Source organism: Peromyscus eremicus, chromosome X, assembly GCF_949786415.1.
Source record: "Peromyscus eremicus chromosome X, PerEre_H2_v1, whole genome shotgun sequence".
NCBI classification, from domain to species: Eukaryota; Metazoa; Chordata; class Mammalia; order Rodentia; family Cricetidae; genus Peromyscus; species Peromyscus eremicus.
Window position 1 is genome coordinate 84,994,399 of NC_081439.1, and position 72,089 is coordinate 85,066,487.

Genomic DNA, 72,089 nt, shown 5'->3' on the forward strand with positions numbered 1-72,089 from the left:
AATACCTGGCTACTGTTGGCCACACAAGGACCCTGTCTCAAAAAAGGGGTATGTGTGATTGGCATGATGCATCATTCCACATAATAACTTTCCTCATTTATCATTCACTGCCACTCTAGAATAAAGGGAGAATGCGTGTTGGATTAGTTGGGTGGGTATGCAGAATGAGCTTGAATAAATGGCTTGTATTAGCTACTTGTCTCATCACTGTCACAATACCTGACAAAAATAACTTAATGAGGAAAGATTTATTTCGGCACACAGTTTCAGAGTCCACCATGACAAGGAAGGTATTGGTGGAGTCCATTCTGGCAATAGTGTGCCGTGGTGGCTCTTTATTTCATAGGTATCCAGGAATCATAGCAAGCAAGCTGGCATTAGAAGCCTATCTAAACAGCCCAATTGAACTAATTCTGCTTTCCAGGTCCCACTTTCTCAAAGTCAGCAGGGCATTGAAGATTCAGAACATGAACCTGAAGGAGACATTTCAGATTGGAGCCATAAATGTATTTTTGCCAACCTCCCCCTCGTCTAAGGCTCAGGGACCATCTTGGAAGAGTAAGTGGAAAGATTGGAAGACTCAGAAGTTAGGGAAGACCAAAAAAAAAAAGTTTTCTCAACATGACATGAACTGTGCTCATGATTCATAGTAGCTGTAGTTTCCTGCACAAGATCAAAGAAGTTAATATTCTAGCATGAGAGGAAGGAGTTCATAGGCCCCTGCCCCTAACTGAAGAGATATGGACAGTTGACGGCTTTCTGAGGTGGGTGGGGCTGTTTTCCTTAAGAGTGTGGGTGCTGGTAGGTCAAACATGGATGACCTTTATTCCCAGGAGACTATGCAACACAAATTGGATTCAATAGGTTCTTAATAAAAGAGAAGGCACAGATTTTGGGGGGAGAAGAGGTGGGGCATATTTTGGAGGAGTTAAAGGGATGAATAGGGGTGAATATGATCAAAATGCATTGTATGAAATTCTCAAAGAATTAATAACATATTTTTAGATTTAAAAAAGAACAAAAAAGTCTTTTAAAATTATTTTTTGCATTCCTGGATATTTTCATTAGACAGCTTGCCAAATGTGTCCAAATACCATATGTTGAGACTGAGTATATCTTTTTTAAAATATTGTATATTAATTCTATGAAATAGTGCAGAGTGTTGTTGTTGTTCATTGAGAGAGGATCTGATGTGGCTCTAGCTAGCCTTGAACTTCTGCTCCGCTTGTGTCCACCTCCCAAGTGCTGAGATTATAGGCATGAACCACCACAAATGGCAAAATAGTGGGTTTTATTCCAACAGTTTTAATATATACACATTAAGAACTTTGATCATATTCACTCCATTACTCTTTTGAATGTTTCTTGATAGTATTCTTTTTACTATGAAACATATTCCAACTTATCACCTCATATTTCCAACATTAGCCTATCATGCAAGAAACTGAATAGTAGCTCTCAGATATTTGTTTAATGGAAAGATAAATGAAGTAATTGTATATGAAGGGTAATATTAATTGCCAACTTGGCTAGATTTAAAATCATCTAGGAAATAGAGAAGCATACTTTTTAGTGGATCTGTGAAAATGTTTCAAGGTATGATTAAATGAGGGGAAAGAACATGAATGTGGGTGCACTATCTCATGTGCTGAAAACTGGGACAGAATAAAAGAAAAAAGCAAAGAGTACCAGCAGCTATGCCATACTCTCCTGGCTATGATGGACTGAAACCTCTGAGCCTGTGATCTAAAATAAATCTTCCCTCCTTTAAGTTATTCATGTCCAGGTATTTTACAAGGCTAAATTCAATCATATTTCTACAGTATGACACCAAGGTGTGAATATTTATTTTTCTAATTCCAGGATGTTGGTAAAACTCACTTGCCTTAGCACTTTGGGGCATTACATGAGGTTCCTATATTTCTTTTGCAAAGACACTAGAGATTATGCCTAAGACTCTTAAATAAGATATTTGACACTTCCCAAGGTACAGTGAGAATAACATTATTTTGGTGTGTATGTGTGTGGGGGGGTGATCTTTTGATTAATTTCTAGAATATTTTCTAAGTTTCACTCTTTTCTATTTTAAAGAGTCACCCATGTGCACTGACAAAATAAAGGTATAAAAACACTGATCCCTAATTTTCAAATGATATGAATCTGCATGAGATGACAATTCTACACATTCATTTTCTCCTAACTGCTTCAGGCTATAGGCCTTATTGATGACAGTTTTGTGAATAATATCAATACAGCACTAACATTAAATCTGTTTACTGGCAGGAGGCAAGTCTCCCTTTTGTTAGTAGGGCAAGTGACTATAGCTACGAGAGTAGCCCAACATTGTGTATTCAATTAATCATGGCAAATCTATGCTGGATAAGCCATTGGTTTCCCCATTTCATTACTGCATTAGTATTCACTTAGCAGCTGCCTTTCTTTTCCTTTCTCACCTATTCCACTTGGTTTGACATTTGTTCTACCCAGGGTAGAATTATTCCATGAATTTGTAGCTGGAAGTTTTCCTGTGTCTCGCCTGGCCCGCGGTCAAGACAGTCTCTCTCACCCGCCTGTTCCACAGCCACTCAGATCCAAATAAACACACACAGGCTTATATTATTTTTAAACTAGCCATGGCAGGCTTCTTGCTATCTAGTTCTTATATCTTAAAATAAAAGGCTGGTTATCAAATACAACTAGAAGCTATCATCTAACTCCAGCTTAAATGACAATGTTCATGATTCTTTTGACCTTCCTCAGTGTGAAGTATAGTGATTATCTGAGAGCTACTGTTCAGTTTCTTGCATGATATAGCTGGCTAATGTTGTAAATATGAGGTGATAAGTTGAAATATATTTCACAGTAAAAATACTATTAAGAAATATTCAAAAGGGTAATAGAGTGAATATGAGTCTATCATGGGTGCATAACATGATATAAAATTTTCAAATAACCTATTGAAAGATTTTTAAAAAAGTGTTGTGTGCCTGAATCAGGATCTAGAAATTTAATGAGTAAGCACGTACATATCTGGAATCAAGATGCCTCCCCATCCATGTAACCTGGGTTAAAGGATCTAAGAAGACTTTGAATATGGGGGGCACACTTAGCATCTCACTTCAAATTAGTTATACTATGTGAGTTTCCAGTAAATAGCCCCAGAACTATTGTATAGATGCTATAGTGAGCCAGGTTTGGGTACTGCACAAGCTTGTCACTACAAAGGACCAAGTGACTCTGGAATACTGTTGCAGGCTAGGAGTGTGGGTGGCCAATATGGTTATTTCTAAGGTCCAAATCCTTCCTCCCATTACAGTACACTCTGGCTACTGTGATTGCATTACCACATTTGTACTTGGTCCTAGTTGACCCTCCTAGTTTTTTGCTTGTGGAATTTTATGATAACTCACAAAATCACTTCCACTTCTTGTGACCACAATTGTTATTTAAGGATATAAGCCCCTAGAAAGGATAAAGCAGATTAATGTGTTAGGTTACAAATAGGTAATCTTTGAAAAAGAGGATATGTAAATTAAGATCAGTCTGGATGGTTATCCTGGGTGGTGGACATTTCTACTTGGTGATATTTAGGTGGTTGGTTTTATGAATTTGAAGTGGTAAAGATATTAAAGGTAAGGATTGAGGCATGGTCATTTATGTGTTTTCCTAATTATAGTAGTCAGTTCAAGCTGCTCTAACAAAATAACTGTAGACTGGGTCATCTAGACAACTGAAATGTAAAGGCTCACAGGTCTAGATATTGTAAGTCCAGGCCAAGGTCCAGCAGGATCAGCTGCTGAACATGTTCATTTTCAGTTGTATAGGTACTCAGCATCCTTACAAGATCTGTGTCTGTCTGTCTGTGTCTGTCCTGCCTCCTCTCCCCACTCCCTTTTTAAAAGGCTTCACTCTTAGAACCTTATTTAACTTTAATTACCCTTAAAAGATCCTACCACCAGGTGTAAGCACATTGGGAGCTAAAAAATATTCTTATGAACTGGGAGAATGCATTTAATTCAATAGCACTTACGTTCACTAAGAGGATCAAAATGCAAGTGTTCTGCATTTCATAAGAGAGTTAACTCTATTCAATGCTAGGACCAGAACAGAGAATAAGTAATACAAGTCATTAGCAGGTATTACATATCTTAGTGTACATTGAATAGAAGACCCTGTTGTCTTTCATAAGGTGTGTTTTAGCAAGTGTCTCCTGCCACCTCCCCATCCAACTGTAGGTTTGGTTGTTTCCATTAAGTTGAAAAACACTTTCAAGAAAGCAAGTTATCTTTTTACATCCTACACAGATCATTTTAGGCCCTATGTTTCCATCCCTTCATATCTAAATAAGGGCATTAGTTCTTGTTCCCACCTTACATTTAACATATGTGTAATCTGCTAAAGAGGTTTTCTTCCCATCACTTTTAATTGAAAAAAAAAGTACCCTTGTGTAATTTCATACCTTAGAATACCACGAATGTACCATAGAAGTTTGAGATTCTACTTAATTTAGTGTTACATGAGAAATGAAAATAAACTGGAGGAGCTGCAATAGCATACAACTTCACAAATTGTCTTGTCTTGCAGCAAGTGAAAAACCACATACAACAAGGCGCATGACGGTAGTGAGACTATTGACAATGGAATTTACACACCAGTGGGCAGTTTAAAGACAAATTTAATGGTCATTGGCAAATGGTGACCTTTCAGCCAAGGTGGTAAAGGTGAGAATCCATCAGTAACTGCCTAAAATTTCTACAACTGCTACAAGCCTAAAGCTAAGACTGCCAGACAATGTTGGAAGTCGCTCTGGAAAGGAGGTCTTCATTTTATGATCTTTTAATATACTCTTTCTCCTGCTGGATAGCTAGGGAAAAAAAGAAACATAAAAATATCGTTAGGAGAGACTTTTTCTAATATATTTAGTTTCTTCCTAGAGTTCTTTGCTACCAGACTGTGTGGTGGAGCTCAGTCGTACAGTGCTTGCCTAGCATGAACTAAGACCTGGAGTTTGAAATCCAGCACCATTAAAAAAAGAATCTGTGCTAAATCTTTAAATGGTTATCATACACGCTTTAAAATCAGAATACCAAGGTACAACCCCAAATACTCACAGAGTGATATGAGAGTACACATCAATCATATTAAGATTGAATTATACTAAAATTGTTATCTACTTAAACTATGAGTTTTACATTCCATTTGAGGTAGATTTATGCTGTTGCCATTATTCGAGACTAAAAGGTAAACGAAGTAGTTCCTTCCAGTACATGTACCACAATACAATAAGGAAACTTTAAAACAGTTTTGTCTAGTTTGGGAACTCTCAAATAATGTTGGTGTAACAAAAAGCATAGCACGGCATTCGTGAATTATTTTTTGAGGTCCCCCAGTAAGATGTAACTCTAGCGAGTAACAGTGGTCCCGAGTCTGGGAACAACAAGTGTATTTGAGATCTGAACTTATTCCATTTTATTTATCATTAGGTAGAATAGATCAGAGGGGCAGCATCTGCCGAGTTCATGAGCAAGACACCATCACAGGCTCAAATTTGTAGATGCAGAAAAACACCACATGATTAAAAGTACACATAGGGTTTTTCCTAGTGATAAGTCAAATATTCCAAGATTGATTTTAATGTGACTTTTGTAATTTTCAACAAGAAAGTAGTTTTTCTTTCTTTATACTACTGGTGCCTATTACTATTACTATTACTACTGGTTCCTATTTTGCAGGAACACTTACATATCCCCAGTAACAAAATCAGCTATTGGTTATTTTAAACTGTTAAGTATAATAGGGTACTATTTATTATTTACTTTGTGGAAAGTTTAATAGAACATAGGTTTTTTAACTGACTATGCCAACTTTCACCAATGTTCCTCTGAAGTAGAAACCCCCCCCCCCCCCCGCTACTTACTTTCCTTCGATGGAAGAGTATTTTTTTCTTCAGTATTAGTTTTCTTTAGTTTTGATCTGTCAAATCTTTCCACTTCTGACAAGTCTGGCTTGTCACTCATCTTGACTAAAAGAAAGATCAAGGAAATAATAAGTTACCTACTAGAACTATGATCAGATTAAGAATAACAGTTAAAAAATTTTACTATCAATGAATATTTTGCATGGTGACTTTCAACAAGACAGCAACCAAATCTTAGAAAGTCATATTTTTCTTAGAGTACTCTGATTGCAAAGCATTGGTCCATTTCTGGTGGCATTAAATGACAGCAGATGAAGATGCTCTAGAAAGCAAGATGATTCTAGAAACCCAGGGGGAAATTAAAGCCTGAATTTTAAAATCCAGCAAAGGGTAAAATGGGACTATGAGCATCTTCACCTTCTAGTCAATTCCTTTTAGGGTATTCTGGGAATGCTGGTGAGCATCACACACTAAAAGAGTGGCACACAACGCTGTACAAATTTCCACTGAATGTCCAAAGTCAGTATATTAGAGCACTACAGTAGGAGTGAGGAGGATTTAACCTAGTCACTGCCAATTACAAGTCTCAAAATACCTTCTTATAGCCTTAGGGAATGTGTAAAAGAAAAAAAAAACAGTTATTTCGGATCAAGGACTCCAAAACTTTAGTAGAATGTGGACCGCCCAAAATACAGCTGAATCCCATTTCCAAAGATAAGAAGGCAGAGCTCTTCAGTGAGTGCCTCGACCTATCTTAGCGGAGTAGGACACAATGTAGTGACCCAGGGCAGTCCAGAGAGCTCTCTACCCGCCACCCCAGCCCCAGCTCCGAAGCTTCCACGTGTCTCAAACCACCCCGGTTCAATCAATCATATCTTAAGGTCCTTCCTTACTGGGTGAACAGTGCCAAGGTAAAAGCTGGGGAAACTGGGATTCACACGTTTTTAACTGCAGGGCAGGGCAGGGCAGAAGCATTTGTCTGGATTGTGCCATATACAAATAACTTGCCACTGCCCAGCGCCAGCCTAAGGTGCAGAAGGGCAAGAGCCACCTTAGAAGGCCGTTTCCCAGTCGCCCCAACTCTCCTTCCAGCCTTCACTACCTCCTCCGAGCTACTCTGCATTCCCCAGAAACAAAGCCTCTGTGAACTCAGATGCGCAGACAGAACCCAGTCCACCTGAAAGTACGAAAGTGCTAGCGCACACGCGCCAGCAGTTGCCACCGCACTGGCCCCACGGGGCCACAGGGTCTTACCTGCTGGCTCCAAGGCACGTATCAAGACAACTGTTAACTCTGCAGCTACAGGACCAGGCTGGTGTTCCTGGACTCAGCCACGGGCTTATGAACTCTGCAACAGGTCCCACCTCTGCACCCCGCCCATCCCTTTATGATTGGACAGAAGGTCCTGATGTAAACCGTTCACAGGCCTCTCTGATTGGACGACAAGTCCTGGCTTGCCACGCCCCTTCCCCAGGTCTAGTTTGCTGGGTGGCTGTCTCTGCTCATTTTAGTACCGCAGCACACCTGCCATAGCAAGGCCTGATGATGTCGTGGAAGAAATTTGATGGCTAAGGGGAGAATTGTTGGCCAAGTTCAGTTGCCCTCCTCTTCCACAGCTTTAGCCTGGGGTCCATAATTCCTTCTTTACAAATACATTCATTCCTCTGCCAACTTAGGAGCCTGACATTAAACAGCTACATCTTATCCAGTTAGATTTTAATATCTGAGCTTTCATGGCCAAACTGAAGGAGTTGTACTCTGCATTCTTGGCTTTTTTTTTATTTAAAAAATTTTATTCATTTTACATACCAACCACAGATCTCCCTCTAATCCCTCCTCCCGCTCCTTCTCTGCTCCCACCTCCCTGCCCTACCCCTCTGGCTCACCCCCTATCCCTTCCTCCAAAAGAGTAAGTCCTCCTATGGGGGAACAGCAAAGCCTGGTACATTCAGTTGAGGCAGGACCAAGCCCTGCCCCATTGCATCAAGGGTGAGCAAGGTGTCCAACCATAGGTAATGGGATCCAGAGATCCGGCTCATGCACCAGGGATAGACCCTGATCACATTGCCAGGGGCCCCTCAAACAGATCAAGCTACACAACTGTCTCCCATATGCAGAGGATCTAGTCCGGTTCCACGCAGGTTCCACAGCTGTCAGTCTGAAGTTCATGAGTTCCTGTGAGCTTGGTTCAGTTGTCTCTGTAGATTTACCCATCATGATCTTGATCCCCCTTGCTTATATAATCCTTCTTTCCTTTCTTCAGTTGGACTCCTGGAGCTCAGCCTGGGAGATGCTTGGTTGTGTTCATAGCAGCATTATTCATAATAGCCAGAACCCAGAAACAACCTAGATGCCCCTCAACCAAAGAATGGATAAAGAAAACATGGTACATATGCACAATGGAGTATTACTCAGCTGTAAAAAACAATGGCATCATGAAATTTGCAGACAAATGGATGGAACTAGAAAATGTCATCCTGAGTGAGGTAACTCAGACTCAGAAGGACAAACATTGTATGGACTCACTCATAAGTGGATACTAGATGTAAAGCAAAGGATAATCAGACTACATCCCACAGCTCCAGAGAAGCTAGGAAACAAGGAGGACCCAAAGAGGGATGTAGGGATCACCTTGGGAAGGAGAAACAGAGGCAATCCTGATGAGTAAACTGGGGATGTGGGAGCAATAGAGGGTAGGGGATGGTGGATGTGAACATAAGGGGACAGGATGGTCGAGCTAGAACAGGGACAGAGTGGGAGAGCAATGAAAGAGATACCATGATAGAGGGAGACATCATGGGGAAAGGGAGAAACCGGGTGCTAGGAAAATTCCCAGGAATCAACAAGAATGACCCCAGCTTAGACTACTAGCAAGAGTGGAGAGGGTGCCTGAGCTGGCCTACCTCAGTAATTAGATTGGTGAATACTCTGTCATCATAGAGCCTTCATCCAGTAACTCATGGAAACAGATATATTCTTGGCTTTTTATAGCCTTTGGGAGGGACTATACTGTGATGACCAGTGGTTTTGAACCTATGATCAGTGACCTCTGTCCTAATCCCTGACCTGCTAACCAGTGGTTCAGGGCCCACAAGAAACAGAAAATGAAAACTATGTAGACTGAAGTTACCTCCTCCCAAGGCTCAGGGATTGTCCTAAAAGAGGGGCAGAAAGATTTTAAGATCTAGAGGCAGTGGATTCCTACAATGAAACAGTGTTTTCCAAACACAACAGGGTAATTGCACCATATGAACTGACAGTCGATGGAACTATATGTACAAGAGTTGCATAAGATTAAATCAAACCAAATCCCAGCATGAAGAGGGAAGGAAGTCAAGAATTCCTGCCCCCTGGACTGGCCTCAACTGAATGGACCAGGCCCTGCTGACTCCCCATGGGAAACCTTGCCTTGGAGGAGGTGGGAATGGGGGGGTTGTGGGGAAAGGCTGGGAGGCCAGAGGAGGGAGGAGGGGGGAATCTGTGGTTTGTATGTAAAATGAATAGAAAATCTTTTAATAAAAATAATGGGGTGGCATTCCTCCCATACTGAAAAAAAAATTCCTGCCCCTAGCTGAGAACTACTGACAGTTGATGGTTGTTGGCAAAGGGAGAGCCAGTTTTCTTCAAACACGAGGCTCCTGAGAGGCTACCTGTGTTCCAGCAGATGGTCCTACTTCCATGCATATACTGGCCGCACTAAAAGGAATCCCTGGTGTAACATGAAACTTAGACAGTCTTATTAATAAAAACAAACCTGGAGCCAGGTATTGGGGTGAACGCTGAAAGATCAAAGAAACAGAACAGGCCACAGCTAACCTAACCTTGCTAATTCCTCAGTTGGTCTTGTTTCCTCAGACTGGAAGCCTCTGAGTCCTCATCTGAATCGATCTCAGCTGAAGTGCTGCTAAAAGTCTAAAAGCTTAAAAAGGCTCTAATTCCTTGCTTTCATGCCTTATATAGCTTTCTGCTTCCTGCCATCACTCCCTGGGATTAAAGGCATGAGTCACCATGCCTGCCTGTTTCCAGTGTGGCTTTGAACTCACAGAGATCCAGAGGGATCTCTGCCTCAAGAATGCTAGGATTAAAGGTGTGTGTGCCACCATTGTCTGGCCTCTATGTCTAATCCAGTGGCTGTTCTGTTCTTTGACCCCAGGTAAGTTTATTAGGGTGCACAATATATTGGGGAACACCATATCAAGAAAATACATTAAGGAGGGAATTGTATTTGGGGATAGAAGAGGAATTGCAAGGGAGAGAATGGGATGGTGTCCTTGTTCAAAACATCATACACAGGTATGAATCGACCAACAGAAAAGACAATAGTAATAATTAATAATAATAAGTGGTAAAGCAACGGCTTTTGGACAGTACCCTCCCCCAGTGTCTCCTGGGAGAGAACAGTGAAGATCTGAGTTACTGTTGTGGTGTATCCACCAGAGGAGCCAACTCAGACAAGAGTTTAAGCCTATAGAAAGAAAGCCTTTGTTCACCGGCTAACAACTACACCGGGTGGGTGTTCAGGATCCAGCTCTGAGCCTTTCTCAGGGTGAGCTTTTGTTTTGTTTTATTTTGTTTTGTTTTTTGGTTTTGTTTTTTGTTTTTTGTTTTTAAAGATTTTATTTATTTATCATGTATACAGTGAGTGTTCAGCCTGCAGGCCAGAAGAGGGCACCATATCTCATTGTAGATGGTTGTGAGCCACCATGTGGTTGCTGGGAATTGAACCCAGGACCACTGGAAGAACAGCCAGTGCTCTTAACCTCTGAGCCATCTCTCCAGCCCTGTTTTTTTTTTTTAGACAGGATTTCTCTGTGTAGTTTTGGTGCCTGTCCTGGATCTCACCCTGTAGATGAGGCTGGCCTCAACTCATAGAGATCTGCCTGGCTCTGGCTCCTGAGTGCTGAGATTAAAGGCATGTGTCACCACTGCCCAGCCTCAGAGTAAGCTTTTAAGCACAAAAATCATGTTCTTGGTTGACATACTTCAGTTAACAAGAACAGTCAGCCAAAAGCAGAACTACAGAAGCCAAAAAGCAAGGTTAATACACTTAGAGACTTTCCCAGAACTATGGACTTTAATGGATTAGGTCTTTGTTTTAGTTTTGTCACATGGTGCTGTCTACATGCCTAGTTTCACAGCCTGAATGGTACTTCCACCATGGAGTCAGTTGTGCTGAGGTCTGTGGGCCTACTAAGGTCTGGGGCTCTGTTACTTTCCCCACAGGTCTTAGTGAATGAATCAAATTGTGGACTGATCCTGCTATAAAGAGGGTAGTTAGTCCTAAGGACCATTAATTTTAATAAACTGAAACATAATTGTCCATCTAGTTTAAGATGCAGGGACTACCATTAATCGAATCAGAATGATAATTAAAGGCCCACCCAGTGCTGATAGCAGAGTAGTTAGCCAGGGGGGCTAAGAAGACAGACACTGGTATGAATTATCTGATTTATGTCTTTGTCTCTTTTTCTTTTTTAGTTTTTTTTTGTTGTTGTTTTGATTTGTTTTGTTTTAACCATGGCAAGACTTTTATAAAAATTACTCTTGATCAATTATCATAGAAACAACAGGTTTCCCCCAAGCCGTACATAGTCCCCCTTGTCTCATGAGAAGTAAGTGCTCTCTAATTTTGTAGGACCATTTCAGTAAGGGAACCTGTTGTTTTAACTCAAAAATGGAAACTTTTAATATCTCTAGGTCCTGATAAACCTGTCTGCTTAGTTTGGAAAGGAACAGCAGAAGAAAATTTAGTTAAGCCATTGGTACATGCCCATCAAGTAATCTCGGGGGCTCGGGAATATCATCGTTATCCAGATTAACTAACCTTCAAGGCAGAATAGCAGGTATCAAGATAGGGGAAATGTCTAGGTTAAGTCCTCTAACTTAATTTGGGCTGCCCCCAGTAACAGTGAGTTCTGTCAGTCAATGGGCTGACAGTCTGGGTAGTTCCTATCCCTATGTAGTACAGGGGCCAGGTGTCTTAAGCATAACCAGCAATCATGGCCTATTTCTCGCTGAGAATGATTAACTCTATCCCCAGGGTCCCTCCCTGTGGCACAGAGTCTGATTACCCAGGTTTTTCCCATTTTCCAAAGGCCAGAATCTTTTTGAAGCACTTTTTCGGGAAGGCTCAGTTTCACAAATCCAATTTTTGTAATGGAAACTCACTTGTGTCTGGCAACTAGAGGGCCAAGCTGGAGGACATGCATAGAATAGTTACAAGACATTGAAAATGGGTATTATTATGTAAAGGTCAAGATAGGTACGTGTAGCTGGAGAATTTCTCTCCAGCTCCTGCCACCAAGTCCCAAGCCTTTTGTTTAGTCTCAGTCCAGATTAGGAGTTCAGTGGCCAGCTTATGCTGGTGTATAGAGAGAGGCCTTGCTATTTCTGCAAACTCTGGTATCCAAAGGCAGCAATACCTACCCTCAACTAGGAACTCTCAAACTTGACTCTTAGTTGTTGGAATTGAGATCTGAAGGCTTTTTGCCTCCTCTCAGCTGATAGCCAAGATAGGTAGACTCTGATGGACAAAACTGGGCTTTCTTAGCCAACGTTCTGTAGCCTAAGGTCTGCAACTCTTGCAGCAGTCCCTCTGTGGCCCTTTTATAATTTCTTTTAGTTTTAGGGGTTAGGAGAAGGTCATGTATATATTATAAGGGTATGGTCCTGGGGAACCTCTAGCAGAAGGGCAGGAGATCATCATTTAATGTCTTTAAATCCTTGGGGCAACCTGGTCCAGTTACATTGCACACTGTAACCTCCCTGTGAGTCTATGCATTTAAAAGCATAGATGGATTGCCTCACCTCCACCACGGGAGGCTGAAGAATGCATCTTTCTGGTCTGAGACAGTGTACACATTTCTTTGGAGGAATCAGACTCATGAAAATCACAGGATACTCAATAAACTATCCTTGCCATACTGCTTAATGAAAAAAAAGTAAAATATTTACAGACTATATAATCAGCAAATGTACCATTAGCTAGAATGTGTAATGGACTTTCCTAATCTCAGCATAAAGTTTGTGTTCTAGATCTCCACTGTTGCACATGGTACTATAATACTCAGCAGTAAAAAATAATGACATCATGAAATTTGAAGGCAAATGGATGGAACTAGAAAATATCCTGAGTGAGGTAACCCAGACTCAGAAGGACAAACATGGTATGTACTCACTCATAAATGGATACTAGTTGTAAAGCAAAAGATAATCAGACTACAACCCACAGCTCCAGAGAAGCTAGCTAACAAGGAAGACTCAAAGAGGGACAAATGGATCATCCTGGGAAGGGGAAATAGATGAGATCTCTGGAGTAAACTGGGGATCAGGGTTGGGCAATGCAGGGTAGGGGATGGGGGATGAGAACATAAGGGAACAGGATGGTCGAGCTGGAACAGGGACAGAGTGGGAGCGCAATGAAAGAGATACCATGATAGAGGGAGATATCATGGGGATAGAGAAAAACCTGGAACTAGGGAAGTTCCCAGGAATCCCCAAGGATGACCCCAGCTTAGACTACTAGCAATAGTGGAGAGGGTGCCTGAACTGGCCTACTCCAGTAATCAGATTGGTGAGTACCCTAACTGTTATCATAGAGCCTTCATCCAGTAACTGATGGAAGCAGATACAGAGATCCACAGACAAACACCAGGCTGAGCTCCAGGAGTCCAGCTGAAGAGAGAGAAGAAGGATTCTATGAGCAAGGAGCATCAAGATCATGATGGGGAAATCTCCAGAGACAACCAAACCAAACTAGTGGGAACTCATGAAATTAAGACCAACACCTGTGCAGCCTCCATGGGACTGGACTAGGCCTTCTGCATAAGCGAGACAGTTGTGTAGCTTGATCTGCTTAAGGGGCCCCCTGACAGTAGGATCAGGATCCATCCCTGGTGCATGAGCTTTTTGGAGCCCACTGCCTATGGGGGGACACCTTGCACAGCCTTGAGGCAGGGGGAGGGGCTTGGACCTGCCTCTACAGAATGTACCAGGCTCTGCTGACTCCCCATGGGAGGCCTTACTTTCTTGTAGGAGGGAATGGAGGGTGGGTTGGGGGAAGGCTGGAGGGGCAGAAGAAGGGAAGAGGAGGATCTGTGGTTGGTATGTAAAATGAATAAAAATGTCTTAAATCAATCAATAAATAAATGTGAAAGTACTTTTGAGAATATTCCCAGGATTGGATGCTTCATCAATTCATATATTTATTTCTCTGTATCAAAGAAGCCTACATATCTTTTCCCATAATAGCTGGAGTAATTTTTACTCTCACTCAAAGTGTACCGGTTGTTCTAATACTTGTTTTATTTACACTGTTTTTAATAGACACACTCACAGTTGTAAAATGATTTTTCGCAGATTCTAAGTTGAATTTCATTGCTAGTTAATTATGCTGCTGTTTTCCATGTCTCTGCTGGTGATTGTATATCTTCATTTGAAACTATTTAGAAACATGATTTTAAATACTTTTACTCAAATATTTATAACAACACTAATCACAAAACTATACAGTATAAATAGCACATAATCAGCAACTTACAAATATAAGTAAAATGCTATGTATCTATGCAACTGAATATTAACCTATTGAAAGAAAACAAATATGTCTATATTATATAAAATGTATTAATATTAAAATACATTTTAGAAAATAAAATGTCAAAATCAAAAGACTAAGTGTTCTATGATACTGCTTGTACTAGAAATAGTATCCATGAAAACCAAAGGAAAACTATTAGCTTCAATCAGCTAAAGGAAGAGAAATTTAATAATTAACACTAATCATCACAGTTCTTAACATTAGTAATCATTTTAGGAATGTGGTAGTTTTAATAAGAACAGCCCCAATAGGCTCATATATTTGAACGCTTAGTCACCAGGGAGTGGAACTATTTGATTAGAAGAATCAGGAGATGTGGTTTATTAGAGAAAAGGTGTCCCTGGGAGTGGTCTATGAGGTTTCAAAAAGCCCATGATAAGCCCAGTCTCTGTGACTCTCTGCCTGCAGATCAGGATGTGGCTCTCAGCTACTTTTCCAGCACCATGCCTGTCATGCCTGCTACCACATTGTCTGCCGTGACGACAATGGACTAAACCTCTGAAACTGTAAGGAAGCCCCCATTGCTTTCCTTAATGAGAGTTGTCGTGGCCATTGTGTTTCTTCACAACAATAAAACAGTGACTAAGACAGAAGGTGGTACTAAAGACTGTGATCTCACTGTGAAAGGCCCAACCACGCTGTTGTTTGAGGACTATGGAAGACTTTGGGACTTTGGAATAGTAAAGCAGCTGAACACTTAAGTGTGGCTTAATGGGCTGTGCGGATAGGATGGAAGACAGTATCTCTGAGAGCAATGTGGGCCCAGCTCAAGAAGTTTCAGAGGGGAAGAATACTACTAAGGCCTAGAGACCATTCTTGTGATATTTTGGCAAAGAATGTAGCTGATTTCTGCCCTTGCCCAAATTTCTGGAGGAACATTAGGAAGTATAATTGAGCTCAGTTCAGTACTCAAGGAGATAAAAAGTTTAAGTAAATGCCTGATGCTAAATGGAATAAATGGAGTGGTGGCCTCAGAGCAAGATCCTGTCCAGCTAAACTTCCAACTTGTGGAAAGCAATTAAAGAAAAGCTACAGCAGTGAAGGAAACCATAAACAACAGCAATCTGATGCAAATGTAGTTGGAAAAGGGGAAACTACCAGCCCCATCAAGCATCAGAACGTGGCAGTTTTGGCCACGTGGTTCTGACTTCAGAGTCAAGGATTGAAGATAGAGGTTGTGGAATCTCCCTCTGTGCTTAAGGAGAGCAGCTGAGGCCAGGCACATGACCTTGCATTCCCTGGAAGAGGCTGGAAGAGGCCATTGTGTGAAGCTGTGAAGGTGGAGCCAGAGCTGTGGGATATCTGCCAAGCAGAGCTGCAGACTAGGTGTATGTTTGTTGTATTTTTTTTTCTTTTTTCGAGACAGGGTTTCTCTGTGTAGCTTTGCGCCTTTCCTGGAACTCACTTGGTAGCCCAGGCTGGCCTCGAACTCACAGAGATCCGCCTGGCTCTGCCTCCCGAGTGCTGGGATTAAAGGCGTGCGCCACCACCGCCCGGCTATGTTTGTTTGTTGTATTTTTTTTTAAAGATTTATTTATTATGTATACAATGTTCTATCTGCACATACACTTATAGGCCAGAAGAGGGCACCAGATCTCATTATAGATGGTTGTGAGCCACCATGTGGTTGCTGGGAATTGAACTCAGGACCTCTGGAAGAGCAGTTGGTGCTCTTAACTGCTGAGCCATCTCTCCAGCCCAGACTAGGTGTAGAATCAGCCCAGGAGAGACAAGTATGTTACAGTCAACAAAACTGGAAGGAGGTGGAGTTCTGCAGAGAGCTTTGACATCAGTCATGGAGATACAGAATCGGAAATTTGTCCTGCTGGCTTTTGAACTTACTTTGGTCCAGTATTTTCTCACTATGCTCCCTTTCTTCCCTTTTGGAATGGAGATGTATAGCCGGTGCCCCTGTATGTTGGAAGTACATGATGTGCTTAATGATTTTGATTTTACAGGGAGTTACAGTCAATAGATTACCAGGAGTCTCAGAAGATAATTTGAACTTTCAAGAAGTGTTGAGACTGTTATAGACTATGAGGACTTTTTTTTTTTTTTTTTTTTTTGGTTTTTCGAGACAGGGTTTCTCTGTGTAGCTTTGCGCCTCTCCTAGAACTCACTTGGTAGCCCAGGCTGGCCTTGAACTCACAGAGATCCACCTGGCTCTGCCTCCCGAGAGCTGGGATTAAAGGCGTGTGCCACCACCACCCAGCGACTATGAGGACTTTTGAAGTTGGACTGAATGGATATTTGCATTATGATATGGCTACGAGCCTGTGGGGGCCAGGGATGGAATGTGATAGATTAAAAATGGTTCCAATAGGCTCATAACTTTGAATACTTAGTCATCAGTGTTAGGTATTCATACCAACTTGGGTGGTAAAGGAAGATTTCCCTGCTGCACATAGAGATGCCCCTGGAGACCTCTGACCACCAGTCTCTACCCCCAGACTACTCTAGTGGCAGGCCTGACCCCCTAAGGCGTGTGAGTGGCCATCCTGCCACCCCCTAACTCCCCACCCCTGCCTTGAGGAGCAGGCCATGCTCCCCCAGACCCTAAGGGATGTAATGGCCCCCTCAAGGTAGGAGAGTGACCAGGCCATGCCCTACAGAAAAAAATTCCACCAGTCTATGAACTTTCCCCAAGAATAGGCCACATAATCCCTCCAATCCCAGGTGGTGACCCTTGACATCAAAATGTATATAAACCCTTTCTTCTGCTCAGTTGATGCTTCTTGCATGAGCAGAGCTGAGGCAGCCATCCTCCTGGGTTTTTCCCTCCCAGTGAATCTCTTGTGTGAGACTTGTTGTGTGGTATGACATTGTGGTATTCTTTGGCCCCCAACTGCCAGAATACCTTTCACATCTGAGTTGTAACACAATCAAGGAGACCATTATTTAAGAAGAATTAGAAGGTGTGTCCCTGTTGGAAGTAGCATGTTACTGGGGATGGGAGTTGAGGTTACAAAAAGCCAATGATAGGCCCAGGCTCTCTGCCTCTCTACCTACAGATCAGGATGTAGCTCTCAGCTACTTCTCCAGCACCATGGCTGCTTTGCTTGCTGCCATGCTCTCCATCATGACTGTAATGGATGAAACTTCTGAAACTGTGAGCAAGCCCCCAGTAAATAATTTCCTTTTTAGTTGCCTTGGTCATGGTTTCACTTCAGAGCAATAGAACAGTGACTAAAACATCATATATATATATATATATATATGGTGATCATGGAGGTCAGAAGAAGGCATTGGATTGCCTGGAAGTGGAGTTATGTATGATTGTGAGACACGATACGACCACTGCAAAATGAACCGGGGTTCCTTCACAAGAGCAGGAAGTGGTCTTAACCAGTAAGCCATCTCTCCAGCCTGTTTTCTGTTTTTATTTGTTTTTTGTTTGTTTATTTATTTATGGGTGTTTATTTATTATGTGTGTGATATAACATCCTATTATGGGGGCTAGGAGGATAGTTCAGTCAATAATTCACTTGCCACAAAAGCATGAAGACCTGAGTTAGAGTCCTGGCACACACACATACACACACACACACACACACACACACACACACTCACACAAAATGCCCACTGTGCATTGCAGTTCATCTGTAATCCCAGTGCTTGGGAGGCAGAGATAGAGAACCTCCAGAGCTAACTGGCTAGGTAAGCTCTGGGTTAAAGTGAGAGATCATGTTTTGATGAAATAATGAGGAGACCAATCTAGGAAGACACTTGGCATCAATCTCTAGCACACACACACACACACACACACACACACACAAAAATTTGAACATGGTACACAACATACACACACACACACACACACACATCAAAAGGCATCATATTGTATGACAAATACACACATTAAAACTTCTTAGAAATAAAAGTAAGGTTTTATTACAGAACTAATAAAAATTATTATAGTAAGAAAACACTAAAAACAGCATAAATAATTTGAAAATTAGACAAAACAGCAATTTTTTGAAAGATACAAACATACCCAGGAAAGAACAGAAATTTTGATTAACCTTCAAGTAATTAAATATATTAAATTATGGTTGAAAAAATTTTCAAGTGCAATAATGATAATTTCCAGGTCCACAGTAATGAACTTGTAAATTCCAACAAAATTTCAAAATGAAATAAATAAATAAATCTAGTCTACAGAACATTTTCAAGGATATAAATATAAATATACTAAACTCTCTGTGACAACCTAACCAAAACTGTCAGAAGAAAAAATAGACCAGTATTCTTGTACATAGTTGTAAAAATACTCAGGAAAACATTAGTAAATCGGATCTATCAACACACATAGTATAATACAGCATCACAAAGTGGTTGTTATCCAGTAACTCAACTTCTGAAAATGAGATCACTATATTAATGATTTCACTATATTAAGAAATTTAAGAAGAAAAATAAAATGATTGTATCACCTGCCAGAAAAAAGCAACTGATGAAAATAAGAACCATTTGTCAAAATTTTAGAATTAAGAGTAACTTTTATTTTCTGTGTTTTAAAATTTTTTAGATTTATGTTATGTATGTGAATTTTTACCTGGTGATCATGGAGGTCAGAAGAAGGCATTGGATTGCCTGGAAGTGGAGTTATGTATGATTGTGAGACACGATACGACCACTGCAAAATGAACCGGGGTTCCTTCACAAGAGCAGGAAGTGGTCTTAACCAGTAACCCATCTCTCCAGCCTGTTTTCTGTTTTTATTTGTTTTTTGTTTGTTTATTTATTTATGGGTTTTCGAGACAGGGTTTCTCTGTAGCTTTGGCTGTCCTGATACTCACTCTGTAGACCAGGCTGGCCTCAAATTCATCTAGATCTGCCTGCCTCTGCCTCCTGAGTGCTAGGATCAGAGGCCTGAGCCACCACCGCCTGGCTGTTTCTGTTTTTAAAGTCTGGGTTTTGCTACTCTGTTCAGGCTCATCTCCATCAGCTTCTGCCTCCCAAATGCCACAAACAGCTATGTATCAGGGATAGTCCCACTACTATATACATCAGAGAACTAGGGACATTAATATACGAGAGTATTTTCTAACAGATGTATTTTATGTACAGTATGGAATTGCACATTAATGTATTTTTTTCACCATGTGCATGCAGTGCCCACAAAAGCCAGAAGAGGGCATCAGTTCTTGATGGACACCTAAAGATTGTGATGGATTCGAGGGAACTCAAGGTACCTAATGTAGTAACCCGATTTGTGCATCCTTCCGACCTGGGGCCTTTGGACGAACAACCAGGGCTGTGGACCACTGAACCATGTCTCCAGCAAGGGCCTGATTTTTAAGTGAAAAGCTTCTGTTCTTTTGTCCACTCTCTCTGACTTTTGGTCCCTGAGCTTGAGACCTGGCTTGGGAGAATCCTCCAGTCAGGCAGTGCTGAAGTCACACTCATATAGTCCGCACATAACTTTTAATCAAAAAAGACGCAGGCAAGTGCATAGACACCTATGACTTGAGGCCCAGAGCCTCTTGAACGGAAGTGCGCAGAGGGAGTTGGGGGAAGTCAGCTGACTCCAGCTAAGCCAATCGGAGTCCAGCTGACCTCAGCTAAGCCAATCGGAGTCCAGCTGACCCCAGCTAAGCCAATCGGAGTCCAGCTGACCCCAGCTAAGCCAATCGGAGTCCAGCTGACCCCAGCTAAGCCAATTGGAGTCCAGCTGACCTCAGCTAAGCCAATCGGAGTCCAGCTGACCCCAGCTAAGCCAATCGGAGTCCAGCTGACCCCAGCTAAGCCAATCGGAGTCCAGCTGACCCAGCTAAGCCAATCGGAGTCCAGCTGACCCAAGCTAAGACAATCGGAGTCCAGGTAACCCAGCTAAGCCAATCGGAGTCCAGCTGGCCCCAGCTAAGCCAATCGGAGTCCAGCTGACCCCAGCTAAGCCAATCGGAGTCCAGCTGACCCCAGCTAAGCCAATCGGAGTCCAGCTGACCCCAGCTAAGCCAATCGGAGTCCAGCTGACCCCAGCTAAGCCAATCGGAGTCCAGCTGACCCCAAGCTAAGCCAATCGGAGTCCAGCTGACCCCAGCTAAGCCAATCGGAGTCCAGCTGACCCCAGCTAAGCCAATCGGAGTCCAGCTGACCCAAGCTAAGCCAATCGGAGTCCAGCTGACCTAAGCTAAGCCAATCGGAGTCCAGCTGACCCCAGCTAAGCCAATCGGAGTCCAGCTGACCCCAGCTAAGCCAATCAGAGTCCAGCTGACCCAAGCTAAGCCAATCGGAGTCCAGCTGACCCAGCTAAGCCAATCGGAATCCAGCTGACCCCAGCTAAGCCAATCGGAGTCCAGCTGACCCCAGCTAAGCCAATCGGAGTCCAGCTGACCCAGCTAAGCCAATCAGAGTCCAGCTGACCCCAGCTAAGCCAATCGGAGTCCAGCTGACCCAGCTAAGCCAATCGGAGTCCAGCTGACCCCAGCTAAGCCAATCGGAGTCCAGCTGACACAGCTAAGCCAATCGGAGTCCAGCTGACCCAGCTAAGCCAATCGGAGTCCAGCTGACCCCAGCTAAGCCAATCGGAGTCCAGCTGACCCCAGCTAAGCCAATCGGAGTCCAGCTGACCCCAGCTAAGCCAATCGGAGTCCAGCTGACCCCAGCTAAGCCAATCGGAGTCCAGCTGACCCCAGCTAAGCCAATCGGAGTCCAGCTGACCCAGCTAAGCCAATCGGAGTCCAGCTGACCCAGCTAAGCCAATCGGAGTCCAGCTGACCCAGCTAAGCCAATCGGAGTCCAGCTGACACAGCTAAGCCAATCGGAGTCCAGCTGACCCCAGCTAAGCCAATCGGAGTCCAGCTGACACAGCTAAGCCAATCGGAGTCCAGCTGACCCAGCTAAGCCAATCGGAGTCCAGCTGACACAGCTAAGCCAATCGGAGTCCAGCTGTCCCCAGCTAAGCCATTTGGAGTCCACCTGACCCAGCTAAGCCAATCGGAGTCCAGCTGACTGCAGCTAAGCCAATCGGAGTCCAGCTGACCCAGCTAAGCCAATCGGAGTCCCCCAGTTGCGGCACTAAATTTGGAAAGGAGCTGTTGGGGACCTCACACGGCTTTTGGAAGACCTCGCGCTCTCGTCTGGAGGTGAGCAGCTGCCGCGCCTGAGGTGGTGAAAAAGTTGGAAGATTCATCCCACTTTCCCACTCAGGTAAATAAATGGCAGAAGTTTCTTTTTTAAAATTGAACCTGTTATGGGATTAACCACCAATTTCACTGGATTTCTTAACACTGTGGCATTGTTCTCTCGAGACTTGGGTTCCATTACTTTTGCTGGAGGAATCTGCCTTGCACGCTCATTGCATTAGTTCCTGAGGTGTGAGTCACTTCAACTGTGTGACCTATTGCTTCATATTCTCTTTTTAGAAATCCTTTGCACATACTTTAACCTCTTATTTAAAGATTTATTCTTCTGAGCTGGATGTGGTGGCATATGGGAGGCTGAAGCAAGCAGATTTCAAGTTCTGCCTCAGCCTTGATACACGGTGGAGTCTTAGAAAAAAAAGAAGACAAAAAACAAACAAAAAACCCAAACAAACAACAACAAAAAACCCTCAAAAACAGAAAAACCCAAGTAACCAATAATAACAAACAAACAAAAAAAACCATCATTATTTGCATCAGCCTGGGTACCTGGTGTGTCCTTGTTTTAAAAAAATTATATTACTTTTTTCCCCCTTTGCATCAACCTGGGTACGTGGTGAGGCCTTGTCTTAAAAAACATTTTTTTCGTTCTTTGCATCTTAGTCTTATTAGTTTTCATACGTCAGGCTTTTAAAATGGTAGGAAAATGAGCTGTGAAGACACTTATTTCCCTTTCAGTTTATCTAATATGTATTTTTAAATGCTTTTACATTTGAAATACAAATATATACTGGAGAGGAGTGTGATTTTGTTTCAAAGACATTTAGAATTTTTTCAGTTGAGTCTTGCCAGAAACTTTATGATTTTTCTGTCTTTGCAGTCTGAATGTGAGAGAAGTGTTTGCCTCCATGCCTGACTTTTATCTTTAAAACATTTAGCAAATAATTTTACAATTCTAAAATGTATTCTCCCAGATATCTCTACTGAGAGATTTCTTAGAGTGCAATAAAATGTCAAAACTAAGAGATTAGCATTGAAATAAGTTATTACAGATTTTATTTCCATTTTTCAGTGTTATCCTTTACTTTTTATTATAAATTTTCTTTATTGAGAATTTCCTACATGTATACAATGAAATATCATATCCACCCCCATTTCCTCTTTCCAACTCCTCCCACATGCGCTCCCCTACATGTTCTCCTCCCAGATTCATCTTGGTGTCTTTTTGTTTCTGATAACCCACTGAGTCCAATTATTGCCACATATATGTTATTTCAGAAGTATTCCCTTTGTATTCCAGGATCCTATTCAGGATACCTCATTGAATGTGGTTGTCATATTTCTCCATAGTCCCATCCAAGGGTATAAACCTGAAATGTTTGAAGAGTACTGGTCAGGAATTGTTTTTATTCAAGTTTTGTGGGTTCATCTCTGTAGTCAGAGTTTTCCTGTCCCACAGCCATTCTCAAATAATCACTCAGAGGCTTAATATTAATTAAAAATACTCTGCTAAGAGCTCAGGCTTATTACTAACTAGCTGTTACATTTTAAGTTAACCCACATCCCTTATTTATGTTCTGCAACATGATGGTACTTTTATTAGCTTGGCACGTTAATCTCTGGCTCCCTCTGTGTCTGGCTGCTGACTCCAGCATTCTCAGTTTGACTCTCTCACCTAACCTTATCCTGTTCAGTTACTGGTCAGTCAGCTTCTTTATTAACTAATGAGAGTAATCCATATTCACAGTGTAAAGAAGGATTATTCCACAGCACATCCCTTAAAAAAACAGATTATTATACAAAATGTGAATTATGACATTTTCAGTATGTATATCATGGTCTTTTGCTCCTGTTCCCTCTCAGTGCCCTCTCTTGTCCCTTGAGCCTTTTAAGATAGTTCTCCTTCCTTCACTCAAACAGACCCTTTTCTACTATCATTGCATGTCTTTGTGTATATATGAATATATATTTACATATTTAAATCTAGGTTCTTCCTGTGAGAGCAAGTATGTAATATGTCTTCCTTATACTGTATGATTTTGAATAAACTGATGATTATCAGTGTCATTTATTTATCTACAGATGGCATCATATTGTTTCACTTTATCACTTGTTTAGAACTTACTTTCATATGTACACCTAATTTCTTGGGTACATTCATCTGTTGATGGAACTCTAGGCTGATTCCATTCCAAGGTTATTGTGAAAAGTAACATAAGAAACTTGAAAGGGCAGGTATCTCTATGATGTGTTCATTTAGATTGCTTTGGGTGATAAGTGTGAAAAGTAAGAGAGTTCTAGTTTTCATTTTTTCAGAATCTTCCATAAAGATTTTCATATTTTCACCAGTGTTTTATAAGAGTTCCTACCCTCACATCCTCACCAGCATTTGTTTTCTTTTAGTGTATCAAAGTACTTTTGATTGTTTTTTTCTTATGGTTAAGGAAGTTAAACATTTATATTTTTTAGCCATTTATATTTCTTCTTTTGAGATCTGTCCAGTTGATTAGGCATTTTTCAGTGTGTTGGCTTCTCTGTTTGGTATTTATATTTTAAATTCTTTAAAGATTCTAAATATTAATTCTCTGTAAAATGTATAGCTAGAAAATATTACCATTCTGTCGATTATCACTATATTCTTTCTACTGCTCTGCAGAAGCTTTTTAATTTCATGCAATTTATTTTGCCAGTATTTGCTATTGTTTCCTGAATGTGTTTTAAAGAGGCTTTTCTGTGCCTGTATCTTAAAGTATGTTTCTCATATCTTCTTATAGAAGTTTTATGTCACATCTTACATTCGGAATGTTGATCCATTTTGAATTGATTTTTGTAAAGAAAGACAGGGATACAGTTTAATCTTTCTACATTTAGATGGCTAGTTTTGCTAAACTAGCAAAAACTACAAAAGGTTGTTAAAAACAGTTTTCTTTTCTCAAGTGGATGTTTTGGGCACTTTTTTTCTCCTATAATCAATCAGGTGATTCATAGATATATGGTCTTATTTCAGGGTTGTCTATTTCATTCCAGTGACTTACACATCTCTTTTTGTTGCAATAACATGCTGTTTTTGTTTCTATTGCTCTGTGATATAATTTGAAAGCAGCTAATATTTACTTGGTGGTTCCTGTATGTAGGAGGTCTTTTCCTCTTCTACTATCTTCTTCAATTTCTTTCTTCACTGTTATTAAATCAGATTGTTCCAGTCTTTCACTTCCTCATTTAGGTCTATTCTTTGGTATTTAATTTTTGAGCTATTGTGCATGGATTTGTTTCTCTGATTTACTTGTCATTGTCATGGTTATATTTAATTTTTGAGCTATTGTGCATGGATTTGTTTCTCTGATTTACTTGTCAATGTCATGGTTATTGGCATATGGAAAATCCACCAATGTTTGCACTTATTTTGTAATACTGATTTTTTTGCTGCTTTTATCAAATCTAAGTATTTTCTATTGGAGTGTTTGAAGTCTTTTAATTATAAGATTATAACAAATGTTCTGAAGAATAATTAGACACCTTCCTTTGCTGTTTGTGTATCATTTACCATTTTCTCTTGCCCTACTACAATGGGCTAAGACTTCATTCAGTATGTTGAATAAGATTGGAGAAGGTGGTCCATGTTTTCTTGTTCCTGACTTGAGAAAAAATGCTTTCAAGTTTTCCAAGTTTAGTATGATTTTGAGTATAGATTTATTATGTAGAGATATTTTATGGTAAGATATGTTCCCTCTAGTCTTAGATTCTTCAGGGCTTTTCTGATAAAGGCCTGTTTTGTACTTGTAAAATCATCACATGTTCTCTGACTCCAAACCTATATACATGTGAAAAATTCTTGCATACCTAAAATAAACCCTACTGTTCATGATGTTCAAATATATTATTAAATTCACTTTATAAAGACTTTATTGGAATAATCTTTTAATAATGTTCATCACAGAAACTTCATTTTCAAAAAACTTTTGTCTGAACTACGTTACTGAACAAGGTATATTGTGCACATAGGAGAAGTCTGGCATTTCCTTTTTTTTTTTTTGTTTTGTTTTCTTTATGTTTTATCAAGTAGTTGGGGAGCATTTTTGAGGTCTGATAATATGTTTATTTCATCTATGTGTTTCTAGAATTTTCTTTGTTGGGAGGTGCTTTAATCTTACTGATTTTTATAGATCTATAAAGTTGTTTATGTCTTCTGTATCTAAGGAATTACCCATTTCTTCTAGATAGTCTATGAATATAAGGTTTGAAATGTTCGTTAGCATTTTCAGAATTTCAGTGGTGTTTCTTTGTAATGTCCCCCTTTTAACTCTGTTTTTACTAATTTATATATTCATTCTCTTATTCAGTTCAACTAAGGTTCTTGTCACTCTTATCTTTGGAAAAAACATCTTTTTTCACTTATTATTTGTATTGTTGTTCCTCTTAGTTACTGTTTTACTGCTATGAATAGATATGACCAAGACACTTAATTGGGGGCTTGCTTATAGTTTCAAAGTGTGAGTCCATGGCCATCATGATGGGGAGTGTGGCAGGCAAGTGCTGGAGTGTTAGTTTATAGCTCTCATCTGATCTGAAAGTTGCAGGCAGAGAGAGATTGGGCCTGGCATGGCTTTTTGACACATCAAAACTCCATTAATAGGCTTCCTCCAACAAGGCCACCTTCTAACAGTTCAGCTAACTGGGAGCCAGCATTAAACATAGGAGTTTATTGAGCCGTTCTCCTTTTTTTGAGAGAGGGCTCATCTGTAACCCTGGCTGTACTGGAACTTGAGAATACACCTGTGTCAGCCTGGGATTAAAGGTGTACTGCTCACAGAGACAGAAGCCACAAAGAACAATGGGTCTCAGATTGCAACTAGTGTCTGTTTAGCCTATATAGTGAGTTCAGACAGTATCTGTGTTCCCCAGGTCCAAGAGTGGTCAAGGTCGGTAAGAAAGTCAAGAAGGTCTTAGAAGAGTTGGAGCCACCAGAGGGCATGGATCCTAGAAGCCCTCCTGGGTTACCACACGAAAATGTTAGGACAGTAAAGGAACAAAGGCATGAAAAAGACCCAAGTCTGCTCTCAGCAGATGAAACTGTGTTTGTTAGCACAGCAGCAGGGGGCAGCGACTTCCCCATGGGAATGGAACTTGTGTGAAGGGGAAGGAGCTGGTCAGGGCTCTTATAGGAGTGGGCAGGGGGCCTGAATATAAGGAAGTTGATAGAGCTGCAGGGGATACATATGAACTCCTTCTTTTGAAACTTCTTGTTCAAGCAAAGCAGGCTGTAGGTAGAATTTTCCTATCCCACAGCCACTCTCAAACACACTGTGGCTTATATTAATTAAAAATGCCCATTCAATAGCTCAGGCTTATTACTAACTATCTCTCACTACTTAAATTAACCCATTTCTATTAATCTACATTCTGCCATGTGGCTTTTACCTTTATCCCATTTTGTGTGCCTGACTCGTTCTGCATCTGACTGGCAAATCCTCCTAGTCTGGTTTTCCCTCCTATCCTCCTCCTGCCCAGCTATGGGCTAGGGAGTTCTTTATTAGCCAGTGAGATCAGTACATATTCATAGTATACAAAAAGACTGTTCCGAAGGAGGCTATCTTGAGAACTGTCTCAACAAACAATTCTCCCTGAGATATGAATTTGGCTGACTGATAACAGTTGAGCAATGACATCAAGACAGTCTCAGCAGGACATTTGGGTTTCTGCTACCAGGGCATTCTATCAGAAACTATTGCCAAGTCAAAGCTTATATTAATGCAAGTCATGGATGAGGCCAGGTTTTAGTCCAGGTAAGCAGAAGAACTTGCTACCATAAGCCAAATGGTTCTTTTTTTTTTTTCAGGGAAGATACAAGTATAAGGGGGTTGTGGAATCTTGCTCCATGGATAAGGAAAGCCAATGATGTAGTCAATAACTGGAAGGAGTGACTGATATGAAGATCCATCCAATAAGTGTGGTGATATATTATGTACCCTAATAAATTTGCCTGAAGATCAGAGATCAGAACAAGCCACTAGATTAAACATAGAAGCCAGGCAGTGGTGGCACACACCTTTAATCCCAGTACTTGGGAGTCACAAGCCTTTAATCCCAGCACTAGGAAAGTTAAGACAGGAAATGATATGAGTGGGCAGAGAAAGATAATGGTTTTAGTTTTTGTCCAGTCTTGGTTTTGTTCCAGTATTTTCTCAGCATAACCCCTTCCTCCTCTCTTTTGGAGTACTAATGTCTATTTTGTGCCACTAACTACTAGAAGTATGTAATTTGATTTTATCTTTTGATTTTACAGAGCTCATAGTTAAGAGATTACCTTGAGACTCAGAAGAAAGTTGGCTCTGGACTTGTAAACAGTCTTGAGACTGAAAGACTGTGGGGACACTTGAAGTTGGACTGAGTGCATTTTGCATTATGCTATGGGTACAGGCCTATGGGGGCCAGGGTGTAGACTGTAGTAGTTTGAATGAGAATGGCCCCCATAGGCTCAAGTGTTTGAATGTTTCACTCTTAGTTGGTGAACGATTTAGGAAGGATTAGGAGTTGTGGCCTTGTTGGAAAAATGTGTCACTGGGATGTGGGTTTTGTGGTTCCAAAGCCATTTCCAGGCCCATTCTCACTGTCTCTCTTCCTCCTGCCTTCAGATCAGGAAGTAAGCTCTCAGACACTGCTCCAGCACTATGCCTGCCTGCCTGTCACCATACTCCTCACCTTGATGGTCATGGACTAAGCCTCTGAAACTGTAAGCAAACCTCTAATTAAATGTTTTCTCTTCTGTTTTTCCTTGGTCACGGTTTCTCTTCACAGCAGTAGAAAAATAACTTGAGACAGTGGGCTTAAAGCTACATATGACTGTTGACTGCTTTTCTCTGTTGGCAGCTTGCGTAGCACCATTGAATACTGTAAGAACTCGTCCTTAGGGAGGAGACTTGGAGGCTCTTTCCAGCTCAGTTCTTCCAAGTCCTGTGCCTGAAGTGTGTAGTGTCTTCCACGGTAGGGTCATACCTTCAGATCCTGGTAGGCAACTGAGAGCAATGGCAGTGGCCAATATTCTTTGGGAGAGTGTCTTAGACTCCCCTAAACTGATTTCTGGAATTTTTAACATCCTCACAGATTGCTTCATTAGCTACTGATCATTAGGATGTAATGTTTAATTTTATTTGGATTGTTTTATTTCTGTTATTTCCCATTGATAGTGATTTGTCATTTTACTCCCTCATGATCTGATAAGATAGAAAATACTGTTTTTATTTTTAAATAATTTTACTTCCTTGGTGATCTAAATTGATATCTATATCACAGAATATTCCATAGGCTGCTGAGATCTGTATCCTATAGCTATTGAATGTAATATTCTATAGATACTTGCCGTAGTTTGCTTTCTTGTTGCTGTGATAAACACCATTACCAAAAGCAACTTGGGGAGGTAAGGTTTTATTTCACATTCCAGCTTGTAAGTCCATCATCCAGGAAAGTCAGGACAAGAATTCATGGTAGTAACCTGGAGGCAAAAACCATGAAGAAATGGTGCTTACTGGCTTGCTTCCCCTGGTTTGCTCAACTGACTTTTTATACAACCCAGGACTACCTGCCCAGGAGTGGCATCTCCATCAGAGAGCTGGGCCCTCCCACATTAATTAAAAATATGTCCAACAAACTTGCCTGTAGACTAATATGATGGAGGCAATTTCTGAATTGAAGTTCCTTCTTCCCATATGAATCTAGCTTCTGTTAATTTAACAAAAATTAAGCAGCACAATGTCTAAGTCTATTTGATCTTTAGTGCATTATGTCTGTGTTAACTGTCAGTTTTTATGTTTGGATTAATTATCTACTGAAAAGGGTTGAGTATTGTCATTACTGAGTAGCTAGTGTTTTTTTATGATACTGGGTATACCAATATTCAGTGCTTACTTATTTATAGTACTGATAGCATATTGATGGGTTATTCCAAATATTTATTGGTTGTCTATGTATTCTGAATCATTTTTTGCTTGAAATCCACTTTATCAGATCTGTGCATATAAATAGACCTGGTTTTTTGCCTGCTTCCAAGAGCTTATTATATTGACTTCATTCCTTTCGTTTTCAGAGTTTACTTATATTTGACAAATAAATTCATTCCCCTCAGGCACCAAGAATCTAGGCTTCTCTGCAATGCAGTCAGTTAGTTTGTATCTTTATATTCAATAGTTAGAACTACTATAATTAATATTAATTTTTTTTGTTTTTTTGTTTTTTTTTTTTTGAGACAGGGTTTCTCTGTGTAGTTTTGCGCCTTCCTGGAACTCACTTGGTAGTCCAGGCTGGCCTCGAACTCACAGAGATCCACCTGGCTCTGCCTCCCGAGTGCTGGGATTAAAGGCGTGCGCCACCACCGCCCAGCTAATTAATATTAATATTAAGAGAATTTTTTCATACAAGGAATTTTTGGTTGATTTCATGGTTTCTTCAAATATTAATTGGCCTTGTTACTCTCCCTTGTTGTACTAGGCACATGATTGTTTACTGAATTGTAGGGTTTTTTTCTATAATCTTCTTCATCTTTTGCTATAATGAAATCAATTATTTTCTGTGTTCTCACTGTTAACACTCTATTTATTCCTCCTCTCTTTGTAGGATTCCTTTAAATATATTTCTGCTATGCTGACTTGTAGCAACTGTTTGCTGTAGTTTGTGGAAAATGTTTATTCACTGACTTTAGGGGATAACTGCTGGATATAATAATCTCACTTGACATTTATTTACTGTGATGCTTAAAACACATCATTTGCTATTTTTGTGGCTTTTCAAGTTTCTGCCAAGAAGGATGATGTTATTCTGATTGGTTGTCACTTGTAAGTGACATGGATGTTTCTTTGCAGCTTTTAATGTTATGTCTTCATTCTTTAGTCTTAGCATACTATCCATGGTTCTAGAGCAGTACATTTTACTTCTGATACATCTTAGTGATGTTATATCTGTTTGGAGTCTAAATGCCTCTTGTGTTTAAAATTTATTTTTTTCTGTAGAATCAGGAAATAGTCTGCTTTAATTTCTATAACTGTTTTCTGTGTCTTAAGTTTTATCTCCCCTCATTTTTCTGCCTGTAGATGTATTTTATCTTGTGGACATACTCCAGAAATTTGTGCTTAAGATTGCTCATTTTTTTCTTTACTCATATATGAATATGATATTTTCTTCAACTTTTCTTGAAACCTTTTTTTTTTTTTTTTTTGGTTTTTCGAGACAGGGTTTCTCTGTGTAGCTTTGCGCCTTTCCTGGAACTCACTTGGTAGCCCAGGTTGGCCTTGAACTCACAAAGATCCGCCTGGCTCTGCCTCCCGAGTGCTGGGATTAAAGGCATACGCCACCACCGCCCGGCTGAAACCTTATTTTTAAATTTTGATTAATATAGCTTATTAGTGAGACTTCCTACAGATTTTTATTGATGGAATTGAGATTTTAATTTTCAGAATTTCTTTGTTTTCTTTCAAACTCCTTATGACTTTCTCATCTATGTTGCTGACCTATACATACACATTCTGAGTTGATTTCATCACTTCATTCATATGTGTGAAAGTCCTTGAACTCTTTTTCAAGTATACTTTCAAACTCTTTGTCCAGCATTTTAAACACTTCTTCAATTTTTTGGATATGGCATTTGAGGAGATAGTTTCATCTGCTTTCCTTTCTCATATTTCTTATAGTTTTGTGTTATGATCTCTATATTGCATTGGATGAGTATGTCTTCAAGTTTACCTTTCTCATAGTGTATAGACCCTCTGTGGGGTGCTCAGTCTCAAGTCCCAAAAAGAGAGAAGAAAAAGAAACCACTGTAATAGCTAAACTCTATATAGAATACACTCAGAAAGTGTTAAAGTCAAGTACTGTGCCCCTACGCCTATGAATCAGATACAGAAATAATGTACAGTAAACTATTGAATTGAAATTCAATTTGGGTAAAAGTAGGACTACTTGTACTCAATGGTTGTGAGAAAGAGCACATATAGGTGGGAGGAATTTAAAGGTTGAAATGGATCTGGGAGGATATATGGGCAGGACTGGGATTGAATACTAATAGAATACATTGCATGCATGTGTGAAAAATTCAAATAATTAATTAAAATGTTCTATTGTAAAAGTAGAAATAATAATAAATGAATAAAGTAAATGAAGAGTACAGACAGGAGAAGGAAATAGAGCACTGAGATTTGTGCTGGAATTTGGGTCTTAGTGCAATCATTTCTCACCCAACAGTAGACCATCTGTGAGAGGGAGGAGGCTGCTGTACCCTGAGGCCTTCGTGGACCTGCAACTCAGGATTCTCCATTTCACCAGCATTGAACCACACAGAAGGTAAGTGGCTGCAGATGTAGAACTGCTCCCCAACCTCAATCACGGGATCACCAATGTCCTCAGTCATCACCAGTTGGTGGTGATTGCTCATGAACACACAAGTGATAGGACCTCAGAGCAGTGGGCCCTTCATTACCAGAGGATCTACTGCCTACCTTGTATAGTGTGTCCTTGTCTGTCATTCACCCAGCCCATCACTGCCTTCGACAGGTGTCTCCCACAAAGCTTGTCTGGCAGACTCTCTCTAGTGCTTCTCATTTTGCAGTTGCTCCTTTTTTTCTTATTTCCAAGAGTATTTTTGTCTCAAAGAGTTAGCCTTTCTCCAGAGTGCACCTGGCTGAATAGACCTCAGACACTGAAGAGGGAAAATATATTTTTTCCTTTTGTGTTGACTAGTGCCAAAGGCAGTCACGGTCACCAAATTTTTCAGAATGAATTAATGTTAGTGAGAATCTTAGGCTGACATTTGTTGAGGGGTATCCATCTTTTTTGTCAGAGACACATTATATTTGGATAGCCACATTTTAAGTGGCTTTTCCTCATTCCTCATACCTCCACCATGAAACTGGTGCTGGAGATTTTGGAGCTTGCTACTCTTGGATGGATAGCCTTCCTGTCTCTCATGTAGTCCAAGGTGCATTTTTAACTGACTATATAGTTGAGAATACCTTGAACTACTAGTCCATCTGCTTCCACCTCCTGAGTCCTGGGATTGCAGGCATATGTGACTACACCTAGTTCTCTGACTCTTTCTGCTTACCACAAAGTATGTACACAGCTTCTAAGGTTATTTTACCAAAGAATTTCATGTTTTCTTATGACTGTATTGGAATTATACATTTCTGACAAAATACCTGTTCTAATGGCACCCATATTCCACGTTGCTCATTTTAGTACGGGAAGTATGTTCAACATAGTGTTTCAGCAATGGCTTAATTTATGATACCTGGCACCAGACATGAAATCTTGACAACATGCAGGGATGCTTGATTTTGGGTTTTGGTTTTGTTTTCCTCTTTTACTCTTTAGGTGCCCACTTTCCAGCTCCCCCAAAAATAAATGGAGACTTATTCTTACTTATGAATACTCAGCTTTAGCTTGGCTTATTTCTAGCCAGCTTTACTTAACTTAAATTATCCTATCTACCTTTCACATCTGGGCTTTTATCTTTCTCAATTCTATATACCTGTCTTTACTTCTGACTCTGCTGCTTGCTGTGTACCTGGGTGGCTGGTCTCTGCTGTCCTCTTTCCTCCTTTTCTCACTCCTGCCTCTCCTCTCCTCCTATGTATTCTCTCTGCATGCCAGGCCAGCCTATCCTTTCTCCTGCCTTGCTCTTGGCCGTTCAGATCTTTATTAGACCAATCAGGTGTTTTAGGCAGGCAAAGTAACACAGCTTTACAGAGTTAAACCAATGCAACATAAAAGAGTGCAGCACATCCTTGCATCATTAAACAAATATTCCACAGCATAACCACATGTAACACATCTTAAACTAATATTCCGCAACAGATGCTGCTGTAGAATTCCAACTGTATTTCTATTTTGGGTATGTGAAATATTACTATTATTCAGATAATCCAATACAAATCTGTGTATTTGGAAAAGTACCACTCCTTGCTACCTTGTTCTCATTTCCCATTTCTTTCTCATCCTTCACTGAAGGAATAACATATCATTCACTTTTTGCTCTACTATCACTTATATTTATTTTGCACAAAATAAAGGTAACATGTTTTCTTACATTGCCTTCTTACATGAGACCATAGGGTGCACATTTCCGTTTTTCATTTAAGAGCATTTCTTTCTTTATTGAAAATAGATTTTTTTCATATAATATATTCTGATTATAGTTTCAGTTTCCCGAGCTCGTTCCACCTCCCCTTTCACCCAATTCTGTACCTTTTCGATCTCTTTCTCACTAGAAAACAAACAAATAAGATTAACAAAATAATATAAGCTAAGATACAATAAAATCAAACCAGAATAGGACAATACAAACAGACAAAGAAGAAAAAGAAAAGCAGAAAAAGCACAAGAGACACACATTCACACGCAGAGAAAACTTATGAAAACAAAATCTGAAGTGTAGTCAGAATTTCTTTGGACCACCAGCCCCCAAATAATGTCATGGAGAGTTCCTATTAATTATGAGAGCTTGGCCTTGGCTTAGGCTTGTTCCCAACTAGCTCTCAAAACTTAAATTAACCTGATTATATTAATCTGCATTCTGCCACATGAACCATCACCTCTCCTCCACACTGTTTGTCTGACTTCTGTGTCTCTCTGGCAAATTCTGACTCTCTTCTTCCCAGAGTCCCTATCTCTGGTGGGAAGTCCTGCCTATCCTCTCCTGCCTAGCTATTGGCTATTCAGTTCTTTATTAAACCAAACAGAGGGTGCCTTGAAAAAGACACATCTTCACAGTGTACAACAAGATTATCCAACAACACTGAAACCATAATATATAAGCAAAAGACCTGTAAGGTTTAAAACAATACCTAGACGATGCATTATTCGACTAAAAAACAAAACAAAACAAAACAAAACTCCAAAAATACCATTGAGTTCATTTTGTATTAACCATCTACTGCTAGACATAGAATCTGATCTTAAATCTGGTTTGTATATCCAGTGAGACTCTTGGAGAAAACTATTTTTTTCTTTTCGAGAAATTTAGAAATAGCTTCTTAGTTAGAAATGGGGGCTTGTGTCCACTTCTGCAGACCCTGCACATATTGCCACAGTCTCTGTGAGTTCATAAGCGCATCATTCCTGTTGTATCTAGAAGGCCTTGTTTCCTTGGAGTCTTCCATTCCCAGTGGCTCATAATCTTTCTGCCTCCTCTTTTGGAAAGTTCCCTATCCCCTGAGGGAAGGGAATTGAAGGAGATAACCCATTTGGGACTGAGTGTTCCAAGCTAATAGCATTTCTTGAAATGCCTCCCTAACATTTCTTAAGAGATTTTCATTGTTCTTTTTTATACTTGCATCAAACACATTTGTATGGCTATTCCATACCATTTTTAATCTACCTCTGTGTGAGGTTTTTAATTGTTTATACCTTGAAATTATACATAGTGCTTCACTGAATATCATTGGGGACACACACACACACACACACACACACACACATATATTTATAGAAGTAGATCTTTGTAAGATATTTAAAATTTTATTCCTTACCATTTCACTAATAATAGAACACAACCACTTTATAATTTTGCCTATATGTTACCAGAGACTAAGTGATAACTCAGTGTTATTTTAATGTATTGCATACATCTAATTGTCATTAAATTTGGGCATTTATTATTTGTTTGGTCTGTTAGTTCATATCTTTTCTTCATTTTCATACCCTTTTGGTCCTTTGTTCCTCAGTTTGTGAGTTCTTTATATAGGAAGCAGAGTTTCCCCTTGTCTGGGATGTTTTACTGCTACGTCATTTTAGTCTGTAAGTTCTCTTTTGAAATGCTTGCATTTGATATTTTTAAATTCTTTGATTTTCATTTGGTCAGATCACTTATTGCTTCCTTTCTTTACCTCTAGAATTTGAGTGACATTTAGAAATCCCTTCCTTATAGTAAAATTAAAGAAACCCTGTTGTGTGTTCTTCAAGAAGTTGTGTGATTCCACCTTTTGCTTAATTCTTTAACTCAATTTTCAGTTACTTTATACGTGGCATGTTTCATGGATCTACTTTAAGGTATTTTTTCAATCAAGTCTCACTCTGTACATTGCATGTCTGTCTTTCCTTTAGTGGCTTCTCCATGTCACCTTTGGGGTTTTTATTTATTTTAATTATGTTTCATGTGTATGGGTTTTTTTTCGTGCCTATATATCTGTGTAGCATGTTTGTACAGTTCCCTTCGTAGCCAAAAGAGGGCATTAGATCCCCTAGAAGTGGAGTTATGGGTGGTTTCCAGGACTGGGAATTGAATCCATATCCTCTGGGAGATCAGCCAGTGCTCTTAACTGCCACCCCATCTTTTCAGCCCTTCATTAAACACTGATGTCCATCCATGTTGGCTTCTATTTCTAAGCTTTCAGCTATTTGTCTGTTCTTATAGCAGTGATAAGACACTGTAATTACAGAAATTCTCTAGAAAGTTTTCAGTTTCTTGGTATGGTGTCAGGAGTCCCTTCTCAAGTGTCTTCCTTCTCTCTTCTTAGCTATTCTTGAGTATTCTTTCACTTATGAACTTTACCATCAGATTAACTCAGTAAAATGTAGAATCTTTTGAAATTGAAGTAAATTTATACATAGGGAGAACTTAGGAATAACTTTTTTTAATGTTGAGTTTGTCAGGGAATAGTCAAATTTAAATAGCATTGCTCCACAACCCTTATAATAGAGTCTGGAGTCCTTATACAATCATATCAGGCACATCCACAAATAAATTTTGAACCAAAATACTGGAATATTCACAGATATTCCTAGGAACAGAACATGGTGACCTTGTAATAGAGCACAAACAGCAACTTCTTGAGTACATTTCACTAACATTTGAAACAATGTGTGAAATCAGCTGCTTTGTTTCATGAGACTGCCCAGTCCCTTTCTTTCAAGACTATTTGAGTTTTTCTTCACACAAAACAAAGTTCTTGACAGATAGGATGTACTTAAACTCTCTTACACCTTGAGCTACATCAGAAGACAATCATTTGAAGAACCTGGGACAAGTTTTTAGGACTGTGTGAAAGATGTGTTCCTGAGATTGAAATCCTGGAAGCCTCAAGGAAATGTACCACTTCTTTGTTTTTAAGTGTGATAATTTTATCTTAGTCATCAAGTCATTTATCCAAGGACAATGCCATAATGTGTGTGAGATGCTGTAGCAAAGAACCGTATTAGGTAGGTGATGAGTAACATTAATTTTGTTTTCTTATGGTTTTAATGTTTTTGCTTGAAATTTTTCTTTATACGGCTTATTCATATTGTTTTCAAAGCTATCTAATTTAATCATACTATTTTCTGTTTATCAGTGTTGTGAAGGTCTTTTAGAGGGTTTGTTGTTGTTCCCGAAGTAGAAGAAAAACTTAGGAGCTTTCTGACTCTTTTATGTGTTACAAGATTCTTAACCCCCCTCATTTTGTTTCTTTTCCCACCATTAACAAATTTTCTTGAATGTTTCTCCTAACCACATCAATGTATTCTTCCCACAGTCTGTGTCTTTTAAGATTGCAGTTTTAAACTAACCTCCATATCACTTATTTGATACACCTTTGATATTCATTGTTTATAACACATACTCATAATACATCTTTTTTTTTTTTTTTTGGTTTTTCAAGACAAGGTTTTTCTGTGTAGCTTTGCACCTATTCCTGGAACTCGCTTTGGAGACCAGGCTGGCCTCGAACTCACAGAGATCCGCCTGCCTCTGCCTCCCAAGTGCTGGGATTAAAGGCGTGTGCCACCAACGCCTGGCCCATAATACGTCTTGATGAGACTCATTGTGATGTGTCCATACCAACCTCTAGCTTACATGAATCGTATCCAACTGTGCTTTGCCACCCCAACCCTGGCACTGATCCCACAACCCAGAAGTCAGCATTCCATTATCACATTGACTGTCTCTTACTTTCCACATGTGAGACAACATACAGCTTTGAAGGGAACAGTTCTGAAGTCTTTGCCCTAAACTGTACTGCATTCTTTTGATTTTATGTTTCCTTTTCCATCTTTAGGCTTACTTCATGACTAGATTTTCCGAATATGCTTAAGGTCAACTTTAAGTTTTCTTAACCATCTTCCTTCGTCTCTGTCTTGTGCAGTTTTGGTGTCTTTGTCTGCCACAAATACAGTGAGAGGAGTGAGACAAATCAAGGGCTGGAATGTCATTCTTTTTCTCTTTAATCACAATTAATTTGGTGTTTTAATATTTTCTATTGTACCACTTTTTTGTAGATTTAGATTTTTCTTCATCATAGCTTATATACTATTGAGGGAAAAATACTGATGTCATGTAGCTAAGTAACCAAAATTGTTTTCTGCTTTCTTACTACCTATTTCTTTTTTGGAGACAGGATTTCTTTGTGTACCTTTAGAGCCTATCCTGGATCTCGCTCTGCAGAACATGCTGGCTATGAAATCAGAGATCCACCTGCCCCTGCCTCCAGAGTACTGGGATTAAAGGCATATTCCATCACCACCCAGCCTACTACCCATTTCTAATGGTGTTTTATCACACACATACTTTATATACATAGTAGAGGTAATAGTAACACACACATACATCTTTATACACTCACAAGTCAATTTCTAATCTGTGTCTATAGTAGATGTATCTAGTGTTGGCTATCTGGTTCATTTATTCTTTTAATTTCTACTTTGCTGGCGCTGGTTGCAAAGAAGAGACTGGGGATTTATTTCCCAGAGCTTATAAATATTTCTCCTTCTGATTCAGGTTCACAAAGATGGATACAAAGAACCCAAAGACACTGTTCGATCTTGCTATACAGAGTCTGCTGAGAAATGAGTCTGTAGCAATCCAAGCTCTGGAGGATGTGCCAAGACTCTTTTTTGTTCCACTGTTCATTGCTGCCTTCAAGGGTGGTCATAAGAGTATATTGAGTGAGATGGTGAAAGTGTGGCCCTATTACTGTCTCCACATTGGGTCATTAACTGTACAGGAGCCTCAACATGAACTCCTGAAAGCCATGATTGAGAATCTTCCAGTGCGTCCTTCATGGAACTCTACATCTAGGTAAGACTGTATAATAGAAACATGGAAAGACAGAGGCGGTTACACCACAGCCTGCTACTCTCCCAGAAGGAGTAACAAGTAAATGCTGAATATTTATGGGTGAGGCTGTTGTCTGCAAACTTGGTAACACATTAAGACTGATTGTATTCAATGTTAATTATGAAATCTGTTACTGATTTATTCAATGTTCATTTTGAAATCGGTTACTGAGGGTTCTATTGATGGGTTTACATAACAGGTGTTACATAAGAGAAAGACAGGAGCTTTAAGACTGGAGGGGATTTAAGGTATATAAAGGATTGGGGGAGGAGGCTGAATTTTCATGGGAAAGATTTGTTGATAGTACAAGGAGTGTCAGCTGTGGATAAAAGAATTAGTTCCTAGATGTCATCATTGATTCTACTCAGTTTCATTATCGTTGGCTATTTCTCAACTATTCTATCTCCTCTTACCCCTACAGGAGACCTAAACTGAGGATCCTAGATTTAAGGCAAGAAAATGACTGTAGGATCACATGCCGTGAAGTCAGCATCAAGGAACCTTTCTGTTTTCATTCTTGTGCTTATTCTGACAGCTCTATCCTGAAAATAGAAGGGCAGCTTGGTTTCGTAAATCCAGAGTCCATGGTTCAGTTCCCCAGGCCTGTAGAGTTACTAGTGGATCTTTCCCTAGATGGCTCCTTAGTGGAAAAGGAATTTTTGGTTTTTCTTACAAGTAAAATTAGGGAGAGTTCAGGGTCTTTGCACATATGCTGTCGAGATTTACAAGTTGATAAACTGTGTGACAGCAAATGCACACTGAGACTTCTTGATCTCAACTGTGTTGATCAGTTGTCAATTGATATGGGTTCGCTGAGCGATATCACCAATGTCCTGTCTCAGATGGACCACCTAGAGAGCCTCAGTCTGTCTAAAGTCACTTTTAGATCTCTGAGTGGGAAAGTCTTTAAAAATTTCCTGGGTCACTTGCAACGTATGAACAGCCTTAAGGAAGTCAGCTTGTCTTCATTCTGTCTCACAGGTCATCTGGACAGAGTGCTCAGGTAAGAGTTTGGGCCAGGGCCCTGGGTTTCCTGGAGAGCTTGTTGAGACAGGAAAGAAAACATTCTTGGGTATTCTTAAACTCTTAAAAAGCTTTTATGCTTTCCACTTTGTTGCTTCTGGGAATTTGAAACTGGAGAAAGAATTACAAAAATTAAGCAGCCAGCAATGTACAGACAAGTGCAGAAATAAAAGGTGAAAAACACTAGCCTTCTAGATATGAAGAGGAACAGGGATTGAGATGAGGGAAGACGTTTTGCTGTAGCATTGATGCTAATCATAGATGCCCATAGTTCACAATGTCAGATCACTTTACTGATATGTAATCTCCAAGGCATAGGCCATGAAAGTAGAGGTTGGTATTTAGGGACTGGCCAAAGGGAATTTTCAGTTGCCTGTTCTTTCTGATCCCTCCCCACTAAAAAGGTGAACTGAAATATAGAATGGATAATGTTGTAAGTATCAAGTGCTTCCAGTTTTTTCCCTTAATATTTCTTAAAATCATCTATTATAATACAATGTACACATTCTTAAGATTAAAAGAAATTGTATCTCAGTGTTGAAAACAAAACTTTCAGCCAGATGTGGTGGCACGGGATTTTAATCTCAGCATTTAGGAGGCAAAGACAGGGAGATTCTGTGAATTCAAGGCCAGTATAATCTCCATAGTAAGTTTCAGGACATCCAGGACTACAGAGTAAGATCCTGTCAGAAAAAAATTCTCAGAGTCACAAAACTATTAAGTGAACTAAAGCACACATTAATACATTAATACTCAATTATAATGCATGTGAAAAGTAGTTTATTCTAGATATAAAGATATAGCTTTCCTCATTCAATCTTCATTCTTCAGAAGTTTTTTGTTCTTTTCTCCCTACAGAGTCCTGCCACCTGGACTGAATTTCTTGTATCTGACATTCTGTGATCTTTCGCACAGAGACTTCAGATTTATGGCCCAGAGCCCTCAGGTCTCCCGCATAAAACTGTTGAATCTTAGCAACAACCCAATGTATTGGGATGATTTTGAGCCCTTTCAAACTCTTCTGGTAAATCTCTCTGGTACTCTTCGCCATCTAGAGATAAATCATTGCCTTATAAATGATACTGCAATCTCTGTTCTTATCCCTGCTCTGATTCGTTGTACTCATCTCCGTGTCCTGTGCTTTGCTTCTAACCCCATCACAATGCCTATGCTTGTGACTATCATGAATAATTTAACACCCTTGAAGAAGCTAAAATATGTGATTTATCCCATCCCTATACATTGCTATGAAATATGGCCTTTTCAGGGCAGTTTAGACCGAAGGAAGCTTGCTATTGTACAACTACAGTTGAAGGTGATGCTAGCGCTTGCAGAGAGAGCTGACATGAACTGGATCACTTACTTAGAATAAATATCACAGTCCAACACAGTTTCAACCCGATATGTACTATTTAAGTACTAAATGTTATTTCCTGGACCCATACACACAACATATAAGGTTCTTTATATTGTAGGAAATTACACTTAGGGAATATAGGTATGTAACTGATTCCTACACAGAATATTTTAGAAAAGATGGAGGATTTTGAGAGTTCCTGCGTATCACTGGTCTACTATTGATACATTTCATTTTACTGACCAGAGTGATGTGTATTGCGTATAATACAGGATGATCAAGTCCTAGTTTGCTCTGTCTGTGCCCATACTGTTTGGTTCGCTTGTTGGTACATCACACAAATCAGAACAGTGACAGCCTTTCCTGCCTATATTTTTGGAAGGGGCCGTGGTTTTTGAAGACAATGTTTTCATCCCCTAAGTTACTTTAGGCTGGTTTTGGTTGCTTTTGGAAATCCATGAGGATTTAATAGTGGGGCCAGGAAAGAAAGACAGCAGAGGCTTTGAGGTTTCAATAGAACCTTCAAGAACATAATTATAATATTTCCTTGATGTAGGCCTGCCCTAAAGTTTCCACTACTTCCCATGAAGTTCTCAGCTGGATATCCAGCCTTTGCCACATGAATTTTTAGGTGGGATTTAGGGTCCTTCCCATAATATTCCCCCTACTTCCTTTAGTTCTCTTACTCTACTCCCAATTCCTTTAATCCTGTCATTTCCTTAGCTGTATAAATCATTCCCTATATATATTGATTCTTTTTCCACTAGCTGTGCCCCATTTGGTATGATACATACTAGCCATGTGTGAGTACTGAGTCCAGCTTATTTTATACTCCATAACATAACATAAATTCAGTTTGCATATCCTAGACTTTCTTAGAAATGATGTATGTAAAGTCTATAGTTAATAATTTACACAGGGCTAAGGAAATGCCTCAGTCGTCCAGTTGCTTACCACACAAGCCCGCCTGTGCTCAGTCCGAACCTAGCATTTGTGTAAAAAGCTGAGCATCCAAGTGCACACTTGTCACTCCAGTGTGAAAAGGTGGAGGAAGGAAGAGCCTTGGGGCCATGTGGCCAGACATTCTAGCAAATTAGGGATTCGAGGTTCAGTGAGAGATCCTGCCTCAGAAAATATGTGTAGAAGAAAAAAAAACAGATACTGACTTTTGGTGTGCATGTGAGCATATGTGAGTGCATACACACACACACACATACACACACAGAGAGAGAGAAAGAGAGAGAGAGAGAGAGAGAGAGAGAGAGAGATAAGCAAGTTCATGCACCTCCTCCCACACATGAACATGGACCCTTAAAAATATCTTACTTGTATTGTTAATTTCTTGAAACGGCATACTGCATCAGAAAGACATGGTAAAGATAGAAGATTGGGATTTGTTCCTTCTACATGTTGAAATGCCAAAACTGCATTTCACTGACTGACTAACAAATAGTGTAGACTCTAAGTAATCACTTACACATAATGTTTTCTTACTGAAATAAATTAGTAAAGCAATGGCTTAGATCTTTATATTGTTTTCTTTTTTAAGTGAGGTCATACTCGGTTTCAGTCTGACCACAGATAAAAGTAATTGAATTTTGTTTTTAGTAGTGATACTGGTATATATATCAAACTATATTTTACAGGCATTATTATAATAAGAATACTGGCAAGACAGTTAACATTTGGTTTTTATTAATTTTTTTGGTGGTAACACTATTTCCAAGTTAGTAAGAAAAAGCATGTTAAAATATACTGAAATTAACGTGTAATATTTCTTTTGTGATACAACATTTCAAATTTGTTCATATTTTCCATAATGCTTATATCACATAATGCACAAAATTTCAAAGACCTACTAATATGCCAGTGTAATGAGCGATTTACTTACATTGTTTCCAAGTTAAAAATTGTAGAGTTTTTGACACTTTGTATTAAATAAAATATTAAAATTAAGTTTACCTGTTTCTTTGACTTTTCCTTTTTGTTTTTTTCCATATGGCTCTTACTATATATTCTCTGAATAAGCTGGGATCTCGTGTTCTCAGAAGTACAGTCTGACCAGTGTGTTAACAGTGGCAGAATACTGGGGAAGAGGCAACTGGATCAATATTGGCATATTTTCTCTCTTTCCTCCATTCTTCCTTGGGTGCCATGTTTCTGTCAGAGACACTGCACCCTGAGGTGAAAACTAGACCCTACAATGAAGAGAGAATTTGGAACTCATTATTGTCATATTGACAATGTGAAGGATATTCTTGGAAATTCCTAGTGCAAGAAAGTGCTCTCGATACTTTGTTTTCAATAGATTTGAAAAATAACCAAAGGGAGTGCACTATGTTGCTTCTACATGGCTGTGGTAAAAACACTGTCCAAAAGCAACTGAGGGAGGAAAAGGTATGTTTGACTTACATGTCCCAATCTCAGTCCATCATTGGGGAAGTCGGGGCAGGAACTTGAACAGGAGCAGAGGCAGAAAAGTTGCTTAATGGCTTTCTGTGACTTGCTGAGCTACCTGTTTTATTCAACCCAGGAGGCACTGTCCACACTGGTCTGGGCCCTACCTCATCAACCATTAATCAAGAAAATGCCTCACAGACTTGCCTACAGGTCAATCTGATGGAGACAGTCCTTCATCTATGGTTCCCTCTTCCTCCATGCCTTTAGTTTGTGTCAAGTTGACAAAAAACTAACCAATGGAGTTGACCCTGTCAACTTGCCACACAAACCTAACTACTAAACTATACCCTTTCCTTGTTTATCCCCAATAGCTCATGTTATTATCACAATATAAAAGAGTATGATCTTAAAAATACCACAGCCTTTAATTTTTTCAGTACATTAACAGTCCAAGATCTCTTTAAAATCACAGTCTCTTAACTTGTGATTTCCTGTAAAATTAAAAATAAGTTTATGAAAATTCCATAATGAAACCTATTTTGTGGGATGATTTTGACCCTGCACCTTGCCTGGGCAGCACAGTAGATCTGACTCTGCTGACAGGGGCATTGGTGAGACGCCCCAAGAACATGAGCATGGGAGATCTAGCCCCACCCCTCATCTGCCATAAGATGGTAGGTGAGAGGGAGAGATGCCTTCCCCTCCACACTGCCCCTCACCACCTATGGCGGGAGGGAGAGCTGGCCCTGAGGTCATAAGAGCAAGAGAGCTGTCCCTGCCCCTCACCAGCTGTAACACTAGGAAGGGTGCCCCTGCACCTGCCTGGGCAACACAGTAGAGCTGGCCCTGGTGGTGTAGGTGTGGGACAGCTGACCCTGGGGGCATGAAAGCAGGAGAACTGGTCCTGCCCCTCACTCCTTCCTGCATAGGGTGAACTAGCTGGGGCAATGCCAGAGAGCTCACCCTGGTGGTGAGGACAGGGGAGAGCTGGCAGGCTGATCAACCTGGCAACCACCAAACCCAGAACCAGAGCTGTGACTTGGCCCACGCCAACATCCACCCATCTATAATCTGTTGGAGCACATGAAAGAGTCAGACCCCCGCAGATCCAAAGCTGCAGTATCTCCATGACACAGGGTGAGGATATCCAAGCAGAGCCCCATGAGGGCTCAGCATTGATAGTGTAGCAGAGGCCTTGAACTAGATCAATGACTCCTTGCAATGAACTCTTGCAAGTAAAGATATATGGACACAAGTATATACTGTGTGACTCACTGAATCACACTACAGGTTCCACCACAAGATTTTTTTTCTCCATTTTTCTTTCTCCTTTTCTTTTCTCTTAAATTTTGTTTTATTTTAGTGGGGATGGTTGCAAGGGCAGAGGGCAGATAAGAAGGCACAGAGATGAATGGGATGGAGATACATGTTGTGAAAGCCACAAAGAATAAACAAAAAGTTTTCTTAAAAAATTACATTCTAACTATGAAAACACTGAGTTTTGTCAACACCAGGGAGAAACATTTGCAGGTGAATCCTAAATACTGGATTATTATCTATTATCTATGAGATCACTTACTAATGAGGAGGATAGGTAGTGATTTCATTTAGCAGTTCATACAACATATTTTTAATATGTCAAAACACAAGCACTCATGAGTTACTGAGGAATCATGAGAATATTAAATGGAAAAGAATAGCTTCAGTGGAAGTTCTTTCCTGTAGTTCTACTTACTAGTGGAAAATAGTGTGTATATGTGGGAAGATGTAATGATTGTGGGATGCAGTAATGTATCAAAAGAGTGTGCACCAATATATGAGCACGAGAAAAGAACTGGACCACTGAGAAAATGATTTCCCTCTACAACATCATTTTCTCTGGTTTTTAAATTTCTACAGTCAAGACAACAGTCATTTCATAGTTAAAATATCACAGAAGATAATTATGAGCAGATTAATGCAAGTATTTTGGATATACAGATCTTTGGAAAAGCATGCATTGTATTCAACATAATGGAGGAACAAAATGGATAAAACAGTGTTTTGTTAGTGTATGTGTCCAATGTGGGTGAGGATGTGATTGTGTCTCCTCTAGCATTATATATTCCCAGGTGCAGTTTTTCCCTCACTGCAGAGAGGGCTCGGGATTATCGGTTTCAGTTAGATATCCTAGGAATGGATAAACATAAAGTGATCACATCCAGTGATTAAAATATTCATAACTCAGACTGATTCCATCCCTTCAAGTACCTAGTCTTGGTCTCACTTTCCAGACTACAGAGTAAGCTGTTCAGACTCTCAGAGGGAAAATCCTGACTCTGGCCACTAGGCGGCACCACAGCAGTTTCCTTTTGAGTTGTTTCCAGTTAAAAATCTTAAATGTTCACTGTAACAGGGGTTCTGTGTGGCAAATCTCCACCCATGCACATTCAGACAGTTCTGTTTGCTGTTGACCCCAAACCTGCATTCCACTCAATGGTTCATCTTTTCCTGCCTCAGTGCAGATTGAGCTCTGCACACTGTAGAGATTTCTCTCCTGGAGTAGAGTGTGGGTTCTCCAACACGCCATCCCTTCACAGGCCTCTCCAAATTTGTCCAGTTACTGGAGCCCCTTCCTCTGTCTTCTCTGCACACCGATGCCAGGTCCTGAACCAGCTTCTCCATGTGCTTCCACTCACTCCTGCCTTCTCTGGCACATGCTGGTGATTCCCACCAAACTCCAGAACTACCTGACGTTTTGTAATATGGACACTTGGAGTATATTAGTGTGTCTCTAGCATGTGCTCTGGACTGAAGCTTGGGTATTCTCCAATGATCTATTTGTTGAATCTTTGTTGTCAAGGCAACACTATTGGGAGAAGGTAAGACTTTTAATAAACAAGACTTTGTGGGAGACCCTATGCCATTGAGGTCATACCTCTGAAGGGATGGATAAAGGAAACCCAGGCCTGTCTCTTTGAGCCTGTGCTTCCTAACCATGAGAGGGCTGGTTTTGCTGTACCGTGCACTCAACCAAATGGTGCTGCCTTACAACAGGTCAAAAGCAAGAAAGTCAAACAGTCCAGGACTGGAGGTTTTAACATTACAAGCAAAACTGTTTTTGCTATATATGCCAATATTCTAATATATTTGTTACTCTAATAGAAACCTGAAGTACATGATCCTCCCTTACACCTATCAGGATTTTCAGAATAATTAATTTTTTACTTAGGTACATAAACTGATTTTTTTTTAGACAGCATCTCCCTGTGCCCTCAATGGCCTGGAACATCTGTAGACACCAGGCTGGCCTTGAAGTCACAGATATCTGCTTGCTAATATATCATGAGTGTTGCAATCAAAAGTGTGCAGCACAATGCCTGGTTAAACCAGGTTTTTAAGGAATTACTTTATGTTCATTTTTGTGGTGCAGAGAATCTAAACCGTTTCTTTGTAAATGCTAGCTGAGCATAGTCTCTGCTAATGAGTTACACTGCCATCCCAGAATATTTCTGTTGTTGTTTGCTGTATCCATGCCAGACAAGAATTCTGCCAGGGAGTACATCCGCAGCTCCAAGGTTTTTCTTTAGATCTTTGTGGACACTTGTTATTTTATCATAGTGCCACCTTGTGCATTAGTCGTGAAGTATGAACAGAAGACAGAAATACTGGAAGGAATTCTAAGGTTCAAATCTTTGAGGGACACTGGTGGCCTCAAGGGGAAAATTAGATAATTTTCTGTATCAAACAGAAAGTTCTGTGCTACCAGAAGTAGAAGATTTTCTGTCATTTTCCTGTTCTGAGACCTCTGGATAGAGATCTGCACAAACAAAAGTGAATTTGTGTCTTGTTTGACTTGTAAAAATCTCAACTCTCATATTAAAGGGAATAAGGGGTAGTTTATTCTGGAGCCATTATGAGTGACCATGACACAGGGACACAGAAGTAGGTTACCCCAAATTCCATGTTCCAATGAAGAAGTGGATTCATGTTTTTTTAAAAATGTTTACAGCACAAAAAAAGCTTTAAATCAAGGCAAATTTAAACTACATTATTAGGTATTCCAGAGAAGGGGATACATTGAGAGTGGAGAAGCTCTTTTATAGTCCTGAAACATTGTCTGATGTCATTTTTAGCTCTCGGATTGGTGGAAGATAGTGCTCTACTAAGTTGATAGCTTCTAAGTGACTTTTATTTATGATCACAAGATGGCGTTCTAAGTTAACATCATCTGACAGGATTTTCTTCTAAGAGGTGGAAGTTCAGATACAGAGTGGGGCAGGGAACGGCTGTTCCTAACACTAGCCCAAGATAAATTAAATAGTCTCTGAACCTAGGAAATTCCTATGTCTCCAGACTACTGAAATTCCCATCGTCCTTCAGTGTCTGCTGTCAAGGAGGCTCCTTCCAGGAGCCATGGGTTCATGGCCAGACCCAGCTTCTTAGCAGGGACTTTATTTCTCAGATGTGATGATAAGCTATGTTCGTTCTTTCCATGGCCATATTTGCATGAGACTTTGTTTCTCTGATACCATTTTAAATTTTACTGAAATTTCACGTTTGAGTTTATGTCCACAGTGATCTATGACTGGGATATGTTAAAATCTATCTCACCAGCCCTCAAGTGACAGGAATTTTCCATTGCCATACTTTCTATTGCCTACAACGGTACATCTTATAAACACTTGTGTATAATGGAATCTTGAAGGTGTTCTTTCAGAATCATAGATCTATATTTTATAATAATACTTTACATTGGGGAAACTTTTGACAAATTATATTCCTGACAACACAATGTGGAAGTGCCTGCTTTCCCACACACTGGAAATCACGTAAAGAAGTACTACTGTGACCAGCTACAAATCATCTTCCATTGATTTTTATATAACATACTTTCCAACCTTGCATAAAATTCTGTCTTATGAATATGACAATCAGTTTTCATAATACCACATTATTTAGAATATTCTAACAGTCCCAAATACCTAGAGCTTGAGGCTAGCACACTTTCCACGTCTCTATACACTCCTGAAGAGCTGAGTTTACCCTGTTACTGGAACCTGTGGAGACCCTTATGATACTGGGGAAGCTGGAATGGCCTACTGTGAGTTCTTAGTCTTCTTTCAAATACCAATAATCGCGCCTCGGATAAACCTCATTTGCTATGATACTGCCACTGCGCAAAGCTTTTAGTCTTCTTAATAAATGGAGAAATGGAGTCAGAAGGAAGCTCAAGAACAATTTTTACTCAGTTTTGAGAGAAAAACTCCAGGGTAGGCAAACTGTGGGTCTTGGCAGCTGCCCAGAGGAGGAAGCTAGAGAAGAAGGAGAGAGAGAACCATGTTGTTGTAAGCAGACATGTGGTAAAGGAGATGGGACAGCTACAAAGAAACAGTGAGAAAGCTCAGAGCACCAGGGAAAGCATGCACAGGTTTAGAGAGGGACAGAAAGCAGAAAACTGAAAAGCTTCACTCGTCTGATCAGGTTCACAGTGCTGTGGGAGGAAAGAGCAGGAGTTGGCTCTGTCTTTATAACATATGGGTCCAGGGGATTGTCAGGCTGGGTGGCAGGTGACTTCACACACTGAGCCACCAACTCTGGATACTTTCTGAAAGGTTTTAAGAAGTTAAGAGTGCCTTCATTAGTAAGACAGTATAGACCTATCTGGTTTGTGAACGCATAGTAAAATCCAAATTCTGTGTGGTGAATTAGATAATCAATTTCTATTCTCATTTGTTATAGATCATGTACTCACCTGCTTTGTAAACCTGAAGTAACTCTGGATTTTCTCAGCCTAAGCTTCCAGAATTAACCTTTGAAAGTGCTGAGTCCTGAGTGTACCACCAGGGGGCTCAAAGTGGTCTTTTCAGTAATCACATTTCAGTTGGGCCTGACTGAGAGAAGGATCTTGGAAACCGGGGGAAAAACAGACTGGCAATAATCCTAGAATCCCACATATCATTTATTTTGACTAGGCATGTCAGGAATACTTTGAACAGGACACTCAGAGTAATTTCATAGTGTCATGAGCTTTGGAAATGTGAGCTTTCAAAAAATTGTATTTTTATTTTTTTTTTATTATTTCTTTTTAAGTTTCCACTTGCAAGGGAGGTATGCTGCAAGGGTGAAGAGCAGATACAAAGGGACTGGGAAATGAGTGGGATTGGGGTGCATGTTGTGAAATTCTCAAAAATCAATAAAAAATGTTTTAAAATACAATATAGTGGGGGCTGGAGACATGGCCTGCTAGCAAGAAGCCTGCCAAAGACCACACAGATTGTAAATAATATAACCCTCTGTGTGTGTCTTTGAGTCGGGTGAGAGAGATTTGTCTGGATCACAGGGGGCCTGACAGGACCAGAGGAAACTTCCAACTACACTTAGTGGTGAAGAGAGCACCAACTGTTCTCCCAGAGGACTGGGGTTTGGTGCTCAGCACCCACATGGGAGCTCACACCCATCTGCAACTCTACTTGTAAGGATCTGACACCCTCTCCTGGCCTCTGAGGGCACTTGGGTCACATGGGGCATAAACATACATGAGAGCAAACATCTATACACATATAAATAAATATATCTAGAAAATGCACTAAAACGATGAGGCTGTATATGCAGTAGTCATTTATTTCTAGGAATTCTAGAGACAAATTGTGTTTGTGGCTCATCTTGATGGCTTAAGCAAGAGTTGATACTAAGTGACATTTCCAGATAATCACTATGTGATGACTGATGTGGATTCCCTCCCAGAAAGCCAACAATGGGCAAGACCATCCTTCTTGAGTGTCTTAGGAAGTCCTCAAAGCAAGAGGTGTGGTAGATCTCATTGACTGGACTGACTAAACTTTATGTGCATCTCCCAGATGAGCTGTTGAAGACCATATCAAGCATCATGTTTACGTAGTCTTCTGAGGTGATTCTCTGTGACATCCTGAAGCCAGACACTCCCCGGCACAGTTGTTAAACCTCTGCTCACTAGAGTCACCCAGAATGGGCTGGAAAGAGCATTTATCTCTCTCTTTGGTATCCAGGGAATGAGCATATGGATAAATCTCTAATGTGCTTATTACTTCAGCTATTAGCTTTGCAGCCTGCATCAAGCCAGTTAACAGACACAGATTGATACACAAAAGCCATGATAAGTCTATGAGCCTATGGGGGCCATTCTAATTCAAACTACCACACCATTCCTCTCAGATCTATCCATTCTTCCCTAAACCCCCAACTTTGTGGGTTTTTTTCACCAATCCTGTCCAATTTGTGCTGCCCATATATTCTTGGATATGTGGCCTTCCACTGGAACATTAACATGGTTGACTTACCAGGGCCGACAGTCTTTTTGTTAATACAATATATTTTGATCATATTATTTCCCCTCCCCCAACTTCTCACAGATCCTCCCCACCTCCCTACCCAGGCAACTTCATGTCTTCTCTCAACAAAATAAATCAGGTAAACAAAAATTGAAAAACAAAACAGATGAACAAATAATGGAACTTTAAGTTTACCTCATCATTTCCATTTTTTCTGGATTGTGCTTGCATGGGAGTTGTGCATGCTATCACAGTAACTGTCTGTTCATATGTGTAGCTGCTCTGATGTGTCTGGAAGAAATGATTTCCTTGTATTGATCAAAGGCCTCTCACTCTTATAGTCTGTTTGCTCCCTCTCCTGCAATTATCTGTGAGCTTTGAGAGGACAAAGTGTGACATATATGTCCCATTTAGGTCAGAGCAGCAATAGTCTCTTATTTTCTACAACTGGGCCAGTTTTGGGTCTCAGTGTTAATCACAATCTGCTGCAATTATAAGCTTAATTGATGAAGGTTGAGAGATGGGATAATGTGGGATAATAATAAGTCATTAGGAATTGGTATAATACTGTGTCCATTAGTAGAATAATAGTCGTAGGATCTTCTCCAAGGGCCTATGACCTGGCTAGCTACAAGTTTTTGGCCCAACAATGGTTCCAGGTACAAGTTTCATTTTGTGGAGTGGGACTGAAATCCAATCAGAAAGTGGTTGGTTCCTTCCATGATGTTCATGCTACTGTTGTACCAGTGGACACATCTTGCCAGGCCAATCATTATCATAAGCTCACAGCACTCCCAGTTGTGTAGAAATGAAAATGACTCCCTTTGGTATTATATATAGCACCATTCAGTATGATTAAAAATAGCATGTAGAAATAAAGCTTCCACATCAGTACCAGCTTGCTGTCTCCATATTTTTCTATTTAAGTGTATGGTGTCTTCAGCAATAGTGTAACACAGCTTTACTGAGTTAAACAAATGCAACATAAAAGAATGCAACTCATCCTTGCATCAGTAAACAAATATTCCACAGCATAAATGAATGTGACATTGGTAATATTCTACCACACTGAGATGCATGCATCTGAACATTCACTGGCCAACTAGCCTAGCCCAAACAGCAAGATCCACATGCAGTGTGAGACTCTGCCTCAAAGCATATTATAGAAAGTGATATAGAATGATACCAAAATTTGACCTCTGGACTCTGCATGCACATGAATATGAGCACACCGATGCATATGAACACATGCCCTGCACACCAACACAAAAAGTAAATTGATTTTTTTAAAAGACCCTAGAAAATGAAGCTGGTCCTCATTAGGACCTTTCATAAACCTGACACTTGAGAGCTGCAGCCCTATAGTCTGTGACCCAGGCCTTAGACATGAGCTGACATTTGATCAACCTAGACTGTCTTTATTTGCATGATCATGACTTTCATGAACCTCTATTTACAAATGAAAGATCATGCAAATGTAAATTCTATGCATCATGGCTCATGCTAATCTCCCAGAACTGTATACCAGACAATCTGGAATATCCCCCTTTTTGGGTGGTGGGGGAAGCATTCCCTGCTGCACATAGATATGCCCTTGGAGACCTCTAGTCACCAGTCTCCACCCCCAGACTACTCTAGTGGCAGGCCTGACCCCTCAAAGCATGTGAGTGGCCATTCTGCCACCCTCACCCCACCCCACCCCTGCCTTGAGGAGCCCCAACAGCCAGGCCATGCTCCCCCAGACCCTAAGGAATGTAATGGCCCCCTCAAGGTAGGAGAGTGACCAGGCCATGCCCTACAGAAAAAAATCCCACCAATCCCTGAACTTGCCCCAAGAACAGGCCACATAATCCCTCCAATACCATGTGACCCTGGAAATCAAAATGTATATAAACCCTTTCTTCTGCTCAGTTCTCTGATGCTTCTTTTCTGAGCAGAGCTGAGACAGCCATCCTCCTGGGTTTTTCCCTCCCAGTGAATCTCTTGTGTGAGGTGTGTTGTGTGGTATGACTTTGTGGTAATCTTTGACCCCCAACTGCCTGAATACCTTTCACATCTGAGTTGTAACACGATCAAGGAGTACCATTATTTAAGAAAGATTAGAAGATGTGTCCCTGTTGGAAGTAGCATGTTACTTGGGGTGGGAGTTGAGGTTTCAAAAAGCCAATGATAGGCCCAGGCTCTCTGCCTCTCTACCTGCAGACCAGGATGTAGCTCTCAGCTACTTCTCCAGCACCATGCCTGCTTTGCTTGCTGCCATGCTCTCCATCATGACTGTAATGGATGAAACTTCTGAAACTGTGAGCAAGCCTCCAGGTAAATAATTTCCTCTTTAGTTGCCTTGGTCATGGTTTCACTTCAGAGCAATAGAACAGTGACTAAAACATGCATATGCATATAAAACACCAAATTATGAGGATGGGAAAATAGTTCAGTCAATAATTCACTTGCCACAAAAGCATGAAGACACGAGTTAGAGTCCTAGCACACACACACACACACAAACACACACCAAAAAACAAACAATGCCCACTAGGCATGGCAGCCCATCTGTAATCCCAGTGCTTGGGAGGCAGAGATAGGGAACCTCCAGGTCTAACTGGCTAGGTAAGCTCTGGGTTAAAGTGAGGGAACATGTTTTGATGAAATAATGAGGAGACCAATCTAGGAATACATTTGGCATCAGTCTCTTGCACGCACACACACACACACACACACACACACACACACATACACACAAATTCAAACATGATACACAGCATATACATACACATCAAAAGTCATCGCATTGTGTGACAAATACACATATTAAAATTTCTTAGAAATGAAAGTAAGATTTTATTACAGAATGAGTAAACAATACATTATAGTGAGAAAACACTAAAAACGATATAAATAATTTGAAAATTAGACAAAACATAGCAATTTTTTGAAAGATACAAACATACCCAGGAAAGAACAGAAATTTTGATTAACCTTCAAGTAAATAAAATATTAAATTAATAGTGGAAAATTTTTTCAAATGCAGTAATGATAATCTCCAGGTCCATAGTAATGAACTTGTAAATTCCAACAAAATTTAAAGATAAAATAAATCTAGTCTACAGAACACTTTCAAGGATATAAATATAATGAGTTTTCTATTTTATTTTATGATACTAAACTCTCTGTGACAACCTAACCAAAACTGTCAGAAGAAAAAATAGACCAGTATTCTTGTACATAGTTGTAAAAATACTCAGGAAAACATTAGTAAGTTGAATCTATCAACACATAAATTATAATATAGCATCATAAAGAGGTTGTTATCCAGTAACTTAACTTCTGAAAATGAGATCACTATATTAATGATTTCACTATATTAAGAAATTTAAGAAGAAAAATAAAATGACTGTATCGCTAGCCAGAAAAAAGCAATTGATGAAAATAAGAACCATTTGTCAAAATTTTAGAATTAAAAGTAACTTTTATTTTTTGTGTTTTAAAATTTTTTAGATTTATGTTATGTATATGAGCTTTTGCCTGGTGATCATGGAGGTCAGAAGAAGGCATTGGATTCCCTGGAAGTGGAGTTATGTATGATTGTGAGACACTATACGACCACTCCAAAATGAACCGGGGTTCCTTCACAAGAGCAGGAAGTGGTCTTAACCAGTAAGCCATCTCTCCAGCCCATTTTCTGTTTTTATTTATTTATTTGTTTGTTTATTTATTTATGGGTTTTCGAGACAGGGTTTCTCTGTAGCTTTGGCTGTCCTGGTACTCACTCTATAGACCAGGCTGGCCTCGAACTCAGCGAGATCTGCCTGCCTCTACCTCCTGAGTGCTAGGATCAGAGGCCTGAACCATCACCGCCTGGCCTGTTTCTGTTTTTAAAGTCTGGGCTTTGCTACTCTGTTCAGGCTCATCTCCGGCAGTCTTTTGCATCTGCCTCCCAAATGCCACAAACAGCTATGTATCAGGGATAGTCCCACTACTATATACATCAGAGAACTAGGGACATTAATATATGAGAGTATTTTCTAACAGATGTATTTTATGTACAGTATGGAATTGCGCATTAATGTATTTTTTTCACCATGTGCATGCAGTGCCCACAAAAGCCAGAAGAGGGCATCAGTTCTTGATGGACACCTAAAGATTGTGATGGATTCGAGGGAACTCAAGGTACCTAATGTAGTAACCCGATTTGTGCATCCTTCCGACCTGGGGCCTTTGGACGAACAACCAGGGCTGTGGACCACTGAACCATGTCTCCAGCAAGGGCCTGATTTTTAAGTGAAAAGCTTCTGTTCTTTTGTCCACTCTCTCTGACTTTTGGTCCCTGAGCTTGAGACCTGGCTTGGGAGAATCCTCCAGTCAGGCAGTGCTGAAGTCACACTCATATAGTCCGCACATAACTTTTAATCAAAAAAGACGCAGGCAAGTGCATAGACACCTATGACTTGAGGCCCAGAGCCTCTTGAACGGAAGAGCGCAGAGGGAGTTGGGAGGGAAGTCAGCTGACCCCAGCTAAGCCAATCGGAGTCCAGCTGACCCCAGCTAAGCCAATCGGAGTCCAGCTGACCCCAGCTAAGCCAATCGGAGTCCAGCTGACCCAGATAAGCCATTTGGAGTCCACCTGACCCAGCTAAGCCAATCGGAGTCCAGCTGACCCAGCTAAGCCAATCGGAGTCCAGCTGACCCAGCTAAGCCAATCGGAGTCCAGCCGACCCCAGCTAAGCCAATCGGAGTCCAGCTGACACAGCTAAGCCAATCGGAGTCCAGCTGACACAGCTAAGCCAATCGGAGTCCAGCTGACCCAGCTAAGCCAATCGGAGTCCCCCAGTTACGGCACTAAATTTGGAAAGGAGCTGTTGGGGACCTCACACGGCTTTTGGAAGACCTCGCGCTCTCGTCTGGAGGTGAGCAGCTGCCGCGCCTGAGGTGGTGAAAAAGTTGGAAGATTCATCCCACTTTCCCACTCAGGTAAATAAATGGCAGAAGTTTCTTTTTTAAAATTGAACCTGTTATGGGATTAACCACCAATTTCACTGGATTTCTTAACACTGTGGCATTGTTCTCTCAAGACTTGGGTTCCATTACTTTTGCTCCAGGAATCCGCCTTGCTCACTCCTTGCATTAGTTTCTGAGGTGTGAGTGGCTTGAATTGTGTGACCAATTGCCTCATATTCTGTATTAAAATCCTTTGCACAACCTTTAACCTCTTATTTAATTATTTGTATTTCTGAGCTGGGTGTGGTGGCATATCGGAAGCTGAAGAAAGGGATTTGAAGTTCTGCCTCAGCCTGGATACACGGTGGAGTCTTGTCTCAGAAAAAAAAAGACAATAATAATTACAAATGCTCAACCAAAAGCTCAGGCTTATTACTAAGTAGCTATTACATTTTAAATTAACCCATACCACTTATTTAATGTTCTGCCACTTTACGATACTTTTATTAGCCTGGCACATTCATCTCTTGCTTTTTCTGTGTCTAGCTGCTGACTCTAGACTCTGCCCTTCTTTCTTTCAGCATTCTCAGTTTGGCTCTCTCAACTAACCCCATCCTGTTCAGTTACTGGCCAGTCAGCTTCTTTATTAACCAATGAGAGTAATCCATATTCACAGTGTAAAGAAGGATTATTCCACAGCACTTCCCTTAAAAAAGACAGATTATCATAGAAAATGTGAATTATGACATTTTCAGTATGTATTTCATGGTCCTTTGCTCCTGTTCCCTCTCAGTGCCCTCTCTTGTCCCTTGAGTCTCTTAAGATAGTTCTCCTTCCTTCACACAAACAGACCCTTTTCTACTATCATTGCATGTCTTTGTGTATATATGAATATATATTTACATATTTAAATCTAGGTTCTTCCTGTGAGAGCAAGTATGTAATATTTGTCCTCCTGAGACTGGATGATTTTGAGTAAACTGATGATTTTCATTGCCGTGTGTTTATCTATAGATGGCATCATTTTGTTTCATTTTATCATTTTGTAATAACTTAATTTCATGTGTACGCCTTATTTCTTGGATCCATTCATCTGTTGATGGAATTCTAGGCTGATTCCATTCCAAGGTTATTGTGAAAAGTAACATAAGAAACTTGAAAGTGCAGGTATCTCTATGGTGTGTTCATTTAGATTGCTTTGGGTGATATGTGTGAAAAAGTAAGATAGTTCTTGTTTTCATTTTTTCAGGATCTTCCATAAAGATTTTCACGTTATCACCAGTGTTTTATAAGAGTTCCTTCCCTCACATCCTCACCAGCGTTTGTTTTCATTTAGCATATCAAAGTACTTTTGATTAATTTTTTTCTTATGGCTAAGGAAGTTAAACATTTATATTTTTTAGCCATTTATATTTCTTCTTTTGAGATCTGTCCAGTTGATTAGTCATTTAATAGTATGTTGGCTTCTGTATTTGGTATTTAATGTTTTAAGTTCTTTAAAGATTCTAAATATTGATTCTCTGTAAAATGTATACCTAGAAAATATTACCATTTTGTTGATCGTCATTATATTGCTGTTTCTACTGTTCTGCAGAAGCTTTTTAACTTCATGCAATTTAATTTGTCAGTATTTGCTATTGTTTCCTGAATGTGTTTTAAAGAGGCTTTTCTGTGCCTGTATCTTTTTTTCTTTTTTCTTTCTTTTCTTTCTTTTTTTTTTCCAGACAGGTTTTCTCTGTGTAGTTTTGCCCCTTTCCTGGAACTCACTTTGTAGACCAGGCTGGCCTTGAACTCACAGAGATCTGCCTGGCTCTGCCTCCCAAGTGCTGGGATTAAAGGCGCAAGCCACCACCTCCCGGCCTGTGCCTGTATCTTAAAGTGTGTTTCTCATGTCTTCTTACAGAGGTTTTAGTATGTCGCATCTTACATTAGGAACATTGATCCATTTTGAATTGATTTTTGTAAAGAGAGACGGGTACAGTTTAATCTTTCTACATTTAGATGGCTAGTTTTGCTTAACTAGCAAAAGCTACAAAAGGTTGCTAAAAACAGTTTCTTTTCGCAAGTAGATGTTTTGGGCACTTTTTTTTCCCTCCAATATTCAGGTTGTTTGTAGATATATGGTCTTATTTCAGGGTTGTCTATTTCATTCCAGTGACTTACAAATCTCTTTTTGTTGCAATAACATGCTGTTTTTGTTTCTATTGCTCTGTGATATAATTTGAAAGCAGCTAGTATTTACTTGCTGGTTCCTGTATGTAGGAGGTCTTTTCCTCTTCTACTATCTTCTTCAATTTCTTTCTTCACTGTTATTAAATCAGATTGTTCCAGTCTTTCACTTCCTCATTTAGGTCTATTCTTTGGTATTTAATTTTTAAGCTCTTGTGCATGGATTTGTTTCTCTGATTTACTTGTCATTGTCATGGTTATTGGCATATGGAAAAGCCACCAATGTTTGCACTTATTTTGTAATACTGATTTTTTCTGCTTTTATCAACTCTTAAGTATTTTCTGTTGGAGCATTTGGATTCTTTTAATTATAGGATTATAGCAAATGTTCTGAGGAATAATTAGACATCTTCCTTTGCTGTTTGTGTATCATTTACCATTTTCTCTTTTCCTACTACAGTGGGCTAAGACTTCAGTCAGTATATTGAATAAGACTGGAGAGGGTGGTCCATGTTTTCTTGTTCCTGACTTGAGAAAAAATGCTCTCAAAGTTTCCAAGTTTAATATGATTTTGACTATAGGTTTATTATGTAGAGATTTTTTTATGGTAAGATATGTTCGTGATAGTCTTAGATTCTTCAGGGCTTTTTTGATAAAGGCCGGTTTTGCACTTGTAAAATCATCACATGTTCTCTGACTCCAAACCTATATACATGTGAAACATCCTTGCGTACCTAATATAAACCAAATTGATCATGATGTTAAAATATATTATTAAATTCACTTTATAAAGACTTTATTGGAATCTATTAATCTATTATTAGATTATAATCTATTAATAATGTTCATCACAGAAACTTCATTTTCAAAAACTTCCATCTGAACTAGGTTATAGATCAAAATATATTGTCCACACAGGAAGTTTGGCATTTCCTTTATGTTTTATCAAGTAGTCTGGGGAGCATTTTTCAGGTCTGATAAAATTTCATCCATGTGTTTCTAGGATTTTCTTTGTTGGGAGGCGCTTTAATCTTATAGAACTTTAAAGTTGTTTATGTCTTCTCTACCCAGGAAATTATCCATTTCTTCTAGATATTCTGTGAATATAAGTTTTCAAATGTTCATTAACCATTTTCAGAATTTCATTGGTGTTTCTTTGTAATGTCCCCTTTTAACCCTATTTTTACTAATTTATATTCATTCTCTCATTTAGTTCAACTAAGGTTTTTGTCACTCTTATCTTTGGAAAGAAACCATCATTTTTCATTGATTATTTATATTGTTGTTCCTCTTACTTACTGTTTTATTGCTATGAATAGATATGACCAAGACACTTAATTGGGGGATTGTGAGTCCATGGCCATCATGATGGGGAGTGTGGCAGGGATGGTGCTGGAGTGTTAGTTTACAGCTCTCATCTTATCTGAAAGTTGCAGGCAGAGAGAGGTTTGGTCTGGCATGGGTTTTTGACACATCAAAACTCCATTAATAGACTTCCTCCAACAAGGACACACGTTCTATCAGTTCAGTTAACTGGGAGCCAGCATTAAAACACAGCAGTTTATTGAGCCATTCTCCTTTTTCTGAGACAGGGCTTATCTGTAGCCCTGGCTGCCCTCAAACTTGAGATACACTTGTGTCAGCCTGGGATTAAAGGTGTACTGCTCACAAAGACAGAAGCCACAAAGACCAGTGGGTCTCAGATTGCAACTAGTGTCTGTTTAGCCTATATAGTGAGTTCAGATGGTATTTGGTTCCCCAAGTCCCAAGGCCCAAGAGTAGTCAAAGTTGGTAAGAAAGTCAAGAAGGTCCTAAGAGAAGAGTTGGAGCCACCAGAGGGCAGGAATCCTAGAAGCCCTCCTGGTTTTCCACACCAAAATGTTAGGACAATAAAGGAACAAAAAGCATGGAAAAGACCCAAGTCTGCTCTCAGCAGGTGAAACTGTGTTTATTAGCACAGCAGCAGGGGGCAGCAACTTTCCCATGGGAATGAAACTTGTGTGAAGAGGAAGGAGCTGGTCAGGGCTCTTATAGGAGTGGGCAAGGTGCCTGAATATAAGAAAGTTGATAGGCTGCACAGGATATATATGACCTCCTTCTTTTGAAACTTCTTGTTCAGGCAAAGCAGGTTGTAGATGGAGTTTTCATATCCCACAGTCACTCTCAAACCCATTGTGGCTTATATTAGTTATAAATGCCCGGTCAATAGCCGAGGCTTATTACTAACTATCTCTTACAACTTAAATTAACCCATTTCTATCATTCTACATTCTGCCACGTGCCTTTTACCTTTATCCCATTTTGTGTGTCCAAATTATTGTGCATCTGATTGGCAAATCCTCCTAGTCTGGTTTTCCTTCCTTACCTCCTCATGCCCAGCTATGGGCTACTGAGCTCTTTATTAGCCAATGAGATTAAAACGTATTCATAGTATACAAAAAGATTTTTCTGAAACAGCAGGCTATCTTGAGAACTGTCTCAAAAGACAATACTCCCTGAGATATGAATTTGGCTGACTGATAACCGTTAAGCAATGACATCAAGATAGTCTCCGCAGACCTTTTGGTTTTCTGCTACCAGGGCATTCTATCAGAAACTATTGCCAAGTCAAAACTTATATTAATGAAAGTCATGGATGGGGCCAGGTTTTAGTCCAGGTAAGCAGAAGAACTTGGTACCATAAGCCACATGGTTCTGGGTTTTTTTTCAAGGAAGATACCAGTATAAAGGGGTTGTGGAATCATGCTGCATTGTTAAGCAAAGCCAATGATGTAGTCAACAATAATAGGAGGAGTGGGAGATATGAAGATCCATCTAATAAGCCCTTATCATCAGTCATAGAGATACAGAATTTGCCCTGCTGGGTTTTAGTCTTGCTTTGGTCCAGTATTTCCTCACCATGGCCCCTTTCCTCCTCTCTTTTGGAGTAGTAATGTATATTTTGTGCCATTAAATGCTAGAAGTATATCATTTGATTTTTTTATTTTGATTTTACAGAGCTCATAGTTAAGAGATTACCTTGAGTCTCAGAAGAAACTTTGTGCTCTGGACTTGTAAACAGTCTTGAGACTGAAAGACTGTGGGGACATTTGAAGTTGGACTGAGTGCATTTTGCATTATGATATGGCTACAGACCTATGGGAGCCAGGGTGTAGACTGTAGTAGTTTGAATGAGAATGGCTCCCATAGGCTCAAGTGTTTGAATGTTTCACTCTTAGTTGGTGAACGATTTAGGAAGGATTAGGAGTTGTGGCCTTGTTGGAGAAAGTGTGTCACTGGGATGTGGGTATTGTGGTTCCAAAGCCATTTCCAGGCCCATTCTCACTGTCTCTCTTCCTCCTGCCTTCAGATCAGGAAGTAAGCTCTCAGACACTGCTCCAGCACTGTGCCTGCCTGCCTGTCACCATACTCCTCACGTTGATGGTCATGGACTAAGCCTCTGAAACTGTAAGCAAACCTCTAATTAAATGTTTTCTCTTCTGTTTTTCCTTGGTCACGGTTTCTCTTCACAGCAGTAGAAAAATAACTTGAGACAGTGGGCTTAAAGCTACGTATGACTCTTGACTGCTTTTCTCTATTGGCAGCTTGCATAGCACCACTGAATAACGTAAGAACTAGACCTTAGGGATGAGACTTGGAGGCTCTTTCCAGCTCAGTTCTTCCAAGTCCTGTGCCTGAAGTGTATGGTGTCTTCCACAGTAGGGTCATACCTTCAGATCCTGGTAGGCAACTGAGAGCAATGGCAGTGGCCTATATTCCTTGGGAGAGTGTCTTAGACTCCCCTAAACTGATTTCAGGAATTTTTAACACCCTCCCAGATTGCTTCATTAGCTACTGATCATTAGGATGTAATGTTTAATTTTATTTGGATTGTTTTATTTCTGTTATTTCCCATTGATAGTGATTTATAATTTTACTGCTTTATGATCTGATAAGATAGAAAATACTGTTTTTATTTTTAAATACTTTTCACTTGCTTGGTGACCTAAATTGATATCTATATCACAGAATATTCCATAGATCTGCTGAGAAGATCCTATAGCTATTGAATGTAATATTCTATAGATACTTGCCGTAGTTTGCTTTCTTGTTGCTGTGATAAACACCATTACCAAAAGCAACTTGGGGAGGAAAGGTTTTATTTCACATTCCAGCTTGTAAGTCCATCATCCAGGGAAGTCAGGGCAAGAACTCAAGGTAGGAACCTGGAGGCAAAAGCCATGAAGAAATGATGTTACTGGCTTGCTTCCTCTGGTTTGCTCAACTGACTTTTTATACAACCCAGGACTACCTGCCCAGGAGTGGCATCTCCATCAGAGAGCTGGGCCCTCCCACATTAATTAAAAATATGTCCAACAAACTTGCCTGTAGACTAATATGATGGAGGCTATTTCTGAATTGAAGTTCCTTCTTCCCATATGAATCTAGCTTCTGTTAATTTGACAAAAATTAACCAGCACAATGTTTTAAGTCTATTTGATCTATAGTGCATTATGTCTGTGTTAACTGTCAGTTTTTATGTTTGGATTAATTATCTACTGAAAAGGGTTGAATATTGTCATTACTGAGTAGCTACAGTATTGTTTTATGATATTGGGTATACCAATATTCAGTGCTTATTTATAGTAATGATAGCATATTGATGGGTTATTCCAAATATTTATTGGTTGTCTATGTACTCTGAATAATTTTTTGGCTTGAAATCCACTTTGTCAGATCTGAGCATATAACTAGACCTGTTTTTTTTCTGCTTCCAAGATCTTGGTATATTGACTTCAGCCCTTTCGTTTTCAGAGTTTACTTACATTTGACAAATAGATTCATTCCCCTCAGGCACCAAATATCTAGGCTTCTCTGTAATGCAGTCAGCTAGTTTATATCTTTAGATTCAACAGTTAGGACCATTATAATTAAGATTAATATTAAGAGAATTTTTCATACAAGGAATTTTTGGTTATTTCATGGTTTCTTCAAATATTAATTGGCCTTGTTATTCTCCCTTCATTGTACTAGGCACATGATTGTTTACTGAATTGTAGGTTTTTCTATAATCTTCTGTATCTTTTACTATCATGAAATCCATTATTTTCTGTGTTTTCACAGTTAACACTGTATTTAATCCTCCTCTCTATGTAGGATTCCTTTAAATATATTTCTGATATGCTGACTTGGTAGCAACTGATTGCTGTAGTTTGTGGAAAATCTTTATTCACTGACTTTAGGGGATAACTGCTGGATATAATAATCTCACTTGACATTAATTTACTGTGATGCTTAAAACACATCATTTGCTATTTTTGTGGCTTTTCAGGTTTCTGCCAAGAAGGCTGATGTTATTCTGATTGGTTGTCACTTGTAAGTGACATGGATGTTTCTTTGCAGCTTTTAATGTTATGTCTTCATTCTTTAGTCTTAGCATACTATATCCATGGTTCTAGAGCAGTACATTTTACTTCTGATACATCTTAGAGATGTTATATCTGTTTGGAGTCTAAATGCCTCTTGTGCTTAAAATTTATTTATTTTTCTGAAGAATCAGGAAATAGTCTGCTTTAATTTGCATGACTTTTTTCTGGGTCTTAAGTTTTATCTCCCCTCATTTTTCTGCCTATAGATATATTTTATCTTGTGGTCATACTCCAGAAATTTGTGCTCAAGATGGCTTATTTTTTCCTTTACTCATATATAAATAGGATAGTTCCTTCAACCAAGAAATTTAATTAAATAAAATAAAAATTTTAAAAAAGAAAATGGCCCCCAAATTGAGTGACACTATTAGGAATTATGGCTTTGTTGGAGGAAGTGTGTCACTGTGGGGGTGGGCTTTGTACTCTCCTATGCTCAAGCTACTGTTCCAGTGATACTGTCTACTTCCTGTTTCCTGCATATTAACGTGTATTAGCTCCTTCTCCAGCACCGTGTCTGCCTGAGCACTGCTATGCTTCCCACCATGATGCTAATGGACTAAACCTCTGAAACTGTAAGCCACCTTCTCAATGAAATGTTTTCCTTTTTAAGAGTTGCTGTGGTCATGGTGTCTGTTCACAGCAATAGAAACCCTGACTAAGACATATACAAAGAAAGGAAAATGTTTAATTGGGGCTGGCTTTCAGTTTCAGAGGTTTAGTCCATTATCATTATGACGGGAAGCATCTTGATCCACAGGCAGCAGAAGGAGAGTGTGTCACTAGGCCTAGCTTGATGCATATAAGATCTCAAAGCCTGCCTCCATAATGACACACTTCCTCCAACGAGGCCACATCTACTCCAACAAGGCCACACCTCCTAATAGTGCCACTCCCTGTGGCCAAGCATTCACACACATGAGTCTTTGGGGACGATTCATATTCAAACCACCACAGGGACAATCATTTCTACTGACAATGATATTCTAAGATGAGTGGATAGTCTACCCTTCTTGAATTATCAAGATAAATAATATAATGGTTTCTCTGCTGAGATATCAGAACACCTTTTTTTTTAACTCCTTGTCCAGGATTCATTTACCTGCTGTCTGTTGCTGTTCTTGGTAGTTTTATTTTTGGAAGTAATATGTCCCTTTGCTCCTCAGTTTTGTCTTAAACAAGAAGAGATCCTGTCCAGCTTCCAAGAAGAGATCCTGTCCAGCTTCCCCAAATTTTTTTGACTGAAGGCACCTTGGTAAGTTTCTTTGTCAAGAGAAAATAAAGTGCTAAGTTAGAACTGTGTTTTCCAATAAGTGAGTTTTAAATGAAAAACTTTTGCTACTGTGCCCACTAATTCTGACTGCTCATTGTCTGAGCTTGAGACCTGGCCTTGTAGAAACTGTAACCAGGAAGTGCTTATGTCTCATTCATAGATTTATTTTTTTTAAAGTAAAGTTCTTTTTTTTTTTTTTTGGTTTTTTGAGACAGAGTTTCTCTGTGAAACAGTCCTGGCTGTCCTGGAACTCACTTTGTAGACCAGGTGGCCTTAAATTCACAGAAATCCGCCTGCCTCTGCCTCCTGAGTGCTGGGATTAAAGGTTGTGCGCCACCACCGCCCGGCTAGGTATAGTTTTTATCTAAGAATATCTAGGGGGGCAGATGGGCACATACTCTGAACCTGCGGCAATGCGGTCCATGGTACAGCATAGCGGAAGGATCTAGAAACAAGGCCCCTGACCTCTGAGGAGCCAATCAGAATGCCCTAGCGGCTGCTTTAAATTGAGAATGCCCAATAGTTGCGAGGAAAATTGCCATCAAGACTGTGGCATCCCTGCCACCGGGAACGTCTCTTGGAAAATGAGTGGACATGGAAAGTCAGAGGACTTAACGGACCCTCACATTTAGGTAAACTACAATAGTCTTTGTTTGAGGTTAAATGGCCAGGGTAGAGGGATTAATCTGTGATCTTGATGGGTGATCACTCAGGGGTTTTGAATCAGCTCGCGTGTGGCATAGGTTTCTTTTGTGGTGGCAGTTTCTCAGGAGTTAGTGGTTTCTCCTAAGATGGTGGTAGCTTCAATTATGTGACTAACTATTTCCTATTCCCTCTTTAAAGTTCTCCATACATCCTTCCTCCTCCTCTTCAAAGATTTATATTCCTGAGAAGGACTTGGTGGCGTTTCCACAGTTGTGGTATAACGATTTGGAGTTCTTCATCAACCTGGGATAACGTGGTGAGATACCTTTTATATGTGAGTCCTTTAAAACAGTAAGGACTGAACTGTGTAGATATGTATTTCTCTTTCTACAGTATTTGATTATTTTAACTTGGTTTTCACATCTGAAGAACAAGTACATACTCATGTACCTATGTTTTATAACCGATGTAAATGAGTGTGATTTCATTTAGTATAATGAGCTCTGGAACTTTGGAAATGCATTGGAACTCTGTCAGACACTTGCTATGTAACCACTCACTGGCCTTTATGATGCTCCTGCTTCTGTCTCTTTAATGGTGGTGTTACAGATGTGTATCTCAGAACATGACCTATTATTTTCCTTTAAATTATAAATTGATTTTAGGTGTATAAGAAAATGTTCACCCAGATTTCCCTAGTATACATAACTTACACATCTAAAAAATTACCAAAAACAAAGAGATTGCTGGTTAATAAGTTAACTACATATTTCATTTGAATTTGATGATTTATTCAAATAATACTGTCATTGAATTCCAGGACTCCATTCAAGATACCTCAGTGAATTTAGTCATCATTTCTCCATAGTCAGTTTTAGTAGGACAGTTCCTCAATCTTCACTGGACTTTACAAACTCAACATATGTGAAGGTTCCTGGTCAGGCACACTTTCCAAACTTCTGTCGATTTGAATGTGTCTCACGTACAATTTTTGCACAGTGTGCACAATGCTGCATGTTGTTATGACACTTACATACATATATGTATAGTTCATTACATGTAATGTACATATGTAATAAAAAGTAAAATGAGGACTGATTGGGTACAGTAAGGGGTTGTAGAAAAAGCAAGGTGTGCCAGGCGGTGGTGGTGCACGCCTTTAATCCCAGCACTCGGGAGGCAGAGCCAGGTGGATCTCTGTGAGTTCGAGGCCAGCCTGGGCTACCAAGTGAGTTCCAGGAAAAGGTACAAAGCTACACAGAGAAACCCTGTCTCGAAAAACCAAAAAAAAAAAAAAAAGAAAAAAGAAAAAGCAAGGTGGGTGGAGGACAAAAGAACATAATAAGGTCAACATAAGTAAGGAACTGTTATGTGCATATCTACATATATATTACATATATGTGTGAATAGTTATTTAAGTCTAAATACTGAATATGGGAAAACACATGTTACATTTGTCTTCTTGAAATTCCCACCACCAAGTGTAACTGTTCCTTTTCCTTACATTCACCTCAGCATTTGTTCTTACTTGTTTTCTTGATTTTCCCCTTTCTGATTGGGGAAGGTATGGTTCGGTATGCCTTTGATGAACATTTATCTAATGGCTATGATTAACATTTTTAAAATTAATCTATTGGCCATTTGTATTCCCTTGAGAACTGTCGAGTGCATTTGCCATTTGTTGATTTGGTGATTAATTTTTGACTTCTTTATAGGTTGTAAATATTAATCATGTCAGATGTATAGTGGAAAAGCATGGTTGCCATTCTGATGTCTGCTTCTTCACAGTTACTTACGTCCTTGCTTTGCAGAAGCGTGTTTATTTCATGCAATCTCATTCATCAATTCTTGTTATTTTCTGAGCTGTTTCCAGGGTCCCTTTTTTAGAAAGACTGTGCCACACCTGTATCTTAAAATGTTTCCTTCGTGTTTTGTTACAGATTTCAGTGTGTCCCGTCATACATTAGGACCTTTGATCTATTTTGAATTAGTTTTGAGGAGTGAGGGATTGGATGAATGATGATCGATTTAGATTTAGATTTAGTTAGCCAGTTTTTCATTTGTGGAAGCAGTTTTCCTCAGTGTTTGTTTTTTGGCATCTTTAAAAATACATAAGTGGCTGTGGCTGTATGGTTTTATTTCTGAGTCTTCTATTCTATTCCAGGGGTCTACATATCTCTCTTTGCAGGAGCATTCATTTTTGTTGCTAGCTCCATAGTGTAATCTGAGAGCAGCTGTTGTCCCACCCCCAGCATTGCTGTGGCTACTTATGGTCTGTTGTTCTTGCCCCTGCATTTTAGGACTTGGTTTCCTTTGAGCTAAATATAATTGGGATTTTGCAAGGCATTGCACTGCATCTGTGTGTAACTTTCAGTAACAAATTCATTTTGCTAATCTGTGTGAGTAGGAAGCTTTTCGCTCTTCTAGTGTCTCTTTCCATTTCTTCAGTGATTTAATGTTTTCATTTTTCAGTACTTTACTCCAACAGTTAGGTTTGTTCCTAGGTATTGTAAATTTTTGAAAACATTGTGCATGGGAGTGTGTTTCTGATTTATTCCTCAGTATCAGGGTTTGGGGTCACTATGGACTGCACAGTATTTTATGCTGCTGTGCACCCTCCTTCCTTGGTGGAAGTGTTAAGCACATGTTAGTGTTTGTGTTTGAGTGTTTGTATTCTTGTAACCATATGAGCACATCACTTGCCCATAGAGATTATTTAACCTCTTCTTTTATTTTATCCCATTTATTTCCTTCTTTTGTATTGTTGCTGTGGGCAAATCCTTCAAGCAGCGTATTGAAAAGGGTTTCAGAGAGCAGATCCCATTGTCTTATTCCTTGACTTTAGATAAAATGGTTTCTGGTCTTCACAGTTTAGTATAATGTTAGCTATAGGTTTGTTATGGAGAACCATTTTATGTTGAGGTGTGCTCTTAGAATCTTCAGGGCTTTTGTCATTAACCGGTCTTTAGCTTTTTCAAGGTCTTTTCTGCATGTTTTTCCAGTTTTAGGATGTGCCCTGCTTAAGCAAGCACACTTTTCTGCATATTTTAGATCATCCTGTGATCTCTGCTCTGAATGTATTTATGTGCTGTATAGTCTTTATTGATTTGTGTAACATGAACTGCCCCATGTCCCTGATAGGAACCCAACTTGATCATGATGTTTTAAATGTGGGCTGGTGAGCAGGCTGCATGACCTGAGTTAGGTCTTCTCTGAGTTTTACCTTCATTATTTATTTATTTTTATGCTGTTGATGTTTAAATAGAATTTGCTTGAATCTTTCTTCCAGTTCTAATGTTCTTTAGGTTAACTGATATTGATACACTTTGCTGGTGAACCTTTCTACACTGCTTTTTTGATAGTTTTATTTTTAGTTCTAATAATTCTATTTTTTGTTTGTTTTCAAACTCAGTTTCTTTCTGTGTTCTCATGTATGTTTTTGGTTTGCATCTCCATGTCCTTAGTTGGATTCCTTCACCTGCTACTTTGTATCTTCTTTGATATTACATAGTATCTTTTCATGTGGAGTTTGAATTCTTAGCCCAGCCTTTCAACCAGTTCATCGCCTTCAGTTTCATCATTTGAGGGGTTATGGTCATTTTTCCTGCTTTTCATATTACTTGTGCTTCTGTGTTATATTTTCTTCATCATTTCCTATTGGTTTCTCTTCAAGTTTTATTTGGAGAAACTAGTGAGCAGCCTCCTCTTGCAAGCCAAATCTGCAGTACTATTCACAGAAGACAAAAGTCACCACTGTAGCAGTTGTGACACCAGTGTAGACCATGTCCATAAAAAGACATAAAATTATTAACTCCAACTGCCCAGCCCAAATGAGAATACAGCAGGAATCAAAAACAGTGTGCAGTGAACTATGAGGTTAAAACTGAATGGGGGTCCATGTGCTTATAGTAAATGAACTAAATGAACTGCGTAGGGTGGGAGGAACCTAAGAAGAAGCAATGCTGAATAAAAGAAAGTGGAGGAGGAAAAAGGGGAAGCATGTGAGGAAGAGGAGGGGAAAGAGGAAGAGACAATGATAGGAGTGCATAATTACCAATGTGTGAACCCAACTAGGTAAATGTAAGGAAAGGATAAAACCTAGAAGGTTTGAAAATGCTGTAAAGTATCAATGATACAGAAGCATAGTGGAAAGAAAAGGAGGGAACATAATTGACAAAAACAAATGTTTTAAATGTCCAAGTCTTAACGGGGCTTATTTCTAGGTCCACTACTGGAGTATGCCAACTGAGAACTGACTTTGGATTTTTTCACTTTATTGACTTTTAGGTTGGTGCTGAGCCCTGACCAGTCAAAGGTCAGTTATCTGACACAATTCTCTTCCTTTTAGGGGCTCTCATTTTTTCCTGTGTCCCACGAACCTCTGCTATGTATTAATAGCTTTTATAGGGGACAGGTGCTCCCTCTCTCCAGGGACTCCTCAGTTTGTAAATTATGAGGTTGCTGATGTCCATGCAATTATCTCATATGTGTTTTAAGAGTTGAGAAGGAAAGGACCCTGATATTTTTGTTGGGGATTTGATCTCAGGGCATTCTTATCCCACCCAGCAGAAGACAGCCTGTGCGAGAGAGGAGGCTGCTGAAACTTTAAGGTCTTACCTTTTCTTAACCTGACACTTCCGTTTTGTTTGTTCTCTGATTTTGGATTAGTTTTAAATTATTGTTTGTGTGTTTATATGATGTGTTTAAGTGCAGGTGAGTACATGTCAGAGAGCTCTATGGAGGTCTGAGGACAACTCTTTACAGTGAGTTCTTTGTTTTGGGTATTAAAGGGGTAAGTTATGAATATTCTGATTCTGTGTTTCTTTTTGCTTTGTCAGATTCTTAATTTCCCCCTTTTGTTTCCTTCCCCATAATTTCCAGATTTCTTTGGATGATTCTCACACCCTCTTTGACTTTACACTTTCTCAGAAACTGTTTCAAAGACTGTAGTTTCAAGTTTTCATTATATGACATCACTCACTTATTTTTTAAATAATTTTATTAATTCTTTGAGAATTTCATACAGTATATTTTGAACATATTCACCTCGTCAACTCCCCTTCACTACACTTTTCAGCTCTCCCATCACTTCCCAACCAACCTTGAGATTAGTTCTTTTTTTGTTCTTTCCCCATTGAGTCCATTCATTTTTTTTATTAAGAAAATTTTTTCATCCATTTACACACCAATCAAAGATCCCCCTCTTCCTTCCTCCAGGCCCCAGCCTCCCCCTCCAAACCCACCCCCTCACTGTCCCCCACAAGAAGGCAAGGCTTCCCATGGGGAGGCACATCCAGTAGAGGCAAGTCTAAGCCCTTTCCCCTGCCTCAAGGCTGCACAAGGTGTCCTATCATAGGTATTGGGCTCCACAAGTCCACTCATGCACCAGGGATGGATTCTGATCCTTGAACACATTGGCGTGGGGGACCACTTCCTAAATACAACACCAGTAGCACAGGCACTGAGAGCAACAATTAATAAATGGGACCTCCTGAAACTGAGAAGCTTCTTTGTCCTAAGGCAAAGGACACAGTAAATAAGACATAAGTACAGCCTACAGAATGGGAAAAGATCTTCACCAACCCTACATCTGACACAGAGGGCTGATCTCCAAAATATGTAAAGAACCTAAAATATATAAAGAAATCAAAATAACGAGTCCATTCATTTTTAAGATATATTAATTACACAACTTAATGGAATTCACTCTGTATTTCCATACCTTCCTCTAGTCTACACTAACCATGTCATATAGTTATTTTTCCAACTCAACACCTGATGTGGCACCTTTACTAGATGCTTAGAATTTCTATTCTGTTTTCAGGCAGACTGTTACCACATAAGGGGGAGAACTTAAGAATTTAATTGGACGTCTTTGGGAGAGTTGCTTCATTACACTTGTTCTCCCATTATCTTTAGGATACATTTTTGTATTTTAGGATTATGTTGGGACTGGTGTTCCTGGCCATAGGCTCAGGTCATTTTGAAGCCCCTAACCATCTTCTTTCGTGCATATCTCTTGCAATTTTGGTGTGTCTTCATATGCCACAAAGGTGATCCAAGTATGACAAGTCATGGGCAGGAATGTCATTCTTTTTCTTTAATCACAGTTAATTGGATGTCTTAGTATTTTATATTTCCAAGATAATGATGATGGCATCACTTTTGAATAAATTTACCCTTTCTTTTGTGATGGCTTCTATACTATTGAGATGAAATATCAGAAGTTAGGTAGCTAAGCGACCAAAATTGTCTTCTGCTAACCTAGTGCTCATTTCTATTGGTATTTGATCATTTACAAATATTTATGTATACACATATGTAGAGGAGTTGGTTTTATGTCTATTTATACACAAATAGACCTTAATACACTCACAAACCAATTTCTTTTGCCTACAAATAGAGGCAGGTATCTAGAAATGACTGTTTTATTTATTCTACAAATAGTTATCTATATCGCTAACAGTGGTTGCAAAGAAGATTCTGTGGCCATCTGTCAAGTTTTCTAATGTTTCTCACCCTCCTGCAGGTTCTTTAAGATGGACAACAAGGAACTGCCCACACTGTTGAAACTTGCTATACAGCATCTACTGAATAATGAGCCTGCAGCAATTCACGCTCTCGAGGAGATCCCAAGGGAGCTGTTTGTTCCATTGTTCTCTGCTGCCTTCAAGGGTGGGCATAAGAATATAGTGAAAGCGATGGTGAAGGTTTGGCCCTTTGTATGTCTCCACATTGGGTCATTAAGGACACGGGAGTCCAGCGGGAACTCCTGAAAGCCATGGTCGAGAGTCTTCAGTTCCTACCTGTCCAGAACTCGGCTTCTAGGTAAGACCCTGTATTATAACAGAGATGTGCTAAGACACAGGAGGTTATGCCACAGCCTCCTACTCTTCCAAAGGTAGTATGCAAAAAGTGAAA

General features: G+C 39.7%; 3 protein-coding genes and 1 pseudogene across 3 annotated transcripts in view; 2 read left to right on the forward strand and 2 right to left on the reverse strand.

Annotated features, from left to right (window-relative positions):
* Positions 1-4,657: 4,657 nt before the first annotated feature.
* On the reverse strand, positions 4,658-7,285 carry LOC131899453 (thymosin beta-15A). The gene is made up of 3 exons (XM_059250920.1): positions 7,172-7,285; positions 5,918-6,022; positions 4,658-4,864 (listed from the first exon to the last, which is right to left on the reverse strand). The coding sequence occupies exons 2-3, from the start codon at positions 6,015-6,017 to the stop codon at positions 4,827-4,829; spliced, it is 138 nt and encodes a 45-aa protein (XP_059106903.1). The 5' UTR covers positions 6,018-6,022; positions 7,172-7,285; the 3' UTR covers positions 4,658-4,826.
* Positions 7,286-36,517: 29,232 nt separating this feature from the next.
* Positions 36,518-42,237, forward strand: LOC131898929 (melanoma antigen preferentially expressed in tumors-like). The gene is made up of 4 exons (XM_059250226.1): positions 36,518-36,781; positions 38,334-38,633; positions 39,094-39,675; positions 40,554-42,237. Exons 2-4 carry the CDS (start codon positions 38,344-38,346, stop codon positions 41,065-41,067), a joined length of 1,386 nt encoding a protein of 461 aa, XP_059106209.1. The 5' UTR covers positions 36,518-36,781; positions 38,334-38,343; the 3' UTR covers positions 41,068-42,237.
* A 6,313-nt stretch (positions 42,238-48,550) lies between these two features.
* LOC131900350 (U4 spliceosomal RNA) lies at positions 48,551-48,619 on the reverse strand (annotated as a pseudogene).
* A 6,975-nt stretch (positions 48,620-55,594) lies between these two features.
* The window catches only part of LOC131899003 (melanoma antigen preferentially expressed in tumors-like), a 20,796-nt gene continuing 4,301 nt past the window's right edge, over positions 55,595-72,089 (forward strand). The window contains 5 exon segments of the mRNA XM_059250334.1: positions 55,595-55,709; positions 64,417-64,505; positions 65,367-65,484; positions 71,698-71,924; positions 71,927-71,996. Coding sequence (XP_059106317.1) covers positions 71,708-71,924; positions 71,927-71,996 — 287 coding nt within the window. The 5' untranslated portion in view covers positions 55,595-55,709; positions 64,417-64,505; positions 65,367-65,484; positions 71,698-71,707.

Excerpts from the sequence above, each read along its gene's own strand:
- LOC131899453 (XM_059250920.1), bottom strand. The coding sequence starts at position 6,017 with ATGAGTGACAAGCCAGACTTGTCAGAAGTGGAAAGATTTGACAGATCA. Across the intron at positions 4,865-5,917 it reads TACTCTTCCATCGAAGGAAA|CTATCCAGCAGGAGAAAGAG; the intron begins GTAAGTAGCGGG and ends TTTTTTCCCTAG.
- LOC131898929 (XM_059250226.1), top strand. The coding sequence starts at position 38,344 with ATGGATACAAAGAACCCAAAGACACTGTTCGATCTTGCTATACAGAGT. Across the intron at positions 38,634-39,093 it reads TCATGGAACTCTACATCTAG|GAGACCTAAACTGAGGATCC; the intron begins GTAAGACTGTAT and ends TTACCCCTACAG. Across the intron at positions 39,676-40,553 it reads CATCTGGACAGAGTGCTCAG|AGTCCTGCCACCTGGACTGA; the intron begins GTAAGAGTTTGG and ends TTCTCCCTACAG.